Source organism: Vulpes lagopus, chromosome 3 (genome assembly GCF_018345385.1).
Source record: "Vulpes lagopus strain Blue_001 chromosome 3, ASM1834538v1, whole genome shotgun sequence".
Lineage (NCBI taxonomy): Eukaryota > Metazoa > Chordata > Mammalia > Carnivora > Canidae > Vulpes > Vulpes lagopus.
This window is the reverse complement of record NC_054826.1, coordinates 11,639,944-11,712,032: the sequence shown is the minus strand read 5'-3', so window position 1 is coordinate 11,712,032 and position 72,089 is coordinate 11,639,944. Positions and strand designations below refer to the sequence as shown.

Sequence of the window (72,089 nt, the reverse complement as noted above, 5' to 3'; positions counted from 1 at the left end):
TTGCTTATAAAATCAAACACACTAGAAAGCTGGGTAAGTATCACATAGAAAGGAGACAAGGGATCTGAGGGGCACCTAGGCTGAGCATAGGTAATTTCCACTCTCCTAATCTTAACCGTCCAGTTCCCTCTACACCCACACCTTAGATATTTTAGATATCTTAGCTTACTCTTTATGAATATTGGAAATGCAAATGTTGATGAAAGTCTGCTTTATTAACATTTTTCTCTCTTTCATCATATATATGGAGAATACTGGCTTTGAAGAGACTTAAAAATGCTTACCTATATCATTATAATGGATATAAATAATTTATTTCAACTTAATATTTTAACAGTTATACTGAGCTTATTGTTTAATAATGTAATCAGAAGATCTAGCTGATTTTATTTCAAGAAAATTGATTGTATTGTAAATAAAATGAAATGTAGAGGCTTTGAGGGTTTTATAAAACTTTATAACTTCTAAAGACGACCAACTAGTGAGTACCAGGATCAACTAGTTAATATATATTACATAAATTCAGTGAATCTTTCTTTTCACAATTTTATGTTTCATTCTTCCTTATTTCCAAATGTCTATACCTGAAACCATTGTCATCTGAAGTGTCACCACTGAATGCTTTTGTGTGGTGGCAGGAGTAGAGGAGCAAAGGAGAAAGTACTTGATTCTAAGATAGGGATGAGTTCATTAATGCTCAGTGTATTTTAATTAGAACAGATCTTCTTGTTAGTATATTCATGAGTTACTATATATTATCTATGCTGTTCAGGTCTTCTTTGATTTTCTTGATATTAAAGCAGCAGGATTTAATGATTATATTATTAAAATTCTTTAACCTACATGAATTAGGATATGATGGCTCAATAGTAAATAAAAGAAGTTTCCTGTAAAGATAGAAATCACTAAAAATTCAGCTGAATTTTACTAAACTATAAAAATTTTTAATTTTAAAAGTAGGCCAAGAATGTCTCAGGATTAGATTTTAATAAAGGATTGAAATACCATATTCCTTTAAATTTTGATACAGCTAGCAAAATGGTAAGAACCTGGAAAAGAAGCTATTTCCAAATTAAGCTGATTATTTGCGAACATGTAAGTGATAGAAGTCTTGTCCTAAAGTTATGTAAAATTTTTGGAAAGTATTTTATTCTACCTGCATATGTCCACATAACTTTAAAAAATATTCTTGAAAGGGCATTTTGGATACCATTTGTTGATATGATTTTATCCAGTGCGGGGGAGAACATAAACTGTTCAAAATTCTCAAATAGTGACAACCCAGGCCAGTTTAGTCAAACTATTATGAGAAACACACCTGTTGTCTCCTATAACTGGACTCTGAGGCTATGACTTATGGGTAGGAGAAGTAAGGCTAAATGGATGTGTGAACACCTTGGTTTCTTACACTGATTATGACCCCTAAGATAGGAAACTTAATCTATAATAACCCCCCAAATATTGGACTTCCTGACTCAGTATCATCTCTTATTGGCACACCAAGACTATTCCTCTGTATTTTCAACATCTATATATTGAAAGATTATCTCTAAATCCCTCTCCTGTCCTTTCAGGAAGTTCATATAATTAGACCATTTATTGCCCCGTATCTCATTACTGTTTATTTCACATGCATCTGAACTTCCTTCAACAGAAGATAAATAAGAAAATTTGAAGGGGAGACAGTGATGGTAAATGTTAGAAATTCAAAGCATTAGATTCACTCCAAAATGCAAAGGCTATTATGTTTAATTTTTAACAAAGGTTGTGGGAGATAGAGAATTCAAGGATGGTGGGAGAAGCAGAAGTCAGAGGTGGGCAAGCACCAAGTTGCAGCATCCAAGCTAGCAGCAGAGTCTGTGCCAGACCACTTACCTCGGAGATGAGCCTCAAGGCATGTTCTGATTTATAAAGTAGAAGAAATAAAGCTGCTTTTGGAAGAAGGAGAAATGGGGAAGAGGTGAGCATCCTTTCACTTATTCTGGTTTTGGGAAGCAGAGGAGGACAGGTTTCACAGGAGAAGCCATATTAGAAAGATGCTGTCTGTCTCTGGAGTAGCAGAGGAGAAAATCTATGGCTCTGCATTTCTCCATCCTTTCATTTCCACAGAATCTTCTACAAATACAGGGCCTGAGAAAATCCTACTCATTTAATGATTAATTAAAGAAAAAAAAAAAAAAGGAAAGGAACTAGCCCATAAGAGAAAATGTGCATTAACTTCTGCAGAATTTATCAAAAACCATTATACTGACCAGAAGAATATTTCTGGAGAAAATTAAAATTAAAGCCAGAAGGAGAAGGAGGAGGAAGAGAAGTTAATTTTATGTGTCATCTTGGCTGGGCCATGGTCCCCGGATATTTGGTCAAATAGCAGCCTAGATGTCTGCATGAAGGTCATATTTAGATCGAGATTAACGTCAGAGTCAGTAGACTGAGTAAAGCTGGTTACTCTCCATAATGTGGGTGGACTTCAAGCATTCAGTGGAAGGCCTTAAAAAGAAATGAGTAGAGTCCCCTGAGGGAGAAGGAATTTTGCCTCCAGACTATCTTTAAACTCGAACTACGATATCACCTTTTCCTGGGTGTCCAGGCTGCTGCCTACCCTACAGATTTTGGACTTGCCAGACTCCACAATTGCAGGTGCCAGTTCCTTAAATAAATCTCTCTCTCTGTATATACATATATACACATACGTACACATGTATTTATACAATATATATATTTATACATATATAAGTACATGGATATGGAAGATGAGAAAGAGCCAGTCAAAGACAAGGAAAGAAAGAACACGTACAAAGTTATCCTGTATGACAGACCTTTTTTGTAAAAGGTTATATTCTGTACTTGAGTTGGAATTTATTTTTGTCCCCAGTTTCAGTAAATTGCAAAATGCTCTATTCACACAAACATAAGAGTTTGAATAAAGCTGATTTAATTTAGTCAACCAATTACTTGTCGACAAGAGAATGTTCCACTTTTTAGAATATTGTTATCACGTAAACGTGATTGATTTGTGCTTTGAGTGATTATAAGATCACTGGATGATCTGAAAATGTGCTTTGACAACATAAGATATTTCGACATTGCCTAATTTCCAGCATGGTAAAAACTATACCTGATAAGCTGGGTATGACTTCAACAACAGAGGACTTTTCAGAGTATATTTTAGACTCGTGAAAGGCAAGTGAATGATTAGATAATGCCTTTGGCCCCTTGCCTGCAAACACTTTTTTTGCGTGTGAAATGTACACATTTGGTTAGCATCATTTTCATCCTCAGAAAAAGACTGATTTTACTGCAGTGATTTTTAATAAGAAATAAATGACTTTGAACTCTATTTAAGGAGGGGTAGGATATTTATGAGGAAAGGAGCTTTAGGAAGGCTCAAGGGGAAATGTCAGTACTCACTCAAGAAGAACAGAAAATGTCATTTTGCATTTTAAAAAACATGCTCATGACTTTGCTGTAAAATTCACAAAACCTTTTGTGGCAGGGGAAAACTTTACTTGATTAGGTGGCACCGTACATAGATATATATCAAATCCTAACTGCAGTGACTACCAGAGAAATGTTCATTGACATCCGGGGAAGACAAGCCCTTTTATATCACAGTGTTATTTGCACTTATATTGGAGTGGAAATACACCACAAGGACCGCAGCATTAAACTCTGTCAATTCTCAAATTTCAATTGTCTGCATGAGTAAGCATCATTTCCTAATAATAGCTAGAAAGACTGTTTTCAGTTGTAAACACTTTTCCTTTTGATGGAAAAAATACTATTTATGTCCTTAAGAGCTTCTCCAGGGTTAAGACTTGTTTTAAACGTATTTTTTTTCCCTTTGTGAATACCAGTGCCTATCAGTTTTAAAACAAGCCCCAGAATTCATTGAGTTTAATTGACTTCTGTTAATTATTAATTTAAAAGATTTTTTAAAGATTTTATTTATTTATTTGACAGAGAGAGAGAGAGAGAGAGAGAGAGGGTGAGAACATGAGCAGGGAAGCAGCAGGCAGAGGGAGAGGTAGAGGGAGAAGCAGGCTCCCCACCCACTGCAGAGCCTGATGCAGGGCTCCATCCCAGGACCCCGGGATCATGACCCAAGCCGAAGGCAGATGCTTAACCACTGGAGCCACCCAGGCACCCCCGTTAATTTTTTTTTTTTAATTTTTTAAATACAATATATGCACAGGATGAAAATATCCTCCAAAATTCTAGGAAAATAATTAGAAAGGTGGCACGTTCCTTTGTTCCTTTTAACTTTTCTTCTTTTTATTTGTTTTGGTTTCTACCACCAAACTCCAAATAATATATACATTTATGAGAGATGAGGGATGTGTTTTTTAACACTGATATTGATCTCACCATTATTGCAACCAAATTCTCCATATTTTAATCTGTAACACTTCTATTAATACCATTGCAGATTGGGTTTTTGAGGAAGGAAACTGTGAGGTGAAGATCCGTGTGCAGGAAGTCTATTAGGGCGTGCTTTGACAATCTTAGCCTTGGGGGAGGAGGATGAAAGATGGAGGAAGAGAAAACCAGGCTGCCATGAAAGCTTGGCAAAAGCCCTTGCAGGCACCATGCAGAGCTGTGACACTGGAATGACCCTGAGTTGTCCCTAGGTAGGGACCTTGGGACTTATACCACACATTAACCAGCCACTACATGCCAGTTGCTCCCAATAAAGGGGTGTGACCTTAAGGAGGGTGACTCTTTAGACAAAGGGCCATTCTTGGAGTTGGCAGCAGTTGAAGACTACCTGCCAGCTGCACTCCCAGCGGTAAGAGGATTAAGTTCTTCAACGCTAAGGCAGAGTCTGAGCAGTGCACTGTGGTGCTCCCTACACTTGTCATTCTAACTAAGGAATGAATCACCTACTTCTGTACCCTGATCTTTCGGTTGTATGTTTTGACTCATAACAAATGATTAAACATAAGATTATATTTTCTCTCACATCAACAAAGACAGAAGCAGGAAGTCCTGTGGTGTTCTGCTGAGTCTGTGGTAATCAGGAATTCAGGCACCTTCTATCTTTCAACTCTTTCTTCCATAGCTCTGGTTTCCATGCTTGAGATTACTTTATGTCCAGGGTAGATGTTAGGACTCCATATGCCTTTCCACGTCAAGCAGCAGAAAGAAAGGGCCAAAGGGTATGTCATGCCCCAACTGACTGCCTAACGAACTGAACCTTCTAAATATTTTTTTTGGGGAAATGACACAATCACGTGGTGCAGTGAGCATCAAGGAAGACCAGGAAATGTCACCTTGAGCTGACTATATTGCAACATTGAAATAACTATTTGTTACTACAGAAAAAGGGGGCCCTGAATATGGGAAACCAGTAGTCTTTGAAAATGTGTGTGTGTGTGTGTGTGTGTGTACATATATTTATATGTAATTTTCTTTAGCTTTGGCAAACAATCATTTGTTCTCATTGATTTTAAATAGTGTTCTTAATTATGTGATAGCTAAACAACTATTTTAAATGTTCAATTCAATAGAGATTTACAACATTGAAAAATAGTTTAAAGCTATGGCATTCTATGTATGTCATTTAAACAGAAATATTTGAAACCTCCGCATTTAGAAAGAAAATTCTTCTTTTTAAGCTCTACCACCCATGTAACCAAATTGCAGGAGAAGCATTCATAAAATGTTTTTAGATCCAAATGTACAAAATGCTGGAAACTACTAAAAACACTATGACTATAACATGTAAGGGAGGGCTAGCCAAAGTATCCTTGACCAAAACAGTAATAAAATGTAGATGGTAAGATATGTAAAAACCAAAAAAAAAAAAAAATAAGAAAGGATATTTCCATAGAGAAGAAAAGTTTTCAGAAATAGCTTTGAGAATATATATTTCTTTCCTTAACAAAACTCTATTCCTTTTCAAGAGGAAAAGGGCACTGGGTGTACTCATTAATTAAAATACATTCCAGTAAAATGTTATGCACCATTTGTTGATTATTAGAGTAGTTAATATTAGTCCTAAACCAGAAACCTTCTCATTATCATAGTATTATGAATTTTTGTCAGCTAAAAAGTAAAATTCCAAAGTAAGGAATGTAAAGTAGGGAAGTGTTTGAAGGAAAGAGAGGAATTGAATAAAGTATAGAACAATAAAAAGAAAAAAACTAGGAAGTTAACTATTGAAAAAGGAATGATTTAATAAATCTTCAAATATATAAAGGGCTTTGTGGAAGTTAGGTAATCAATATTTTTCTTATATTGAAGACAGAACAGGGGAAACTAGGCTTAATATTAAGCATGACGGATTTGAGTTAGCTAGTAGTAAAATATTTTCTGACAGTGAGAAAGTTCAGTGAATCTCTTCCGAAGGTCTTTTAAACAAGAATGGATTTTTACTTTTCTTTTATTCTTTATGCGTGATATGACTGATTATTGAAAAACTGGTATCCATTTTCACACTTATGATGCACTAAATAAACTACGGATTGTGTGTGAAACATCCTCACTAAAAATACCTCCCCAAAAGTTAAAATAATATTTTTTATGGAAGAAAATTAATAATAAATTGACTTGGAATGATCCAGTCCTAAGTCTGTCATTTTTTAAATTTGGACCCATACCAGAGATAGGACGGGACTGAACCCAAACATGAAAACTGAAAGGCAACTTTCCGTAATGTGCTTTGCAAGAGTTATTGGGTATTTTTAAAATTCACCCTTTCTAAAGATCAATGTCAATTAGGAAAAAAAAAAGTTTATTTCTCAACAGATTACAAATGGTAAAGTTTTGGGAACATAGAATAATAACTTGTCTTTCTTTCTGGTTTGTTCAAGAGCCATGGTTTCTTCTAAGTAACTCAGAGACATTCTCATGAGCTATTCTCACTTAGGGAGAAAACAAAACTTAGTTTTGCAAAGATTTTTCATGTGCAACCACCCATTGGGAAGGAGATTCTTTACAGGACTCTATGATGCTTACTCCTATACAGGCTGCCAACCATGATTAAACTTTCTAAAAACAGGATATCCCTGAGCAGCCTTCTGTAGCCATAAGTTTCAATAGTAAAAATGACAGGATAAGGTTTACTATTATTCATCTAACTTTGATTTTAAAATGACTTTAAAAAAAACCCCACGGTTCCATTTAATAGAGAACTTGTCTTTTGGTCTGAGGTTAGTGAGGGCAGAACAGTGTGGATGTACATAAAGGACAAGAAAAGATTTATTTTTAAGGCTAGAAGTTTAAATTAATTTAGTTTAAACTGATAATGAATTACAAGAACTTTCTAAAGTTAAATTAGAAGCCTGTAAATTGAATCTTTGAAATATCTTTACATATCATAATTGCATGAAGCATATTTTTCAGACTGCTTGCAAAAAATCATTTTGTTTATCGTCCCCAGGCTAAGACTTTTTTTCTCTTGGTTAGGAAAATTCTCATAAGCTTCCCATTCTGACTTAAAGAGCTTTCATGAGATTTAGGCTCTGGGCATGATCGAAGATGCAGGAGACTGGATTTTAGCTGTCCTTGATAATTACTTTTGAAAAGCAATGACTAATTCTATCAGCTTTCTGAAAAGGGTATAAATCTTGATGCTATAGATATTTTGTCTGCTGAAACAACCAGAGAAAGAAAAGCAAAGAATCTACTTTGTCTATTTGGATTACTTGCCCTCATGCATTTTCTCTAGTTTGTATCTGGGAATATAAGCATGAGGAACAAAGTTCATTCATTTTTTAACCCTTAAAATAATGTGATAGCCTCCCATTTTCACATAACTCTTGGATCTGAAAGGACATATGAAAAAAGTCCTGTTAAAAGCTACTAGAAAAGGAAGCAACTGCAAAGTAATATCAATGTCGAAAGCATGAGAAAGAAAACAGGAACATAGAACACTAATAAGGTTCATGGAAACCTGTCAAAGCTCACTTAGATTTACTTAGGAATAAGAAAAAGTCTTCAAAGAACTAATAGGAATATGGAAATAGTACCTCTTAACTTTTAACTATGGTTGACGTATAGGGGAGGTCTAATTCTCATTTATTCTCTGCAATGTTCCTAACACTACTAGCTTGAGAAAACTGTGATCAAATCAGGCAAATCATTTTTATACTCATTAAACAATGTATTCAACTTAAATTCGTTTTTGAATGACTAGCTGTGTTATAGGAAATGGAGTAAAGCGGAGAACAAAACAATAATCCCACTTAACTATATTTTACAATTAAGATCATTTTGAGATTGGAGAATTGGGGAAAATGATGGAGATGACAAAATGCAAAATGATCTAGCAAGAAAAACTCATTTGAAATCTATCACGGGTTGGCTCTGTTTACATCAATGTGAAGGGAATTATAGCTAAATTCTTTATACCAGTGCTCTGCAAAACTCACATCTGGCATGGTTAAAAAATGATAATACTTATATGGTAAACTGAAAGAGTGCTTGGTAAAAAAAGAGTGCTTGTATGTGTATGTAACATAATAAATTTTATGCATTTATCTAAATAATCAAATTCTACAAATATTGAAATGGAAACAGGCCTATGACAAATCTTTTTGAGTAATGCATCCTGTCTATTTCCAGGAGAAACATTTTGGGAGGGTCCTTCCAAACTACTTTCACCTTGGGTCTCATAGTTAAAATCCACAGCAGCTTCCTGGCTTGCAGTTCTATAGAACAACTATTGAATTTTAGCATTTTTACAGTGTTTTCAGTATAAAAAAAAAAACTAGATGTGGTTTTTGGAATAATAACACTATTATTAGTCAACACTTCTTAAGAATTATCTTCTAATTTCTTATACTCACCGTCAATGAGAAGAATTTTTCACTGAAGTCAGCAGTAGCAAAAGACTGCGGACATTTTCCTTTTTTAAGCGACAACAAAAATTCAGATAGACTTAGCTTTTCATATTTTATTTTAAGATTGTGACTGTTACTCAAATCTACCACCCTCTATTTTTATTGGTTAATAAATGTATTATTGAGCTTTCTTCATTGAAGTTTCTTTTTAAAAAATATTTCATTTAAATTCAATTTGTCAACATATAGGATAACACCCAGTGCTCATCCCATCAAGTGCCCTTCTTAGTGCCTGTCACCCAGTCACCCATCCCCCCATCCACCTCCCCTTCTGCAACCCTTTGTTTTCCAGAGTTAGGAGTCTCTCAAGGTTTGTCTTCCTGTCTAATTTTTCCCCGCTCAGTTTCCCTCTTTTGCCTTATAGCCCCTTTTGCAATTTCTTATATTCCACATATGAGTGAAATCATATAATAATTGTCTTTCTTCGATTGACTTATTTTACTCAGCATAATAGCTGAATGAAGTTCCATTCACGTCGAGGTTAATGAAGTTTCTTGATCATGTAAATATATCATTGAACTTTATTAGTTGAAACTCCCTGATCCATTTAAATGTTAAATGCATTTCAATTTTGCATGCCAAATATTTTTAAATACTGATAAAGATTTTGCTTGAGTGCACACAAATTTTTCTACACTAGTCATAACAATTCACTAGTATACAAATCACAATATTGTCTAACTATTATTCATAAATGCATGTTTTAATAAACTTTATCAAAATATAAAGTAAATATTGAAAATCATTTCCTCGTAAACAAATCAGAAGTTGATAGCTTGATGAATTAGCACAAACTAAATCTGCCTGTGAAATCTTTCATCTAGCACAAGGGAGGAGACATATCCAGCACCCTGGGTGGCCCCCTCATGTTCTTTTTTATCAGCATCCCAACTCTCCAATCCAAATGAATCAACAATAATGACTTTTAACATCATGTTTTATGTTGATTCTCCTAGAATTTCACATTAATGGGATTATATGGTACATAATCTATGGGATATGTTTTTTTTTTTTTTCAGTTCTTCACCAAATAAGATATTTGGGAGATTTATGCATGTTGTTTTATGTGATAATATTTTCATGGTTTCCTATTACAGGGTATTCCACAGTATAAATATACTATGATTAATTTACCCATTTTGTTGTTAACATGCATTGAGGAATTTCTAGTTTTTAAGGCTTATGTGTAGTGTTTCTATAAATATCATGGTACATGTCTTTTGTTTCACATAGGTATGAATTTTTGTATACCTAAGTGAATTTTTTGTTTTGGGGCATTTGTTTTGCATTAGGAAATAATGCCAGTTTTCCCCAAGTGGTTATACAAATTTTTACTCTTACCAGCACTGTGAATTCCTATTGTTCTGTGTCTTTACTGACATTTGGTATTTTCAGGATTTAACCACTGAAGTATGTGTATAACTGTTATCTTTATGCCACTTAATGTGATTAAGTCTGCGGTTTAATTTTACATATAGATAGCTTCTTGGTAAACAAGACAACATATTTCTTAAACATAAGATTACTTTTGCTGAAATAGTCTAAGATAGTGTCTCTGTGATAGCTTATGTGTTCACCTACCATCCTGATCATTTTAAGGTTTTATTTTAAGTTGATTTTTGTTGATAAGTCTTTGTGGGAAAAATATTTTTTTCTTTTTTAATAAATATTTTATTTGTTTATTCAAGAGAGACAGAGAGAGAGAGAAAGAGAGAGAGAGAGAGGCAGAGACACAGGTAGAGGGAGAAGCAGGCTCCATGCAAGGATCCTGACATGGGACTCGATCCCAGGACTCCAGGATCACGCCCTGAGCCAAAGGCAGGGGCTAAACCGCTGAGCCACCCAAGGACCCCAGAATATTTTTTCCTATCATTTTTTTCAAGGATTGTAACTAGTGCTGTTAGCTATGTGCAGTTCCTAACCTCAGTAGATTAATCTAGTACAATGAAAACATCCATGCCAAATAAAGCATTGTACTTTTGATAAATAGATTATTATTGAATACTAACCTCACTGATTGAAATGCTCCGAAGGGAAGGTCAGAGAGAGATGTCTGAGAGCATTGCTGTGGCTGACTTGTTTTCTCTTAGTGGGTATTAGCTGTAAAATCTTACAGGTATAATAAAGATGTGAAAAATAAGAGCACATGAAATCAAAAGCAAAGCTGAGTATTTTAAATATTAACATAAAAATAATTTTACTGATGATTACAAAAGAAAATTGACTGAAGTAATAAGACTACCTGGGATGATTAAATGTGTTAATCAGGGGAGATGTTCATTGTTATAAACTTTAAGGTTTCTTTCATAGCAGATGCTAAAAATAAAGCTTTAAACGTCCAAATAATAGTTTTTAAATACAGAAGTTTTCAGAAAAGGCTATACCTAGTGTTCAACTATAATTACAAATGTAAATTTTTGAATGAATGTGAAAAATAATCGAAATCTTCTAACAAATTTGTAATGCACTGTGAAACACCGTGGTACACTTATTGGGAAGCTATGTCTCTCTTATTCAATCAGATAGAAAGAGAATGAGAGAGAGGAAGGAAGGAAGGAAGGAAGGAAGGAAGGAAGGAAGGAAGGGAGGGAGGGAGGGAAGGAGGGAGGGGGTGAAGGAGGGAAGAAGGAAGAAAGAGAAGAAAGATCCATTAATATATTTTAATGTTATAGAATTTTAACTTTAAGTTAAATAAAGTAAGATTAAGACATAAAACCATCACCAGAATTAAAAATTCAGAGAACTTTAAACTGTTCTCTGATCATAGAACTTTAATTCTTCTAGTTAATAAACAATGAATATTTTTTTTACAGCATTTCTTTTATAAAGTCTGGGCAGTATACTTTCTGAAACAAACTTAGCACATTCTCAAAAAGTAAAATTTCACTCTGTAACTATAAACTTTATGTAGCATATATATTCTTTTTTTTTTTTTAAAGTAATTCTAAGCCCAATGTGGGGCTTGAACTCATGACCCTGAGATCAGGAGTCACCTGCTTTACTGACTGAACCATCTAGGCACCCCTGGATCTAGCACTTCTTATATTAAAAATGTGTTATACAATTGGTGCCCTTCATTTTTTCTTTTTTTTTTTGTATTCTGTACAAATCTTTTTAATCTACCATGATTATGAATTTTATGTACTATATGCACATTACCATAGATTCTTAGGGCAAATCAAATATAATTTGAGTTGTGGGTTAATTCAAATGCTAAAACAGATGAGATAATGACAGAAATTCCTGTAGCTCTCAATCTGCATAAATCAACCAGAAATATTTATTCATTTATCCTGACCTGTTTAAGACCCTTCATATTCTGACCCTGTTAAATTTCAAATGTTTTTTTTTTTTTAAGATTTATTTATTTATTTGAGAGAGAGAAAGAGAGAGAGCACAACCATGAGGGGCAGAGGGGGAAGGAGAGAGAATCTCGAGCAGACTCCTTGCTGAGCCTGGAGCCTGGCACAGGGCTTGATCTCACAACCCTGAGATCATGACCTGAGTCAAAACCAAGAGTCAGACACTTAAATGACTATACCACCCAGATGCCCCAAATTCCAGATATTTTTTTACAAATTCACCATTTTCAGGTTTTAAGCCAGCTGGCCAGCTCCTTTTTTAGAGAACTTGTTTTAATGCACACTGGCATCCATGACTTTACTAACACTGTCCTCTCTCTTGCCATTCCATCTTCCATTTAACCAAACCTATTGAAAAAAACCCAAATCACTGTGACATTCAATTTGTTTATTCTGCTCCCTTAAACAGCTTCACAATACACTGTGTGTGCCCCAAGTCTGCTTTATGACATATGAATTACATATGACATATCAATTATACCGATTGATAACTATTTGTCATCCAAGTTAGTCTGATAAGCTGATTGTACCTTCCTGAGGGTGTGGCTTGTGTCATATTTATTCTTACTATCTGACAGTAACTAGCAAGAAAACTTGATGTTTTAGGGGCAGCTCGTGTGGCTCAGTGGTTTAGTGCCGCCTTCGGCCCAGGGTCTGATCCTGGAGACCCAGTATCGAGTCCCACATCAGGCTCCCTGCATGGAGCTTCTCCCTCTGCCTGTGTCTCTGTCTCTCTCTCTCCCTGTGTCTCTCATGAATGAATAAATAAATAAATAAATAAATAAATAAATAAATAATCTTAAAATTTTTTTTTTGATGTTTTAAATGAGTTTAAAGACAGAAGTAACTGATATCTTTTTTTTTCACTGTTTCACTGAATAAAAATCCTTGAGAATGTAGCTATTAACTAGTAAAATGTCTCTTTTTAAGCACCATTTATGCCACTGCAGATTGGTTGATTTCTGCCCCATACTTTTCTTAGTGTCTCATTTTGCCACTTAAAACAATGTTAAGATGGGATGGCACCAATATTGCCCTTTAGAATGTTTAAAGAATACTAGTAACTCAGAGTGTGAAAGAAAATTTACCTCTGTCTGAGCAGTCTCTGGATGATTGAACCAACTTCTCCCAGTAATCGTGACTCCAAAGCAAATATTTATTATTAGATAGCTGCTTACACTACATATATGCATTGAAAATGTATTCAGCATGTGTGTTGGCTGAGTCCTCATTAAGTGTTAGATTCTATATTAGGTAAAGGAAATTTAACCTTGAGTAATAGACAAAGTCTACACTGTCACAGCCACCAGAGTAGCTTGATCCATGTAGTGAGTGGAAAGTGGCAAGAACTGATATCAGAAAAATCCCTTCTGGTCAAATCATGAGTGGTTGGTTGAAATGGCAAAGAGGTTTCTATTAGGTGTGAGGTGGAAAGTCGTGGCTAGAGGGGTGCAAAGAGATTTTAAATGACCTGGTATAGGTCTGAAAAATTTTCTCTTGGCTTCCGCTGTTTCTCAAGGTTGAGTTCTATTATTGATTTATTTTGAAAAACTTACATAAACATAAGTATATGCAAATTATATATTATAAAATGTGGGTATGCTATTATATGAAATTATGCACACGTGTATTTATATATCAGTTTTAACAGTGGTTGTTTCTAGTGATGGATTGAGAGTTTTAGCCAATCTCCATGGCTACTCCATATGGATCTTGAGGAGGCAACCACAAACCTGCTGCAGGATCATGTCTTCATTTTGCCGCTATGCCTCCATGTTTCCTGCATTCTACACCCATCAAGAGGATCCTTCTAAAATAAAACTTTGTTGAGTTTTAAACACTGTTTAAAATCTATCAATAGCTCTCCATTTGCTGTCATGTGAAAACTCAGAATTTTTAAGAAAACCTAAAAAGCTATCAGCTTCTCATCTCCTTTATTGTCCTCTTGGCACAATATTCAAATCAACACAATTTTCTTAATGTCACCAATATCTAAGCTCCTTCTAGCCTAGACACCCATCCTTTTGGAGGAATCTCTTTTCTGTACCCCTGGAAGAAGCACACGTGTCAACTCCCCTGAGAAGACTTCCCTGTTCTTTCAAGGGCGCCTTTTCAAGGTAAGCCTATGGCATACACTGCTAACCTCTTATAAGGTGTCTACAATATTGTGCAATAATTGTCTCCTTACCTGTCTGTCTTCTTATCTTAGTAGGTTGTGATCTGTAGTGGGATTAGAGCTATATCTAAAGCTTATTATCTCCAGCAACTTGTAAAGTTCCCGGCACAATATATATTAACTAACTGTCTTGTGTTCATTCATCGATAACATGATATTGTGAGGTTCTATCCATAAGGTACTTCTCAGTAGGGGCACAAAAGGCAGCACTTATTTATTTATTTAGTCAATACTTTCAGACTAGGCAAAAGCTAACCTGATTAATAAGGAATTTGGAGCGGGATAATTTTTAAATATTGGTAAAAATGTATTTGATGTTAAGAATTATGAACACAGACACATTTCTGAATGGACCCAGCTTTTACCTCTCCTGTTACAATTCAACTTGCATATAATGCCAGATTCATTTTCCTTCTAAAGAAGGAAGTTCTTTCCCTTGATGGAAATCTTTAAGGACTCCATTTAATCTCCTGCCTAATGTGCAAATTTCTTATGGTTGCATTCAGTCTTCCACATTAGCTTTCTTATCTGTGATAGTAAAGAAAAAGAAATTACTCTGTAGAACTTACCATCTGAATTTCTGCTTCCTAAGGAAGAAACAAAATAATTCACTTGGGCATATACTCTGTGTTAAGAAAAATACCAAGGTGGGCTTTTTTGCTGTGAGACAGTAAATCTTCAAGGCATTGTCCAGAAGGCAGAAGTAAGATAAAATGAAGTAAATTGCTTTGCATAACACAGTGAGACGATATTTTAGCTTATTCGGGCAAGTAGGAAGGATGAGAAGATCTTGGGGGTAGCGAGGGTAGGAGAATCCTAGCAAAATACCAAGAAACTAGTTATTTTTATACAACAGGGCGTAGGGAGGACAATGCTTCCTTCTTTTAGAAATAGAACCTCCTAAATTTTAGTTAGGCACCTGACTGCCATAGTAATAGCTACATTTCCCAGATTCTCTTGCAAATAGATGTCACCAGGAGATGAGTATGAGACCAGTGGGTTTTGACCAGACGTGTGCAGTTTAAGTTTGTTGACAGAAGACACCAGTTCCCCTGGGCTTTTTTTCTTCTCTCTTCTCATGGACTGAGAAATAATGGACACTAAAAGCCACCCTTTGACCAAATATGACTATCACCCCAGCCCTATTCTTCTCATCTCTGTACTATTATTACATGCAGTTGAAATAAAGCTCTATTTTACCTGAGCCATTGAATTCTTGGTTCGTTTTATTTCAGTAGCTCTCTCTATTACTAAAAAGTATTACTAATATCTAATTTTAGGAACTTTCTTATGCTTTTCTACAATTTATTCTTCCTGTTACTCCAACACTTCAATAAAAGCCTCCTACATTTTCATTCTTATGTAAGTGATTGGCATGTGCCCCCCAGAAAGGACAATTTGGTGATCCATTCTGCAAGAATAGAACTTGCTGAAATTAAGAAGTAAGTAGAAGCAGAAAATTAGAGTCAGGTGTGAGGATGGGAAGCATAAATTCTCTTTAATCCCTGGAGAAATAGAGGAAAGAATGGGTTTTCTTTTACATTCGTACTAGTAGTTTTAGTTAAAGCCTAAAGACAAGTTATCTTAGCAGAATGGAGAGCTTGAGCTTCTCATGTAAGTGACTCTTGGGTCACATTACTTTTCCTACTTCATCTCTTACTTTTTCTCATTAATGAACCCTTTGCACTATGGAAAATAAGTACAGTTCCTTGGCTTCAGAACAGATCGTGTTCTTAGGTAAGCTCTTTTGTTCAAGCTTTGCCTCTTTGTCAACACCTGTCCCCTTACCTCTCCCTGCTTTTTATTATAGTTACTTTATTTTAGCAGTCTGTTCTCTAGTAAGTTTGAAGTTTGCCTATAGAGGACCCAAAATATCTAGTATGCATGTTTTAAATAAACTTAAGAGTATCCTTTGTCCTTTATTTTATTATGTGTGTTGTTATTTAGTCTTCAACTTCAGGCACGTAAAACTGAGGTGGTCCTGTAAGTTCATAAATACTTGAAGTTTGGATAGGCCTATAAAACTTCCTACACACAATGTTAGTCATTTCATACTTCAGTGTTATTAGAAAACAAATGACTTGGATAATGAGTGATGTACCTTGGCTCTGTAGCCCAGAGAGATTAATTACCTATTATCAACTACTTATTAACATGGTGTGGGGAAGAGTAGGTTGCTTCTGTCCATGATCTAATTCAACTCTCTCTTCTGATAATTTGTCACTGAACTTACTTATAACGGTCTTTAATTATGCTTTGATTTTTTATTTTTTCAGAAAAATATATGTAAAGAGAATTTTAGTAAGATTATCTTCTTTTTTTTTAAGATTATCTTCTTGTAATTCAAGTGCATGTCACAAAAAATGAAGTCAATGAAATGACTCATTTATTTATTGATAATGTCTTTTTTGATGAAAATCTTACTGATTCTGTAATAGATTCCAAAAACTAGGGATGACACTTGAGACACTAAGTAAGTAAAATGTGTGCCTTAGTCTTAAAAAAAAAAAAAAAAAGAAAAAAAAAGACAAAAGGGGAGTTGAGAAGAAGGGGTAGACAATGAATTACAGTTAAGCAATATTTAATTAGTATGAATTTTAGAAAAAAAATTATCAATATATTTATTAAAATTAAATAATTTTCTCCACTTACATGCTCAGCTGTATTTGGCCCTATTGGTAGACAATACTATAGTTTGGTAACCCCCCTTATATTTACTCTAATTCCTCTTGAACTTGCCTAAAAGCCTGGAAAAGGGAGTCAGTCGAGCGTAATAACCAAGTAGAGGGTCAATTAAAGTCTTAATTGCCCACTTCTTGTATTGATTCCTGCTGCCACAGCTATTGAAATCATCCACATGGAGACTGAAAATATTGGGTTAGTGTCACAGTGACTTCTCACCAATTAATGTTTTAGCCAATGTTGCAGTGGTTCTTCAGTGAGAACACAGATCCCATTTCAGCCTTCTGTCACGACCATAGTTGGTCTTATAGGACTAAAGTACGGATGTGTGAATTTCCATGCAATGGTATCAGTTAGAAGGCCAGCTTCCCCCAAGAATGTTTTTCCCCCCAATTTAGTAATGTTTCAACATCTGTAAATCCTAGTAGTCATGTTCTCCTTATCTCCCTAGCAATTTTTTTAAATTCTTAAGATTTTATTTATTTATTCATGAGAAACACAGAGAGAGAGTAGCAGAGACACAGGCAGAGGGAGAAGCAGGCTCCATGCAGGGAGCCCGAGGTGGGACTCCATCCTGGATCCCAGGATCACACCATGAGCCAAAGGCAGACGCTCAACCGCTGAGCCACCCAGGCATCCCCTCCCTAGCAATTTCTTTCCTTGGAATCTGAATTACTTTTTTACCATCCAAGGGAGGTTACCTTTGAATCTGAGATCTTACATTATTCTTATGATAGAAGCTACCTCTAGAAACTAAAGGTGATTTTTATCACTCTTCTAAAGGGTGCTCTAAAGAGCACTCTTTAAAGACTGCTCAGCTTCTGTTTTCCTTAACTAGAGAAAATCCTTAAAAATTTATTTTAACTTCTGATGGGACATCTCACAACTACTATCATAATTGTTATTGCAGATATACAGGGACTAGTAGAGGCACAAAAGAGTGGTAATCAGTTTTACTTAGGAAGGTGGTTTCAGAAACGTATCATGGAGAAGCTGATACGTGAACTAAATATTGAAATATAAATATGCCTTGGGCAGTTTAGACCATGTGGTAAAGGATATTGCAATGTGGGCTTATGGGAATAGGCTCAGATAGACTTTTAGAAATGTGTATGGTACTTTTTGGAAATGTATATAATTTGGAATTGCTGAAACTTTAAATGTTTTTTTCTCCAGTAAACATTTATTAATTGATGAGAAGAAGAAGTATTTCTAGAACACTTGAGACTCTGCTCAAATGCCATGTCCACTCAAAAAACTCCTCTAGACTTTCCAGCTCTTACTCCACCCCACAAATCAAGACTTGTGTGGGTCTCTCATAATAAGCACTTTGTGGTCTTCAACCCTGCATCTCCCCCCAGCTCCACAGGGCCCACCGTAGGGCTCCGAGATGAAGAATCCAGTCCAGGAAGTGGGCATGCAGAACAAAAAGAGTACACTCACCTAGTTTAAAAACACTCAAGATGCTTTGCCCTGAATTTTAAGCAGCACATATGACAGATGAGTGTACGGCAGATCGTGGCAGAACGAAAGGTTATATTGTGTACACTGAAAAATGCTACCATGTATTTGGTCACAATCCTACAGTCAACATATGTTATTTAAAGGTTTTAATTAGATCTTTGACAATGATTATACTTAAATTTGAATCATCAATCATCAAACAGGAGTATGGATGATATATTAAAAAGATTTGAGATTATTAAACTCTTCTAAGTAAGAGAGAATTATAGTATGAACTAAGGAGAAGAGTTTCAATTATATATGGAAGTTGTATTGACAAGTCTTGGTCATGGTCCAGTCCCTCAATCTACTTAAATAGGGCAGGTTAGTACAATTTTACTGACTTTAGGCTTTTGTTTCTTAGTTGGACCAGATGGTTATTTCTATTTAGTATTTAAGTGATTTTTTTTTTCTGTATTTGTTGATAATCCGTTTTCAAGTCCCTTCCTCATCCCTCCATGTTTACCCTATTTTGTAGTGAGTTAATCCCTGAAATCTACTTTTTAGAGCTCTTTGTCAACAAGCTTCTATGCAGATATACAGGGACTAGGACTTCCGTTATAGGAGACATTGTCAGGAAGGATAGAGAAGTCAGGACTTTTCTCCCCAACTTCTGTGCCTCAGGCATCCCCAAGAGTTGCTGCCTCTCCTCAGGTATTCTGACTCCCAACAACAACAACAACAACAACAAAACCACTTTCTTCTTATTCCTTTCTCCTTCCAGCCAAACAATCACCTGGTGGTCTTAGAGAGCAGACTCTGTAACACCAGCTCTTCTTCCTTCCACACCTGTTCTTATAGAGTTGAATCCATACGACTTGCTGATGATTTCTGGTTTGCCTCCTGGTCTCCATTTTGGCGTTTCAGTTGATTGAAGATGCTAGGACCTCATTCCTCAGATTAATTACTCTCTTTTGAATTATCAAGCCTGACCTCTGTTTTCTTCACTGAACACTGATCAAATTTTGTTAAAAGTTTTACCAATATTGGTGACTGAAAGAACTATCAATACCCTCTGTAGAGCAGATCGTGATTGAGTATGGTTTTACACTTTTCAAAGCAGTTCTCATTCCTTTTGTTATCTTTAAGACAATCCTGTGAGGAGAGGCAGAGATCCAGAGAGATGTGACATATTCCTTAAGTTTAAGACAAAAAAAATATTAGCGCCGTAAGAACAACCTCAAGAACAAAAAGTTCCTGATTCAGCAGCTGAGACTACATTGCAGTGCCTTTTCTTAGGAGATTAATGTCTTTGACTCCTTCTAACTGAGTTGTATATGTTGCCCTGCAGGTTTTTTTTTTTTTTTTTTTTTTGAGATGTTTCTCCTCTGAAGTCATACACCAAGCAAAATTTAAATATATATACATGGGTTCATATAATTGATGCCAGTGTGGGAAGTTTTTATATTAGACTTAGTATTTGGCTACAAATCAGTTTAATATGATCAAAATATTTCTTCCCAGAACTTAGAACTTTGGAAAGCTTTCTGGGAAAATAGGAAGGGAAAACCTGAATCTCCAACTCAGGTTTAGGTTGTGAGAAAGGTGAGATGTTCATTCTCCTCTATTACCCAACACCCCCCACCTCCCAACACTAAAACCATCACTGACACCATCACCACCAGCACCACTATTTCTGTCCTATTTCTCAGAATCCGGGGAATTTTAGGACTCTCTTACTATTTATAATAGAATGCAAGCATCAACATAGTTCTAAGGAATACTTTCTTAATCTGGGGCTGAGATTTCTCTAAAGCTGCCCTAGAGCATCAGGTTGGGACTACTGAATGCAGGAAGATTAAAAATTTCCCTGGGGCCACTCCACAGTCTGAAGATTTTTGAATGAATACAGAAGCAGAAATTTAGTTTCCAAAACTGCTCTGAGCAAGCTCGTCTAGGAACTGTGTTTGGCCTGAGGACACTAACACTCTCTCTTTATGGCCAGCTGTCCATCTTGGTTTTCCCAAGGCTGACATTATTCTAATCCCTATGGCTTGAGATCGTGGAGTTATCTTTAATTTCTCACCCTTCACTGTTGTCTGGTTCCAAACAAGCAAAAAGTCTACCTTATTTTTTCTAAGTATTTCTGATGTCTTCCATCTTATATATCATTACTACTAATGTTTCTAACTTTAGCCTCTCATATTCCTCTGGGAGTATATTATTCCCTGATTCTTTTCTCTAACTGTTCCAATTAATCTTAAAACTCTGTCACCGGATTATTTCTCTACAGAAATAGTTTCACTGGGTCCCTAATGCCCGTGAAATAAACTCCAGAATATGCCTTCAGGATGACCCCCATTGTAACGTTACTAACAATTAGATTTACCCTGTTTTCACAACATTATCTATACATACTACACATTACTTCCCTTTAAAATCTCTAGTCTAGAAAGATCATGTTTATTCAGTGACTCTTAAATGATATATATGTGCATATGCATATATAGGTACTTCAACCAATTTTATTTTTACCCTATTTTTCATTCTTTGAATGTTTTCTTTTTCCTTGTGCATTATTACAGATCTGCCAAGTTTCAATTCAAATGCCACTTCTTTTTTAATTATTTCCTGATTATTCATCATTTAATTTATGGTTCCTAATTCAACTTTTATATTATACTGTTGTATGTGTATATAAGGAATAGTTATGTCCTGAAGTCTCATCTCCTCATTTAAATTGTAAGCATATTAGAAATTTGAACCAATAATGTAGACTTCTTTGTGTGCTAACATCACTCAACCTGATATTTTGAATTCCTTAATACAATTGGAATCAAGGTAATATTTGTTTATTCCTTAGTAGGCTGCCCTGGTTCTAACCTCCCACAACATTTGAGCCCATGATAACTTAGAGGATAAATGGGCATGTAGTTTTTGTTGTTATAGTTGGAAATGAAAGCAGATGTGTTATTCAGCATTAGTTTTTTTTTTTTACATTCATTTACTGATTTTGATATCCAAAACATCTTTGAACATTTTGAGACTTTTTTTAGCTCCCTGAATTTTTGCCATGTTTTTGAAAAGCTATCAAATCTTCAGTGCATGCATCCTTCAGTTGGAATGTACAAATGTTTATTTTTAACCTTCTCTTTGTCATTTCTGATCTCAGATTTTTATGTATAACTTAAATGCAGTAATATGATAAATGGCTTATTATGATTTATTTATTGGATAAGCTACATAGCAAATCTATGTAAATCCATATATTTCTAATAACAGATCGGTACTTAAAAGAGCCAAAATCCCAGTAAATGCAAACAAAAACAACTCCAAAGATTTGTTTTGTACCATTTATTTTCAATGTGCTTTAATTGCACTGGAACTTTAATTGAGCTGTAATTGCATTTTATTGCACGCATTTGTATGAATTAAAAAATACTTAAAGCTGAAATGTGGTGGATGAAACAATTTCATGCATATAGTGGAACAGTTACCATAAAGAAAAGTTTTATCATCTTTTTTATAGTACCACTGTCAGGCACTTTAAAAGTTAAGCTTGCAATCCAATCGCATTTTATTCATCTGTGCTTTTATTTTTCTGAGTATCCCCATTTTTTACCTTCAGACCTCCTTAGTTATTCTCAGCTCCCTATTCTGTGCTGTGGGGGTTGAAACATTTCTGGGTTTCCTCCTCCCCTGGCTTTATGTTGGATTCAGCCAGTGGGAGGCACTTGGAGAGGAAAGCTACGAGGAAAGACTGGTCTGGATGTTTGAACTCGCAGTTCTGGGAGTACCTCCCTTCCTCCATCCGTACCCTTCCTCTTGGCCATCTCTCTCCCACAGATGGAACTCTGGGAGGCTCTCAGAAACCATGCACCTTCTCTTTGTCCCTTCTGCTCAAGGTGGTCCTAGCTTCCTGCTGTTGCTAATTCTCGGGTGTTTCTCCACCTCTTCTTGGTGTCCTTAACTTCACCTTCACCTCTGTGCAAAGTCTATGCAACTCACTTCATTTAAACACTTCGAAGACCATCTGTTTCCTGCTGGGACCTTTAACTGATACATCATCCATACAAATTTATAAATCAGCGTCTTTTATGTGTTTTTAATAGATAATAAAAGACATAAATGGCGTTCAACTAGGAAAAAATTAACTGTTTATTAGATATAGCATGTGATATTAGTCTCCAGACCAAACCCTCACCTCTTTGTTCATTAGGTACCAATTAAAATGTAACTAGATATCAGTTTGTAAAAAGTGTAGGTTTCAAATTCTCACTGTTGCTTAGGTTGGATTAAGGGTTCTTCTATTATTAATTATGTCAATGTTTACTGATTAAGTTGGCTGGTGTGCCAATTCTGTAAGAAAAGGTCCTATCCTCGAGACATGGCTAATTGAATCTATATTTGAACTAGACAACCATGAAAGCTCTTGACATATGACACAGACTTTTCAGTTGAAATATTTTCATTTTCATGACTATCTGTCGAATTTTGGTAAGATATACCTGAGATTTATCTAAGAATATCGTTTATTCCTTGTTTCTTTTTTTTTTTTTTTTCTCCTTAGAATCTCATCACAGTTTTTCAACTTGCCGTGAGGGTACTCTAAGACCAGATTTCTAAAGGTCTCAGAATGATTCTTGTTTGTTCCCTCCATATTTATATACCTAATGGGCCATCAGCTACTCTCCATAAGTTTTTAGCAGATGTAGCATTATTTTCCCAGGTTCAATATTTGCAAAGCAATAAGCAGTTTATTGGCCATTTCTAACAAGGAACAATTCCTGAAATTTTTATACATTTTGTTTACAGAGTTAGCTAAGATCTGCTCAGTATGCACAGCCATTGGTGATTTCACAGCCAGGCACGGATAGCAACTGTTGAAAAGAGTCTGCCAAAGCAGGTTATGTTAGAGCTTAAGAGATGAGACTTAAAACTAAGATAGCAAATGACCTTTATTTAATATTAAACTATTTAATTTCTATTTTTGTCTACACTTATTATAACCTATGAACTATAATAATTATGACTGATGCTTTACTAAGGGCTTAGTGTATGCCAGGTACTATATTGTGTTGCTTACATTACCCCTGTTTATACCTACTATTTGATGCTATTAACAATAAAATCCCCCATTACAGAAAAAGGAATCAAAGATTAGAGTAGTTCAATAATATACCTGTAGTCACCCAGCTGATATGTGGTGAAGACATATTTCAAATGAAGAATATGTTAACTGCAAGCCTCATAGACTCTCATAAAACTTCCTGGGACCTTTCCATAATGCTAGTGAGTGAAATTATAACATAATCATGTATGTATTAATGTAACAATTTGGAATATATTTGACCAGAATGAATATACTTAGGCAGGTATTGAATATATTAGACATAGTTCTTTTTAAATTTTATATATGACAAATAGGAATAAAGAATAAAAGAAGAATCTAATTAAAAAATAATTAATATTCTTTCTACTTGTATCAATTTTTTATTACTATTCAAATATTCTTCTTCAAATTGGAATATAGGTCATAGATAGTATTTTCTATTTCTATAAAAATGCAGGTTGCTGCCTCATTTTTCCTCCTCTAGCTTTTCATTTCTGGAATAAAGGTCTTTTGCAATATCAAGATCATCTTATATTCATTAGAAAAAACATATGTGATATTGTAAATGTCATTTATGTCAGCAGCGAGTTATTTTTTTTTCTATTCGCACTTATGTTGGGCTTTAATTTATCATGTCATCTACCATCTGGCTTTCAGAAGAGATTTTTTATTACATTTTAATAAAAAGCATATTGAAGAAAGCAATTTTTTGTTGCTAGGAAAAGTATATACACTTTTTCCATGGTAACTTTTCAGTTGTAATTATTTATCATTTAGATTTTTAGTTAGTCTTTTATATGCGCATGACAAAACCCATAGGAAAGTCTTCTAAGAAAGTTTAGGGTCATATTATATGTAAATTGATGGGATGAGCACTGGGTGTTTTTCTGTATGTTGGTAAATTGAACACCAATAAAAATTAATTAAAAAATATTATATGTAAGTTATCATATTAGATATGATACCTGTTGGATAAAAGGTACTTTAAATTTTTCAAAACTATTTTATTTCTATCTTTATAAATCTTGAAGTAATTAAATGCATTTAGAAAGAAATAGAAGTTGTGAGTGTATCTTCTTTAAAGCTTTAACAATTATTTTCAAGTTCTTTATATTTCAAAACACAATGCTCCTCAAAGAGAAGACCCTTTCCAAATCTATTATCTATTGTTCCCTTAATGGGAATAATCAATATTGACTCACCCCTAAGGAATCAGGATTAGATCATCTCTTTAACACTGGAATTTCCTGTAAACAAGACCTCCATTGTGAATAATCTATGGATGGATTCATGACTAAGTGGGAGTTTAGTCACCCAAGGCCAGCTCTATTTTATTTTAATGCATCTTCCTCTATAAAATGTTATAGATTTATGAAAATGCATTGTTCCAGCAGGATCTTTTTCTACTTAGAAAAATATTCATTGTGGTATTTTTGGACCATAGTGCAAAGCCATCTTTTCTACAAAAACGAGTTGCCTGGTCTCTCTATATTCTTCACTTTGGTCTCTTTCAACTCTGATGTCAACACAATTATCTTATTAAGGGAAAACACAAAGGAAATATGAACAACATTCATAGGCTGTCCTGGCTTTATTTATTTATTTATTTATTTATTTATTTTAAAAAGGTAAAGAAACCAAAAAGAAAGTGAAATCTCTGGAACTTCTGACACATTTTTCTAACACTTCTCATTTGCTTTCAGTTCTGGAATACCGTGAGATAGTCAGATAGACATTGGTGAACCTTTGATCTCACTGTATTTAATTAGGGAAACCAACAGGATCTTTTATGTTTAGAGGCCAGCGATGTGTAAAAACCCATGTTTAATGTGAAGCCTGACAAATTGTGGTGAGTATTTTTGGACAGCAAACCTTGCAGGCCCTTTGTTGTCTGTGCACTGTCAGCTTTTGGCTCAAAGGGAGTGGATTAACATAAAAAGAGAATCCTCCATTCCTGGGGCATGCCTGGAAAGCATGAATCTGCCTCTTTTGATTCTTTCTTTCTTTTTTTTTTTTCCTGAGCCATGTCAGGTACAATATAAAACCATCTATAATTTATAGCCTTTAGCTTTTTTTTTTTTCCTAATTGGCTTTAGATAGGTAGCTATCTACTCAGTGCTTGTTTTCTCTGGGGTAAATAATATCTATTCCTTCTGTCTTTTAGAGTAGTCTTCCAAGGATTAATAAATTAATTAATTTTCTCAGTGATAATACCATATCATATAATACATACATATAATACATACATATAATGCATATAATACACCAAACTTTAACTTATGTGTGTGTGTGTGTGTGTGTGTGTGTGTGTGTGTGTATAGTCCACAGGTGAGCTGTGAAAAATATTCTTTTTGGGAAATTTTAGGATAAGTTATGACTACAAAGTAATGAGATTGATTTTTTTTTTCAGGTCAGGGGAAGAGTGTGTTTGTGGTATTTACTGATATGGTACCTGAAAACTGAGGCAGGACCTCTAAGTTTCAATTCCTATTAATGACTGTGGAAAGATTCAGGATCTAAACACACATAATCCCTAAATTGAGGATTATGACAGGACAGCTTCTGTCAAATTTAGGTATTATAATCTTTGCCCTTCTGGCGTGCTCTGTTCCCTAGAGTCATTTCCATGGTGGCATCTCCCATCACACCCCAGAATGTTCTCTCATATTCCTGGGAGTATTGCCAAGGAATCAGTGTTATCTCTCAAACACTGAGAGGACCTATCAACCTCAGGCCCCCGACACATCCTGGAAACTTTGTTTCCTCTGCTTTAGTATCCCATCGCTTCATAGGCACTGATCACCCTTTCGAGCATGGTCTTTCAATGGTTACAAAGCTTAAAGTTCAAGTTATCTACAATCTAAAAAAGAAATCCGCTTGCAGTAAAACTAGAAACTCCACACCAATCTCCATTCTCACTATTATGCAGATAAGCCTTCCAGCCATCTGGTCTCCCAGGTTCCTGGATGCCCAACTACATTTGTCTATGATTTACTTTAGTATTCTGTGCTTTGAATGCACATTATACCTGCAGAAACAAGAGGAAAGACATTGAATATTGATCACGTGTCTACCATGTATTACCCCTTTTGTATTCTCTTTTTCCTAGTATAAGCCTAGCTGAAGAGGGCCAGGGTATGCAAAGACTCCGCATGTTGAATCATTAGAGTGTTATGCTATTCAAACTTGGCTCAGCTTTCCATGATGTGTGTAAATGCCCAAGCTTTCTCAGAAACTTCTAGACCATTACTTCCTGGCCACTCAATATTCCCATCCTTAGTACCCCATTTGGTCAACATTTGTGTGTGTGTGTGTGTGTGTGTGTGTGTGTGTGTATATATATGATAGGCCATCTGTGAAGATATTCTTTGACCTCACCCTACCTCCATGCTCACCCAATCCTTGCATACCTAAAATTAATTAACATATTTAGCTGTTTTGTTTTTCCTCCTTTTTTTCTTTTTTAGTGTTATGTCCCTTTTTCTTTTGTATGTTATTGACGATACCCTTCCTCTTTTTCCCTCCTCTTGGCTTTCTCCATTACTTATTCTTAACTTTTTATATTTTCAATATCTTTCAAAATATTTTTTTTTTATTTTTCACCTTTTTGTCTAGCTAGGTATCATTTGGTTCAGCTTGACATATATTTAAATACTCAGCACATGCAAAATGACTTGCTATGCGGTGTAGGATTTCTAAGCAGCTTACATTAGCTTGAAAATGTCTTTCTTTGATCTGGCTCACACACTTTTCAGATTTTCTTCTTTCCTACATCTCTGAGTAATATGGAAATCCTTGCACTGTGTTCAGTTTTTCTTCTAAAAACTCTTTAGCTCATTATTCTTAGGCTTTAGGCCCTTCACCAAATGAAACTACATTGAAAGTCAATAATGACCTCCTTCTTAAAAAAAAAAAAAGAATGCCTACTTTTTGGATATCATTGTGAAATATTTTTCTACTGCACATGACACCACAGAACAGAGGTTATATTTAGCACTATTTTTCCCCCCTCAATTTCTGTGAAGGTGCACATTCTTGTATCTGTTTCTACTGCACTTGCCACTCTTTCTTAGTTTCTCTACAGTTACCTTGTTTTCCCCAGTCCCCTCCACTGGTACTTTTTTTTCTTTGATATATATTTTTTAAAGGCATCTATTTATGCTACTAATTCCTTCCTTTTATTCCAAGGATTTTCTCTGGATTTTATCAACCTCCTCATAAGTGTGAGGGTCTAGCTATCATTAGATTGTATCACTGGTTTGGCTTATCTGCCTGTGTTCCTGTTTGGCAGTATGGCTGTTCCTAGGCCATTTTTGATGAGTCTGTGTTAATCTGCCAATTATGCCCCAACCTCAGCTCATTATTTTCATGGAAATATTCCTCACTCATATTTAGCATCTACGTTAGTGATATTACTACAGCCTCTCTCGAAGAGACCATTTGCCTCTTGTGACAAATGCATTCCATATAAACATTCCATATAAAGATCTGATATGGTTGTGCTCACAATTATTTTATTTAAAAAGAAATATGTACCCTTTCCTTTTACTCAAAGTCATATAACTTCAGAGATGGTTAATTTCCCTATTATTTATCTAAGTTCAAAAGAGAACTCTGAGGCTTTGCAGAGGGAAAATTAAATATCTCTGAGTTAGTTAATGGCTAAGGTAGATTTAAACCAAGTTCCCCTTGCTCCTAATCTAATAAATCTAATGTTCTTCTACTGTCATAGTTTATGAACTTGCTTCCTATCTTCCTAAAGACTGTAATAGATCCTTTACTCCGTCCCATTATTTGGTTTATTAGACATTTATCTGATGCCTCTTAAATGTCGTACATTGAACTATCCTTACCATATTGTGTATAAAATGTCATCATCTGCTGAAGAAAAATAATGACACCACATTTTTTAAAAATGAAATTATACTTCCTCAGAAAGGTGCTCTATGACCTGGTTTCAAGTCTTTTCAGTTTCATTTTCTACTAGTCTTCCCAGGTACTACCCCTCCAGGCTCATTCAAATAATCTGTCCTTTCATGACACCATGAAAGCTCACAAGTCAGTGTCTTTATTTGTACCCTGTGTTCCCTCAGGGTCAAATGCCTTTTGTCCAATCCTACAAAACAGTTTCCCTTCTTCCTTCAAAATGAAGTGTGAACACAATTATAGCTGGGTGGATAAAAGATTCTGCTTTGGAATCACACAGTTCTGGGTTAGAGTTCTGACCCTGACACCAGCAATGTGACCTTAATTAGTACCGTAACAATGTTGAGTGAGAGTTCAATTATTGGTAAATGGCCTTACTATCTTTTACTTGTTCAGAGATGTGTAAAGATTAGGTAAGATAGTATATAAAGATCTAGCGTTGCTATTGTTATTAGGTGTAGAATTAGTAATATAGGAAGAATACAAGAAAGAAGAGGAAAATTCTAGAAGAGGGCATACTTACTGAATATGACCACTTCTTTAGAATTTATCTGACCTTTTTATAATTCCTAGTGCATTTGTGTGTGTGTGTGTGTGTGAGGTCTGTTGAAGTCCTTCTTACACATTTTGTTTAACGGGGCGTATGGATTTCACTTATCGAACTTAAGTAACTTAAATTCACGGACAGTATTTTATTAAAATTTGAATCTTCTTCAATGCTTAATATGTTATCTTGTATACAAAATAAACATTACAATAATTAACACTTGGTGGCTTAGACAAAGGGCTATAGGAATTCATGGCCTGCCTTAGGAAAAGGGGGATCATACCACAGACCCAGTCTGTTTATATAGTCAGAATACTTTCCATCTCATATCATAGCCTCTCTTGCTAAATATTAGAGGAAAAACCAAGCTGACCACAGAACAAGGAGTGGTTGGCACAGTCTCCTCTCTGCAATTGATTTATGATTGTTAGGCAACACTTTTCTTAGATTCCTCAGCTGGATAAAGATGAAAATATTAACTTAAGCCAGTTAAATCCACATAGAGTAGTGCTTTATGCACAAATATGGAAAATTAAAGCCCCTAGATGCATTAATTTGAGTAAATAAGATTGCTTATGCTGGAATTATCAATTATTGGTAGCTCTAGAGGCAAGCTATGCTTACTTCATGCATATATACCTGAATTTGAGGCATATATAATACACATTTTAATATATGAAACTGGCATTTGGTCTTGGGATTAATACCCTCGTGTTTTTATTTAATGAAATTGGTTTTTAGAAAATATCTTTGAGATGTACACACAAATTCCACTTTTTATATCTTCAAAATGTATTATACTTAAAATGTGGGTTGAGTGGCAATTATCAAAAAAAGTGTGGATTTTAGCATTTATGATCTCTTCAGATTTAGTGTGTGGATTTTAAGGTTTCAGGTATGAAAGGAGACTGTATATTCAAGAAAGCTTTTCTCCTTAATAAAAATTTTTTGATTTACAAATAGGAGACATTTGGGGGAAGCAAGATATGCACTGAGTCAATTTTTAAGGATCTGTATAAATTAATGACATATTTGGCAAAATTAATTTCCTCAAAATGTGATAGTTTTAAATAATGAGAAGAATGACAAATATCAATGATATTGTTGTCTCCAGGTGCTGATTTCAATTTTAGGTTTAATATTTAAAATTATATTTATTTTGTCAATGGAGATGTTCAGCTTCATTGTGAAGCAGTCAAATTTGATAGGTAGAATATATTTAAATTAAACTTTCTTGCATTCTTTGTTTATAAGTCATTAGAGTACTTTATTTTTTCAATGTTTTATTTATTTATTTATTCATGAGAGACAGAGACAGAGAGAAGCAGAGACAGAAGCAGAGGGAGAAGCAGGCTCCATGCAGGGAGCCCGATGTGGGACTCGATCCTGGGACCTGGGATCATGCCATGAGCCAAAGGCAGATGCTCAACCACTGAGCCCCCCAGGCATCCCATAGAGCACTTAGATTTTTTTTTTTTTTTTTTTGCACTTAGATTTTTAATTGAATTCAAGTTATCTCAGGAATGTCCCTGATTATAAATGATTTTTCTTCAGCAAGATACCAATAGTGATTTCTTAGATTTTAATTTGTTTGTTACAGTTTGCCAAATATTTTCACATTCACCATCTCATTCTAGCACTAAAACAGTACTATGAAGGATTTTTCCTTTGAATAAGTAGGGAACCCAAGGCCCCTGTGGTTAATTGATTTGGCCAAAGCCCCAACTAGCAAGTAAAGCCATATAATTAGCAAAACTTAGATTTGAAATATGATTCTTATAACTTAACATAATTGTTTATTCAATCAGCCTTTCATTTGTTTAACAATTTCTTTTTGTGAGCAAACAACTACTTTAGGCATGATTATATGAAGAAAACAAAACAGATAAGGTCAGTACTCTCATGGCATTTATATGCAGACAGAGGTGGAAAGATAATAAACAAACACCTTCAAAGAGAAAATAGTTCCACAAACATAATAAAACTGAATAATAGGATAAAGGGTGACATATGGACAGTAGAGCTATTTTTTAATAAGAGAATTCCAAAAGACTTCTATGACATGAGATGCCATTAATGGGAACACAAACAAAAAGCTGTCTATAACAAGACCTAGAAGAGGGAATAGTTTAGTTTATTTTTAAGTGTAAATGTTCTATATACTAATTGTATATTTCCCTTTGTGTACAATCTAATATGAAGGCAGAGTATTCACACACATATAGTCCAATAACTGAATAAATATGTGGTTTATTTCTCTATCATGTGGTGCAACATGCAACAGATTAGGGCTTAACATTATTCTCTCACAGCCTCTGAGAGAACCTTGCCATAGTTTAGACATATTAATAAAATTAAAATTAATTCTAATGGAACAATTTCATAAAATTTTAGGACTCATGTTTTTTGCCTACAAACATAGGATTACACCAAAATATATACAAAGAAACCTTTGTTGCTAGTTTCCCCTAGTGAATATTAGAAAGGTTGCCTTTAAAATGTTAAGTCACAGAGTCCTGGAACATAGTTTCAGAGTAAATCTCAGAGGTCATCGAGTCCAAATTCCCACAAGGTGCAGATATATATGTGAATCCAATTAAATTGCTTTCCAACAAAAGAACTTGAAGATTTCTTATAATCCTTAATATGAAGCTCAAAGTCATTAATATGACTTAACAGCCATACATGGGAAAGGATATATAGTCATGGCTGACTATATCTAAATCCCATTGATAAGCCCCTTATATGATACCTAGGTTAGAAAAATATGTCTTCTAAAACTTTAAGGGATGTCAGTTTTTTCTTGCAACAATCACTAAACTATTAAAACACACACACACACACACACACACACACACACACACATATTCTACATTAGTATGAAAATAATGACTGAGCATTGAAAAAAAAATATTTAGGGGTGCCTGGTTGTCTCTGTCAGTTAAGCTTCTGACTCTTGTTTGCAGCTCAGGTCATGATCTCAGACTTGTGGGATAGAGCCCTGCATCTGACTCCACACTTGGCAGGGAGTCTGCTCAAGATTCTCTCTGCCCCTCCCCCAACCCATGTGCGCACACACACACTCTCTCTCTCTCTCAAATAAATCTTAAAAAAAAAAAAAGAATTTTTTTTTTAAAACAAAACACTTCTCTAAGGTTTAAATTCTTCATTTGAAAAATGAAGATTCGTTGACTGTATCCTTTGCTGTGCAAAAGCTTCTTATCTTGATGAAGTCCCAATAGTTCATTTTTGCTTTTGTTTCTTTTGCCTTTGTGGATGTATCTTGCAAGAAGTTACTGTGGCCGAGCTCAAAAAGGGTGTTGCCTGTGTTCTCTTCTATGATTTTGATGGACTCTTGTCTCACATTTAGATCTCTCATCCATTTTGAGTTTATCTTTGTGTATGGTGAAAGAGAGTGGTCCAGTTTCATTCTTCTGCATGTGGATGTCCAATTTTCCCAGCACCATTTATTGAAGAGACTGTCTTTCTTCCAATGGATAGTCTTTCCTCCTTTATCAAATATTAGTTGACCATACATTTCAGGGTCCACTTCTGGGTTCTCTATTCTGTTCCATTGATCTAAAGACAACCTACAGAATGGGAGAAGATATTTGCAAGTGACATATCAGATAAAGGGCTAGTTTCCAAAATCTATAAAGAACTTATTAAACTCAACACCAAAGAAGCAAACAATCCAATCATGAAATGGGCAAAAGACATGAAGAGAAATCTCACAGAGGAAGACATAGACATGGCCAACACGCACATGAGAAAATGCTCCGCATCACCTGCCATCAGGGAAATAGAAATCCAAACCACAATGAGATACCACCTCACACCAGTGAGAATGGGGAAAATTAACAAGACAGGAAACCACAAATGTTGGAGAGGATGCGGAGAAAAGGGAACCCTCTTACACTGTTGGTGGGAATGTGAACTGGTGCAGCCACTCTGGAAAACTGTGTGGAGGTTCCTCAAAGAGTTAAAAATAGACCTGCCCTACGACCCAGCAATTGCACTGTTGGGGATTTACCCCAAAGATTCAGATGCAATGAAACGTCGGGACACCTGCACCCCGATGTTTCTATCAGCAATGGCCACAATAGCCAAACTGTGGAAGGAGCCTCGGTGTCCATCGAAAGATGATGGATAAAGAAGATGTGGTTTATGTATACAATGGAATATTACTCAGCAATTAGAAACGACAAATACCCACCATTTGCTTCAACGTGGATGGAACTGGAGGGTATTATGCTGAGTGAAATAAGTCAATCGGAGAAGGACAAGCAGTGTATGTTCTCATTCATTTGGGGAATATGAATAATAGTGAAAGGGAATATAAAGGAAGGGAAAAGAAATGTTGGGAAATATCAGGAAGGGAGACAGAACATAAAGACTCCTAACTCGGGGAAACGAACTAGGGGTGGTGGAAGGGGAGGAGGGCGGGTGTTGGAGGGGAATGGGTGACGGGCACTGAGGTGGACACTTGACGGGATGAGCACTGGGTGTTTTTCTGTATGTTGGTAAATTGAACATCAATAAAAATTAATTAAAAAAAAAAGAAAAATGAAGATTCTTTTTTTGCCTTTTTTAGGCAAATAATCATTTACTTATCATCTACTTTATGTCAGATGTTATGATAGAATAACAGTGCAATAGTGAACAACCTAGTCAAGATTTCTTCTTTCATCAATTTTACATGGTATTCACACTCTTGTGAGGGAGACAAAATATACATGGAAACGAAAGGATTCATTAAGCAAGTTTATATGAAGGAAATAAATGTTTATGAAATAGAGAAAAGCAGACTGCTAAAGGCTAAATGGAGAAGTGTAGGTTGCGTCTTAATTGATGTGAGGAGCCAGCAGGGGAAGGATGTCACCCAGGGAGAGAAACTCCAAGAGGAAGTCTCAACGTGGCAAAGAGCTTTGTGCTCTCTGAGAAGTAACAGAAAGTGAGTGTGTTAGGAAGCTAATGACTGAAAGCTCTGTAATTTCCTAAATTACAAAATTTACATATTTAGAAAATGATGACTCAGATTGTGGGTAATTGATTAGGAAGCAAGAATGGAACTGGAAAGACTAGGTCAATAGCTACTGTTATTTCTGGGGATGGACGATAATGGGGAGGAGGCTGCTGGCAATAGGTATGGCATGTGGGTAGATTTGGGAAACATTTTGGAAGTAGAATCAACAGAAATTGATATATAAATAAGGAAAAGCAATTTACCAAATATGAACCTCTGACTTCTGATTTGGGTAAATAGATGAATAGTGGATCTTCATGAAAAGGTGTCTTTTATATTTTTCCACAATAACATATTCGTATTTCCACAATAACAATGTATTAAAAATACATTGGATTTTCAGTACATCACTAACTTTCTGTGAGGTGATATAGTTTCTGGTTCTGGATTTGCTCTAAAGAGTGCAATTTGAAGTAATTATCTCATACCACCAGCCATTTATTTTCTTGCTAGAGCTCATGTAGATATGAAAGTCCACATGATTTTGAATGTAACTATAATGCCATTCATTCACCATCTGTTTCTTTGAAGAGACTCTATTTTGTCAAAATGCATAGAAGTAAGGATAGATATGTCTTCTGTGAAAGATAGGTTTCAGTGTTCCTGAGTGGAAAAAGTTTGTAGCAGATCACAACACTACAATTTTATCATAGCTAAAAAACAGAATTGAGACTACAAACCCACAATTCCTAAATCCATATTCAGTATTGGTTCTGGAAAAAACTATAAGCATATTTGCTAATTTAGGTTAATGTATCAATACATGAAATGTCTCTCTTTCCATGTGTATATATCCCCATAATTTTCACCTGATTTTTTAACTTACAGATTACGTATTGCAAACCATGTCAAATATATTAAAATCTATTGCTTGATTTTTAAGATAGTATTATTTTCTATAAGAGAGCTTTTGAAAATTAAACTTTTATGACTCAAAAAGAAGCAGAAACCTCTCTACATATGTAAAATATTTGTTACTCTTTATTGCACTATTTAAAATCATACTATTTATTTTTGTAGACTGTTCTAAAGATGCAGGAAAACTGAAAAACGATATATTCAGTTACTTGATATTAGCATTTCAACATCTCTTCATCTTTATAAGAGAAATAAATTAATCATCTGCTAAACCAAGAAGAATGTATAGTTGATTGTTGGAGTGTATCCTTGTCCTCCAAATCTTGTTTCATTTTATCTCCTTAAATAAAATAGGTGCTTTGAATACCTGTGCTTCAAGTTTCAGACAATCTCTTTGTAATGTACAGAGCTCTTTTTTTTTTTTTTTTAATGTACAGAGCTCTTGTGAAAAACATTTTACTTAGGGAAATAATGTAGAAGTGAAAAATTCCAAAATGGTATTTTGATAAATTCGTAAGATGAACTTGGATATTGGGGGGGGGGGGAAAGGTCTCTAAGAGATTTTAATTTTATTACAATTAAAATGTATTCCAATATAAAGAAGGTATATTATAATTTTATTTTAAACCTAGTATTTATAAAGTTAATTATTTGCATATGTTTATTATATATTTAATGATATTTTAGTGTTTTCTCAGCTTTATTGAGGTATAATATACCAATAAAATATATTTCAAGTGTACTATGTCTACTTTTGGAAATGATTACCACAGTCAGATGAATTAACATATCCGTCACCTCACACAAGTACCATTTTGTATGACTGTAGTGAGAACGCTAAGATCTACACTCTCAGCGAGTTTCAAGCGCACAGCACTGTGTGATATGCTGTAGTCACCGTGCTGTATATTAGATCCCCCAAATCCTTCCATCTCCCATATCCTCCCAACCCTGGTAACCACTATTCTAATTGTACTTAACATAATGTCCTCCGGCTCCACCCGTGTTATTGTAAAAAGCAGGATTTCCCTCTCTCATGGCTGAGTAATGTTTCATTATATACATAACATATATAAATATGGCATCATCTTATGTATTCATCTGTCTAACTTCATGGAATTATCTTTCTGTTTTTCTTGAGCTTACCTAAAACAACCATTTTGCATTCTTCATTGGGCAAATTGCAGATGCCCATTTCTTTGGGGTCAGTTACTGGAAAAGCATTGTGTTCCTTTGATGGTGTCATGTTTTCTTGATTTTTCATATTCTTTGGTATCTTTCATTGCTGTCTTCACATATGAATGACCAGTCACCTCCTCTAGTTTTTACTAACTGGCTTTGGGAGAGAAATACTTTGTCGGCCCTGCTAAAGATACCAAGGATTTTCTAAAACTTTTCTGTGAATATGCCTGCTCCAAACTTATTTCCTCTTGGGGGTACTTCTTGTAGGATTGTATGCTTTCTCTCAATCATGCAAAGTTAGGCCACATGTTGACAGCCTCCCATTCAATTTTCCCAGAGTGCTGCTGAAGGCTCAAGTTTGTGGTCTTTCTTCCACTCCTGCAGAGTCAGGCAGGCTTTCTTTATGTGCTCACTAGTTGTCTGCAGAAACATGCTCATGTTTCATACTCATACTCATCACCGAGGAGCACTTGGAAAGAGCCAGTGGCTTTGTGAGGGTGTGTGCAGGTGAGGTGTGAGAAGTGTTGGGGGTGTCCATGTGCCAGGTGGGGGGATCCACAGGTGAGGCATACCAAGAGGCTCATTGGTGGGCTTCCTAATGTTATGCCTAAAGGGAGTAGTAGGGTCTGCTTATCCTTTTGTGCCAGTTGAGAGCCTTGGCTACTGCTGTCCTGTCCCCTCCCTGCCCTACCCAGTCATGCAGCACACTGTAGCATTCTGGGAAGAGAGTGGGGGAGAAATGGGCCTCTTTGGCAGCACCTCACACAACTGAGGAAGGCAGGTGCTCATTGATATGCCTTTTTTTTAAAGATTTTATTTATTTATTCATGAGAGACAGAGAGAGAGGCAGAGACACAGGCAGAGGGAGAAGCAGGCTCCACGCAGGGAGCCCGACATGGGACTCGATCCCGGCTCTCCAGGATCACGCCCTGGGCTGAAGGCAGCGCTACACCGCTGAGCCACCTGGGCTGCCCAATATGCTCTCATTTTATCCTGAGGGAGACAATGTAGGCCCAGGAGGAGGTTTCTTGGCACTGAGCTTCCCACCTTTGAGGACAGGTGATGTGGATAAAGTGAAGCTCTTCCATTTACTGTCAATGCAACCTATCTTGGATTTTTTTGTTCTTTCTTCAGTGATGAGCTGGGACTTTCCTGCTTGACTTCTGGACTCCCACGCAGCATTCTCATTGGTGAGTGATTGTCTAAACTGATACTTTTATGAGGAAGATGGTTTTTGTGGAGAAGAAACTTATTCTGCTGTTTTGCTGATGTCACTCCTCAATGATATTTTGTTTTAGATTATACTTTCCAATAGCTCTCTGAACCGTACAATTTGTAATTTTAAGTAAAGCTCATAAAATTTTGAGTATCATGAGAGCCGATGCCAAGTACTCATTTTGTGACGGCTTAAACAGTTCAGGGGTTGGAGAGAAATAGAGAAGGTGCCCATGGAAGAAAAATACATAATATTAGGAAGCAGAGGCAAATCGATGACTATATTTCTTTACCATATCATAAGTGGAAAGAAGTCCATAGAGAGAAATGGAGGAAAATCAAAATTAATTGAAAAAAAAAAAACTATTTATCAGTCTCATTTAATTGTTTAAAAAATAATTCCAAAATCACTTACGGACAAAAACTCTTTTGTTTGATTATGGCACTTAAAAATAGGACATTTTAGGGGCAACTGGGTGGCTCAGTCAGTTAAGCATCAAGCATAGAACTCTCGATTTTGGCTAAGGCCATGATCTCAGGATTGTGAGATTGAGCTCTGCGCTGTGCCTGGAGCCTGCTTCTTAAGATTTTTTTCTCCCTGTCCCTCTGCTCCCCCATGCCCCCCACCACTGCACCTGCCACCCCCTGCCCGTCTCTCTTTCAAAAAATGAAAAATACAAAAAGGACACTTTATTGAAAATTTACTTAACCAAGTCTATTTGGATTACTCATTATCAATTTCAGTAGTGCTATATCATCACAGGTGAGGATAAGAAACAAGATGTCTCTTCTCATACTGCCTCAATACCAACAGCAGTTTTTAATTATAACAGCACATCAGCTATTTTAAATTCTATTTATCTCTTAAGTGCTGTACAGATAATATTTTCTCAACATTTTCTATGACATGAATAATCATTATGTGGTCATAAATAATGCTATAAATGAAAAAAAATAATATTATCCTCATTTTACAGGTAAAGGACCTAAGGCTTACAAAGGTTGAATCACTTACCCAGTGTAATTCAGCTGGGAAGTGTTTGGGCAGGGCTTTGACTCCAATTACTTCTCTTTTAGAGTTGAAACTTCTACATTTTCACGGTAGCCATAATGACATATATACTTTATATTGTGCATTTAGGAGCCTTTTTTACCCTTTAGAATTCAATAATTATAAAATTAGCCTTCTCGTGGCTTTGAAATCATTATTAGCAATACATAGAACTTAGGGACAAAATAGATACTTATTGTCTATCTTGCATGGCAGTTAAAAGCAGGTACTGGTTTTTTTCTTTACTTATCATTATTATATTTATGTAAAATATATTTGCTTACATATGGAGGTTAATATGTAATGAAATTTGGATTAGAAAAGAGGATATGGATTTTATTATGGTTGATGCTAATTTTCCTTTGATGATATAAATAAAAAATATCAGTAAAAGTAGCAAGTGAGCTTTCATGTCTTATGTTAAATACTTTTTAAAAACAAGCTATAATAGGGATCCCTGGGTGGCACAGTGGCTTAGCGCCTTCCCTGCGGCCCAGGGTGTTATCCTGGAGTCCTGGGATCGAGTCCCACATCGGGCTCCCTGCATGGAGGCTGCCTCTCCCTCTGCCTGTGTCTCTGCCTCTCTCCCTCTGTGTGTCTCTCATGAATAAATAAATAAAATCTTAAAAAAAAAACACAAGGTATTATATATTCAGCTTGGAAAAAAAAAAGTGAGAGAATGAGAGAGAGACAGAGACAAACAGAATTTTACTTTGTTCTAACCAAACAAGAATTCACCAAAATACCAAAAAAAGAGGTATTTTTAAGATACCTCTTTTTCCATTACACTTGCACGTATATGTTAGTCTGGTAAACACTGCTACATTATATTGTGGCATATGGCGGGATGGAAGACAGTTTGTTCTATTTTCACATTGTCTGGTCATATTCAACGAAACTCAAGGCGAATCTCCTTTGAGATGTTTTGTTGCTTTGTTACTGCTGTCTGCTTGAAGTTTCCACGGCCCACTGGTTGATGGTCAAAGACAATAACCCTGAGCTGGAGCCAGAAGACTTTCTTATTGCTCACATGGCCCTCTGAACAGGAAACTTCATCTTTCTCTATGTGGGTTCTTAGAACCCCACTCCCAACAATTGCAACCTGCTGACTACTGAGTGAATTTACACTGAATGCTGACATACTGGGAAATATAACTAGATCTCAGAGGCAATATCCACAGACCTATAAAGGAAACACATGAGGTTGAAATTCAAAGTGCTTGCACTCACCCACAGCACTGGGCATTTATAAGACCCATAGATCATAACACTTAACGATACAATCTTGAGAGCTTAGTGTCAGTGTTGATAGACAAAAGAATCCATGTTGATAACTGCAGTGTGGAAATAAAGGATAAAATCTTTTGTTTATCCCCATGCCTTTTTTTGGATCATTGCAATGGTTCTTTGGAGGCACATAATATCATATTTATTCATTCCCCCAAGATATTTAAACTAAACTTTGACTTTTCTCTATATTTAGTGAGCACATAGAAGAGTAATTGAAAATGATGGCCTTTATTTTCATAAAGGTGCAGACAGACTTATTGATTTTCCCATGAATGTAAAATTATATAATAAGCACAAGATATACATAGCACAGTACACACCTTTATGTGTGTGTGTATGTGTGTGTATGTGTGTGTGTGAGTCATTCCCTTGCTCAAGGAAAAATTATACTGGATTATTTAAGTTCACATTGACCAAGTCCAGTACAAATAAGCTGGAAGCATTTGATTTACTGAGAACCATTATAATGCTATATAAGCGCAGGGATGTTCCCTTAAAAAATCTGCAGCTCAGCATGGACACATTCAGAAACTGGATATTGTTAGGGTCTGGACAATATTAGAGTTCACACTTTTCTGTGTAGTACTCATTTTTAAGCTTAGCAATAAAGCAAAACTTTTAGAACATTTATGCTATGCCTGCAGACCACTCTAGTATTATCTCATAATATTTATGTATTAACCACATAGTTTTAGTTCTCAGTTTAGGTGCTCTTGTCTTTTTGTTTTATATATCTGAGCAGGTCTCAACCCAAACTTTTTTTTCAAAATGCATGTGGAAGAAATTTACTGCAAGGTGACATTTATTCTGACTCCTTTTATTTCTCTTAGGGCAGATATGATACGCCATGGTGAAGTCCACCCAGAGCTCCATTATTGCATTTGAGGCTATTAAAATGGACATGTCCTGCTGTGTTTTTTAATAGCAACTTTCACAGCAAGTCAACACACTTTTGGACAAATTGTCTCACTGAAACTCCATAAATATTACTAATTCATGGATACTTGCTTTCAGATCTTGATGTGATTTGAGATAAATAACTGCTGCAAATAACTTTTTTCTTTCTTCTACCATGTTTTTTTTTTTTCTAAAAAAATAGATTAAATGTGGGGTGAGGATTAAGGGGCTTGCAGGACTATAAAATGGTGAATGATAAAGTTTACTGTTACACTGGGTAGTATGAACTAAAGGAGCATATCAATTCAGTTGAGTTCAGTTAGTGTGTTTTGACAGATTTAATATTTCAGGTCAATATATTGGACCGTGAGATCTAAGTATCCATCTAAAAGTTGTAAGGCAGCCAAAAGTTATATCAACTTTGGTGGTGATATTTCATTCTTATTTGAGCAGAACAATTACAGGGCTACGAAGATAAATTACTAAGTTTCTTATATTAAACTCTTCTCTGTTTGGCCATGTGGCATGTACTTTTGATTTGTGTGATATAGTTTTCCTCAGGAACCCTTTGTTAAGGGGTACCAATGAGTTTGATAGAAGGTGAAAGTAATCCAATCCAACAAATCTCACCTAGTAGTAACTGGGATGGCTTGGAGTTTTGGGAGTGTAGTGTCAAACTGATTGTCAATAAAATCAGATATACCAAAAGATGGAATGAAATATGGAATAAAATGGGGTCCAGCAATTTTCATGTAGCTATTTGCATTAATATTCTGCTAAGATGTTTCCATACAGTTTTACTTAATTTAGATACATTTGTGGTTAAATTTAAACTAGTTGACCCAGTATCTCCCAAGTGCTATGGATAATATCTGATGCATGAAAAAGAACAAATGTTTATCCATGGACATTTCTATTGGTTTTAGCAAGGGTCATTACATATTCTACAAGAGAAGAAATTGAAACTCAGAGAGTTTAAGTAACTTCCCCTAGGTTGTATTGCTAATAAAACTGTTCATGTGAACATATATTCCTCTGGCTATTGATAATTTTAAATAGTGATGCTAAACAATTTTCTTTAATTAATATAGTTACTTTTATGTGGTATTCGAATGAAGCAGTGCCAAGAAATACTATCTTTGTTTGTTTTAGAACATGAAAAACTGTAATTTATTTTCCTTTTGCAGGTAACTTTACATTAGGATTTTTGAAAGATTCTATGGTCCAGAGATTTATAATGAAGATATATTTCCATTAATGTGGCCATCTATCAAGTAGTAGTTTATAGTGATGCTTATCAGCTTGTGTGCAAGCAAGGCTAACATATGACTTGCTTTTTATCATGCAGCACATTGACAGAATCATCTGAAAAAATAAATTCAGAGCCTAAAAATTTGGTTAGGAGAGTGCATTATAGTACATGACAGATTGGCACTTTGGTTCAAACAAGAGATTGATTGACCTATAGATTTTGCTCAAAACATTAATGTACAATGCTGTAGGCATAAGGAAGCATTAAGAAGTTATCAAGATGGATAGGTAGGGAGTACTTATTTTCCCTGGACCTACTTTCTTCAAGATAAATGTAGTAATGGAGAAGCACAAAGAACAAAGGGCATTGAGCATTTCCAGGAAGCTGAATTTGTCAGATTTTAGCTAACAGAACATACAGGCAGACTTCTTCAACTCCTTTGTTTTTGCACCCCCAAATACAATCTGAGCTAAAGAATACAGTAGTCTTTCCATATCCAGGGTTTCACTTCTGTTTTTTTCTGTTTCCCACTGTCAGTTGTGGTCAGGAAGCAGAGGATACTGGTAGCCTTACACTCTCACTGTGCCTACGTCATTCACCTCACTTCATCTCATCATATAGGTATTGTATCCTCTCACATCATCATGAGAAAGGTGAGCACAACACAACAAGCTACTTTTGAGAGAGACCGAATCCCATAACTTTTGAAACAATATATATTATAATCATTCCATCTTATTATTATCATTGTTGTTAACCTCTTACTGTGCCTCATTTATAAATTAAACTTTATCATAGATATATATGTATAGGAAAAAGCATGGTATATAGAAGGTTTGGTACTATCCATGGTTCAAGCATCCACTGGACGTGTTGGAATGTGTCCCCTACAGTTAAGAAGGAATTCCTGTATTATTGTTTTTAGCATAGTTTATAGCATACACAGTTTATCAGTTTTTTGAACATGGTCATCTCTCCATTATTGTCATTTAATGCTTGGTTAATTCTCCTTTCCATTATAATCACTTAATAAAATGAATTTGTTTGACTCTGTTAGGGAGGATCAATGCTCCCTTGGGCACAAATTCAGTGGTCAGTAAATTCTATCCAGATTTAGGATTATTTTGAGAATATCTCATAAATACACTATTCATATATTCATAACTATATTAACTAAGTTTCCAATTAAACATATGCATATAAGTTACCTATGCAAAAGTGATTGAATATAAATTACTGGATTTGTGTCATATTTCCTCTACAAATATGCATTTGGTCTTTTATATCAGTTATGCATTGTCATGACACTGTTGAATGTCAAAACACTCTGAACTGAGTGTCTTAAAACAACTGATTGTTGCTCATGAGTCTATGGATAATCTGGATTTTTCTTTTGGTCTAGTTTGAGTTCATACATGTATTAGCAGTCAGCTAGGGGTCATATAGGTGGTCATGCTAAACTAATTGGGCTTTCTTACCTGGCTTGGTATAAATTGGGTGTCAGTTGATCATGTATTTTCTCAGCATTGCTAATCATCATCTATCATCATCCAGTGGACTAGACCAGGTGTTCCCTCAGGGTGAAAGCAAGAATCCAAAAGAACGAGAGTGGAAGTGTGCAAGACTTCTTGATCCTTATCTGAGGAATTGTCTATCACTTCTGACATCTTCTATAGGCCACAACATTCACAATACCAACCCAGATTCAAAGGAGCAGGATTCTGTTAAGGTTATGCTTTTCTTTCTTTCTTTCTTTCTTTCTTTCTTTCTTTCTTTCTTTCTTTCTTTCTTTCTTTCTTTCTTCTTTCTCTTTCTTTCTTTCTTTCTTTCTTTCTCTTTCTTCTTTCTTTTTCTTTCTTTCTTTTCTTCTTTCTTTTTTTCATGTGTTGAATTACATGGTTAAAACTATTGAATGTTAAATCATTTTCACTCTGCATTACTTTTCTATTGCTGCTACAAATTTGGCACCTTAAACAATACAAATTTATTATCTTACTATTCTGTAGGTCAGAAGTCCATTACAGTACTCAGTAGGCTAATAAAGGTGTTGATAGGGCTGTATTCCATTTTGAATTCTTTAGAGGGGGATGTTTCCTTGCACATTTGGATTGTTGGCAAAATTCAATTCCTTGTGGTTGTAGAACTGAGATTCCTGTTTCCTTATGAACTTTCTGATGGTGGATAGCTATATACCACCTCTAGGGACTACACTTTTGGTTCCTGGATCTTTCTATTTTCAGAGCCATCGATAGCAAGTCAAGTTCCTCTCACATCACATCTGACCCAGCCAGGGAGTATTCTCTGCTTTAAAGGATCAATGAGATTAGATCGATTGACAAGGAGATATTTCAGGAAAATCCCCTCATCTCAAGATCCTTAACTATAATCAGATCTCCAAAGTCCCTCTTGCCATATAAAGCAACATATTCACATGTTCTGTGATCTTATCTCCTACTGTGGCTGTTGGTCCTCTTGCCTCTGTTTTATATGGACTCTTGTGATTGTATTAGTCCCATCTATAATCCAGGATAATCTCCTGATTGTCCAGAATCTTTCAGTTTTTTACATCTGCAAAGTCGCTTTTGCCATAGAAGGTAACCAGGTTCTGGGGCTTCATGCGTGATTGTCTTTGGGGAGCTATATTCTGTTATGTATCTTCCTAGGACACTGAGTTTTTCATAATGCATTCATTGTCAGATTCATTATCAGGTTAAATTAATATCATAAAATAAATTGGTGAAAGTCTTTCTTTTACTTGAAGATATATATATATATATATATTTTGTAAAATTGGTGTAATATCTTCTTTAAATGTTTGAGAGAATTCAAAGATTTCATAAGAATTCCTCTGGTAGTTTTAAAATGAAAATCTAATTTAAGTGAAAAATATTTAATTTTTAAAATTTAATTGTCGATTTTAATAAATTGAGCTTTCCTAGGAACTTAATCTAAATATTCAGATTAGCTGAAAAATAATTTTACAAACAATTTTCCTATTTGTGTATGAGTTTTGGTAATGTCTCCTTAATCATTCTTGCTATTGGATGTTGATGTTTACTTTTTAATTCAATTTTGTCAAATAAGTTTTAATTATTTAATTCATTTATAAAACCCTAGCTTTTCACATTGATCCTCTAGATTTTATATTTTTATTTAATTTGTTTCTATTCATATCTTTTTTTTTTTTTTTTTTTTTGAGAGAATGAGTGTTGAGGAAAGAGGCAGAGGGAGAGGGAGATAGAGAATCTTTAGGGGAATCCACATTGGGCTCCTGGGGCTCAATCTCATGAACTTGGGATCATGACTTGAGCTGAAGTCAAGAATCAGATGCTTAACTGACTGAGCCACCAGGCATCCCTTTAGTCATCTCTATCATATTTCAACTTTTCTTGGTTTGATTTGACATTTTTAGTTTGATTTAAAATATTCATTCCAGATCATTGGTTTTGGAGTACATTCCCTTATTTACATCCTTTGAAATTCTTAAGACTTGCCTTGCTGCCCAACATATGGGTAACTTTGCTAATTTTTCCATTCCCATTAAAAAAATTAAAGTATTGGGTTTTGTAGGTATAGTGCTTTCTAAACACTAATTAGTGCGAGTTTTCTATCCGTGCTGCTGTTTACTTCTTTTATCTACTTGCAGATTTTTGGTATTCTATCATTTGCTGAAAATATATTAAAACGTTGTTCTGATTATATATTTGTCTGTCTAAACTTTTTTGGTCAGGTTAATTTTCCCTTCATATAATGTGATGTTATCTAAATGAAATTAATTTGGTCATTCCAGATAATTGTCACTTTTATCATTAGCCATGTACTTTAATAATCTTTTCTACCTCCAAATTTTTATTTATAAATTGTAAAAAATACGGGGATCACTCATGTAAGCAATAAAAGCAATTCAGTGTGTTGTTTCCTGTATCAGACTCATGCTCATAGATTAATAATGCTAAAGCAGATTTCTAACCAAAAACACATTTGGACTATTTCTTTTAATTACTATTTTTCTTTTCTCTTTGCATCTCCTGCAGATATTTAGCTATAAGAAACTAAAGAGACCACAATCTGATTTTCACTTTAAGTTCATTGAGGTGAAAGAGAATATAAAGGATTCTGTTCATGCAAATTCTTTGTCATTCTTAAAAATATTACATCACATTGCTGAAAATCACTTACTTAGTCTAGAGGTAAGTCCTCTTCAAATTGAATCCTTCCTGGTTGCTGATCTTATTATATCCTTCATACCATTAACACACCTTTGTTCTTTTATTTTCCCCCTTTTTTAAGAGAGAGGGTACAATGTTACACAAATTTAACTTGTTTCTTAACAAACTTAACAAGTTTGTTGTAACTTGTATTTGAAAGTGAGTAATAACTAGTGCTAAGTGATTAAGATGTTTAAACTTGTTTAGTTTCTATTGAAATAAAGTTTGGTTTTTAGGATAATACTGGCTGCCCTTAATTCTGCTTCAGATTTCAAGTGAGACACACTTTCCTTGTCTCTCTTCTATTTTTTTTTTGTTTGTTAATCTTTTGATCCTCTTCACCCATTTCTTCCGCCCTTCCTCAACCCCACCAGTCTGTAGAAACCACCAATCTGTTCAATATGTCTCTAAGCTTGGTTTTTGTTTTGTTTTGCTTTACATCCCAAATATAAGAGATCTTATGGTATTTGTCTTTCTCTGTCTGACTTACTTCCCTTCACATAATGCTGTAAAGGTCCATTCATATTGTCACAAATGCCAAGATTTCATTCTTTTTTGTGTCTGAATAATATTCCATTGTGTATGTTGTGGTAGTGGTGGTATATGTTATTGTGTGTATGTTGAGGTTATTTCCGTATCTTGGCTAATGTAAATAATAATTTAACATGGGGGTGCATATATATTTTTGAGTTAGTGTTCCATTTTCTTTGGATAAATATCCAGAAGTGGATTTGCTGAATCATATTGTAGTTTTATTTATTTTTATTTATTTTTTTTTGTAAAATTTTTATTTAAATTCTAGTCACTTGGTATGCCTGGGTGGCTCAGTGGTTAAGCATCTGCCTTTAGCTCAGGGTGTGATCCTAGGGTCCAGGATCGAGGCCCACATTGGGCTCCCTGGGAGGAGCCTGCTCCCTGCGAGGAGCCTCTGCCTATGTCTCTGCCTCTCTCTGTATCTCATGAGTAAATAAAGAAAATCTTTAAAAAATCTAGTCAGTTAACATATAGTGTAATATCGATTTCAGGAGTAGAATTTAGCAAATCATCACTTACATATAACACCCGGTGCTCATCCCAACAAATGCCCTCCTTGATAACCATCATTCATTTAGCCCATCCCCTACCCAATTCCCCTCCATCAACCCTCAGTTTGTCCTCTATAGCTAAGAATCTTTTATGTCTTGCCTTCTCTCTTTTTTTTTCCCTTCCTCTATGTTCATCTGTTCTGTTTCTTAAGTTTCACATAGGAGTGAAATCATATCATATTTATTTTTAATTTTTTTTGAAACTCCCTACTGTTTTCAAGAGTAGCTGCTACCAATTTCCATTCCCACCAACAGTGCACAAGGGTCACTTTTCTCCACTTCCTCACCAAACATTTGTTATTTCTTGTCTTTTTGGTAATAGCTATTCTAACATAGGTGAGGTGATATCTCATTGTGGTTTTGATTTGCATTTGCCTGATGATTAGTGATGTGGAACATCTTTTTTAAAGTTTTTATTTTAATTCCAGTTAGTTTTTTCATTTATCTGTTGGCCATCTGCATGTCTTCTTTGGAAAAATATCTGTTCAGATCTCCTCATCTTTTAAAAATTATATTGTTTCTTTGCTTCTGAGTTGTATGTGTTCTTTGTAAGTTTTGGATATTATCGCCTTATCAGATATATGATTTGCAAATATTTTCTCCCATTCAGTAGGCTGCCTTTTCATTTTGTTGATGATTTCTTTTGCTGTGCAGTTTTTTTAGTATGATATACACTCATTTATTTTTACTTTATTTTTGTTTTTGTTTTCAAGTTAAAATCACCAAGACCTATGTCAGACAATTTCTGCTTGTTTTTCTAGGAGGTTTTTGATTTTCAAGTCTTAAATTCAAGATTTTTAAGCTATTGTGTTAATTTTTGTGTTTAGTGTAAGTATACTATACTTACTTGTATACACTATATACAAGCTTCATGGTTTTCCATATGGCTGTCTAGTTTTCCCAACATCATTATTTGAAAAAAACAGTATTATTCCCATTGTGCATTCTTGACTTCTTTGTCATAAATTAATTGACCATATATTTGTGGGTTTATTTCTGAGCTCTCTATTGTGTTGCGTTGATCTATATGTCTGTTTTGATGCCAGTACCACAGTGTTATAATTACTACAGCTTGGTAATATAGTTTGAAATCAGGGAGTATAATGTTGCCAGTTTTGGTCTTTCTCAAGATTGCTTTGGCTATGCAGGGATATTTGTGGTTCCACATGAATTTTGAATTATTTATTCTATTTCTTTGAAAAATGCCATTAGAATTTTGATGATAATGCTTCTTAAAGTCCAATATTTTATTTAATATTACCAAAGGCATATAAGCTTTTTTGGGCTAAAGATTGTGTAGTGTATCATATTTATTCTTTAATTTTAAACATTGTTCTTATGATAAAAATAACACTCATTTATATTTAAACTTGTGTATTTTTCCCATTAATGTTTAATATGATCATAAAGGTATGTTTGTATGTATATAATCATACATTTGTTATCTACTTATCCCGCTTAATGTTTTTTTCTTTCCTTCCTTTTTTGACATTTTGAATATGTTTTCAAAATTTAATTCTCTTGCTTATAGTTTGTTGCTTCTACGTTCTTTTAGTATTATTTTAGTTGTTTCCAGATTAGAGATTAGATCTGTCCTTGACTATTAAGGTGTATTATAAATTAGTAATTTTAATCTCATTTTTTGTTCAATTTAAGCCCCTTTGCCTTGAGTTCTCTTATGTGATAAAAAATTTATTGAATTTTTTAATCTCATGATATATCTGAATAGTAACTTTTCTTTATATTTGCATGCATATTTGACTTTTCTATTTTTTTCTTTTACATTACTTTCTATCTCTGTACTTCCATTGGCTACTACTTTCTTTCTGTTGTTGGTAACACAGACTGTTATTTAACTTGTTGGTCTGAAAATCTCTGTATTTTATTTTCATTGTCAAAGAGAATTTTCACTGAATATAAAATTCTCGATTCTAGTAGTTTTAAAAATCACTTTGAAAAAAAAAAAACAACTTTGAAGATATCATTCCTTTATCTTTTACATGGTGTATATTTTTATTTTTGAGAGGTTAGTTTCCATTTGCATGATTTATTTTTGACAATAATAATCCCTCCATACACACCACTTGGATTCTTTTAGTATTTTCCTTTGTTTGTTTTTTAGCAATTTTATCATGATGTATCAAAGTGAGACTTTCTGAGCAGCCCGGGTGGCTCAGCAGTTTAGCACTGCCTTCAGACCCGGGATCGAGTCCCACATTGGGCTCCCTGCATGGGGCCTGCTTCTCCCTCTGCCTGTGTCTCTGCCTCTCTGTGTGTGTGTGTCTCTCATGAATAAATAAATAAAATCTCTCTCTCTAAAAAAAAAAAAAAAAAAAAAGATGATTTTTTTTTTTTTTGAAGAAGGCTTCTTGAAGATTTTAGCATGTCTTAGATCAGTGTCTTGATGGATTTTAAAATACTGCTTTGATCTCATTATCTTTCACCTAAGAATACACATAGTTATATATTCATTTTACTATTCTAGGTCAACATTCTCATCTTCCATCTTAATTTATTAACTATAAATTATTTAAAAAATATGGCTGATAACTGCAATATCTGCTTCTATCTCTAAATCAGTTTGTATTGTTTGTTCTTATAATGTTATAAGTCAATCTTCATCTTCCTTTACTTTGAGGTGTTTTTGATTAAAAGATGGATGTTACTTAATAACTCTAGAACTAACATAATGCTGTGGATCATGATTAGATTGCTCTTTCCTCAAAAAGAAGCTAAAGGTATACCCTTATGTGTTGAGATTCACAGTTATTTTTTTAATTAAGTGGGATTTGCTTGGCCTTGGATTAGTGTGAATCTATGTATTGGTTCCTAAGTTCTGTGAACCCACTGGATTCTGTGCAAATTATTTGGTGTGTATTGGCTTTTTAGTACATGGATCCCTTGAGGAAGAGTCTAGAACTTCCACCAGATGCTTTAAAGACTCATCAGTGAAAAAAAATTTAAAGACAACCTTTGTATAGGTTGATTATCAAGTTTTATGTGAGAAGTTTTTAATAGAAACTTGAACATGTAACAGAGATAATAAAATTGGTTATTTTCCACGGGTCTCCTCTTTCTGAACAAATTTTCTTACTGTGTATTATAATTAGCCTCCATGCTGATTCTTGATATTCTTCTGTAGGAAAGGAGGAAAAAATAAAAGAAAAAAGAATATGGGCTAATGCTTAAGACAGAACAAATTACATAATCTGGAAGAAATGATCAGATAGGGACTAAAAATAGTATTATTAACATCACTTGTTTTTTTCTAAAAAAAAACATTTCAGATGAATGTAATAACATTTAACTATCCATATTTTCACTTTTTCTCTGCTATTTCCTCGTCAGGCATGAGAAAATCGTCTTACTTATTCTTTATTTTTTTTAAAAAAGATTTTAGACTCATATTCTATCACTTTAATAAGTGTATATTCAAATTCATAAACTTACTAAAATCTAGTTTCATGCAAGCACATCAAAATCTATACATTTAACTTTTAAGCTCAATTTCCCTTGCCTGATGCCAATGGCAAGAGCTAAAAAATAAAGCTGCTGACATGAAACCACTGCAAGAAAAAAGATCTTTTATGTAGTTAAATATGTTTTTGAGATAATGATACATGAGGTGAATTAAAGACAATGATGAAAAAAATCACTGTTAAAGTAAAAACCTCTTGATGTGAATTACTTATTTTTATAAATAATGGAGAGAAATTTAAAATTAGTTTGAGGCTCAAGTATACCTTGAACGAAGATATAAGTAATATTTACTTAAGATTGGTATATGGAATGTGTCATACATCGCCATGGTGATAGCTCATATGTCTTTGAAACCTCACATTCCTATAAAAAAGAAAATGTTTTACATCTATTTAAAAAAAAACACTTTGTCCCTTTGATTATTAATGTATTCCAAATAGAAGTGGATGTTTTGAGCTGATGTTTTGATTTAGAATGATAGGTATATTCACAGCTCACATCTTTTATTGACCGGTAGGAACAGCAGATATATATCTTAAACCTGACAAAATGAGCCAGTTTAATTGGGCACCATGACTTTTATTTTAATCTATTGCTATCCTGGATCTCCTACAATTTTTTTTTAAAGATTTATTTATTTATTCATGAGAGATACATTGAGAGAGACAGAGACCCAGGCAGAGGGAGAAGCAGTCTCCTTGCAGGGAACCCAATGTGGGACTTGATCCCGGACCCTGGGATCACACCCTGAGCCGAATGCAGACACTCAAACGCTGAGCCACCCAGGTGTCCCTCTCCTACAATTTTTAATTAGAATATCAAGAGTCTATAATCGAGAAGGAATATACATATATTTAATTTCAAAACCTATTTTTTAACTTAAAAACAATTCTTGCCGAAAAATGTCTTCTTATCCTCTAGACTTGAAGATTTTTTTTTCTCCCAAGTAGAAGTGACAACCAGAAAACAAAACTATGCAATCATTCTGAAATTATAATCTAAATATGGAATCTTTTACTTTTCAATATTCAAATTCAAAGAGTTTCTTCTTTCTCTTCCATTACAACAAAAGATAAATACTGAATTCACTGACAATATAGTAATTTCATGTCTGTTTTTTCTCTGTGCAACAGGGAGGTGGTAGTTGGATGGGAGAAATAATTTCTTCACCCGGCAAGACATAAGATGTTACTAGCTTTGTTCCATGTCTTTTATTGAGATCTACTTAGAAAGATGCTTTACTGTGCGTGCTGTTAAATTCCATGTGGCTGACTAGGTAACAAATAGAAAAGACAGAAGCTAAGGGCCACAGGGGGTTGTGGTTGTCAACATGGTGATAAGCTAGTGCTTTATCATCAGAAACTAAAGAGTACTTAAATGATACTGGCTGCAGTTGTGGTCATAATTTATTGGCCTCAAGCGACTCTGTGTGTATGTGCGCTTACCCTTCCTAATCTTGGTTTCCGTTTTGCTGGAGTCTGCATTATAAAACTTCAGTGATCCTCTTGCATGTAACCTTTATTTCTCGGAACATCAAAAGACTCAGGACATATGGCTTAAAATATCAGAAAAAAAAATATTGGGGAAAAAAGTTAGAAAGTTAGTACAGAGAAAATGCCACTAGAAAGATGGCATTGGGCAGATGAAAACCCAAATGGAAAACTGAAGATTATCAGGCCTGAAGCACAACCACAGAAGTGATGTTTTCAAATAATAATTCATTCCTAGGTTGCAACATGATGAGTTAAAAGGGGTCATATGAAAATGTTTTTTTTTTTTTTGTAAAGTACATTCTCTAAAAGGAATTGATTTTGAAATCCATATCTACTAGGTCAGAAAATGCTTAAAAGATTTAGATTGCTTAAAAACAAGTTTCTTTTTAACACCTTAGGACAATAGGAACTTTAAAGCACTGATTTTTAATAGGAGCCAAGTCCTTTTGCCCCATATCCTGAAGCTGCCAGTGAAGGAGGAGATTTCTGAAAAACAACAATGAAGGAAATACGATAGTAAAATATTTATTTGATGGACAGAGCCTTCGTATGATCACTTTGCCCCAGAGTATTTGTTCCTGTCCAAAAACTCAATGAGGAAACCTAAAGTAATGACTTTCCTCCTTTCTTTTTAATTTATGCCATGAAGGAAAAAAAAACAGGGTAATGATATGAAAAGATAGATATATTAATCGACTTGACTGTAATGATCATTTCACTATATGTGTGTGTGTATATATATGTATATCATGTATATCCTAATGTATATATAGACATATGATTTTTTTATTTTAAAAAAGAAACAAAGTCCATTGATAAATGAATGGATAAACAAAATGTGATATATTCATATGACAGCATATTATTCAGTACTAAAAAGGAATAAGGTATTGATACATACGTCTATGTGGATAAACCTTGAAAATCTTATGCTAAGTGAAAGAAGCCCCAGCACAAATGCCACACATCATATGATTTCACTTGTGTGAAAATTCCAGATTAGGTAAATGAACAGAGACAGGTGGCAGATTAGTGATTTTGGGGAGCTCGGGAAGTAAGGAATGGATAGTGACTACTTAATGGGTACAGTTTCTGGTTTGGGATGATGAAAATGTTCTGGCCTAGACAGTAGTAGTCAGGTAAGGCATAGTGAATGGAATTGATGCCAATGAATTATAAAATTAATTGTTTTTAATTAAAACATATATTTCCACAAAAAACATTATTATCAAGAAGATATAATTAGGATTGATAATCTCAAAGAAGACATGATTAAAATATGGAATAGAGGCGCCTGGGTGGCACAGTCAGCTCAGTGGCCAACTCTTAATTTCAGTTCAGGCTGTGATCTCAGGATAGTGAGATCAAACCCACATCGGGCTCTGTACTCAGTGTGGAATCTGCTTGAAGTGCTCTCTCCTTTGCCCCCTGACTTCTGCTCATGCTTGCTCATTCTCTTTCTCTCTGAAACAAACAAATAAATCTTTAAAAAATATGGAATTAATTGCAGGGCATACTTTTATGTGTTGTTTCAGAAATATTTGTGATCTCTCCTGTCTCTGACAGCATTCCTAAGACAAAAAGACAGAAGGTCTGAAGTCATAGATCTGGTTCTCCGACAGACCAAAGCTGAGGTGGAGATTTACAGGCTGGTGGTTATTGGGGGAATCCTGACAAAAGCAACACCTGTAAAGGAATGAGTGAAAGAAGGAGGAGACAAGAGATCAGGCCTTTGCTCCATGTTTCCATAGTCATTGGACGTGAGCTATTCTCAAGGAGAAATTGAGGTAGCTCCCTTTGACCAATGGCAATTTCTGGGGAAGATCTGAGCTGTGAATCATGAACTAGCAATAGTGTCACTTCTGATCATTTTTCTTGATTTATTTTGATTGTATAGATTGAACAATATCCTTTTAAACTGCCCATCTAAATCTCTCTAGAGTCCCATGCTCTAGTAATCCATCTTTCTCTGCCCATCAGACTCCACTAGATTCCAATCCAAGTTTGCCATTCATTAACACAATTCTACTAGATTTTACCCCACAAATAAACCTACCTAGATTTTTCCTTAATAATGAATCCTGCCACCTAGCCTCTATTATTTGGGACGCCATCATCACTAGTGCTAACGGAGAGCCCAGTTTTATAATAGCATCACTCATCAAAGACTCTGGCCAACAAAGACAGCTACCACTGAGCTTCTCAAAGATGTTGGTACCCACCCCACTAAGCCATTCCTTATCATATTGGAAAGTAAGATTCCTCTAGTCCCCCTCATGGAATATAGTCAGCTAGTGGTCATCCTGGTCATATGTGATCATTGACTGCAGAGTGCCCTTAAAGAGGATGGTAGGTAACCTGAGGGAAGGCAGTATCTGGGGAAGGACTCATATGAGGTATCAGCAAGCAACATTTCCAACAGGCAGCTGGGGTAATGTGTTCTTAGTTTCCAAAAGTGGGGATTTGAGTGATGGACCATAGTATTCACTACATGGATTCTGCCCTCACCTCTTCAAGGACATCTGTATTATCATGTCATTGTATATGATAGTGTGCATTATGTGTGTGGTACAGTGTATGTGAGTTATGCCATGTAGAGAGCAGAAAAATGAGGGTCATTTGACCATTTTCCAGGATGTTTTTGATGATGTTTACAGATAAATTTCTTAGTATATGAAATTTTTGATGGCACATAACTTATATAATGCTTATTTCACTATCCATACATCTATTAAAGAATAGGCCATAAGTAAATGTCTGCAAAATGATTGTTTAATTGTCTGAATAAAGAGTAATACATATTGACCACAGGATACATTATTATAAACTGGGAAGAGCCTTTTTTTTTCTCATTTATCTTCCTCCCTCCATTTTTTTCCTTTTTTTTTTTTCCTTCCCTCTTTTTTGCTCTTTCTTCTTCCTTCCAATCACCCAGTATCCTTATTTGGTTTCTTTCTCTCATTTAATATTGATCAGATATGTGGTTACATTATGGAATTTTTGTATGTTTAGATTTTTAATTTAGTTTTATTTGAACCAACATTTGATGTATTTATTTTAAAATCGCATCAAATTCTGAAAAAGTTAAAAAGAATTCTGTTCAGTCATGAAGGAAAAAAGGTTTAGAACATTAAAAAAATCTCAGAACACTTTTTTAAAAACATTTTTAAAAAATATTAGGCTATAGAAAGGAAAAGTAGTCACTTTAGAGTGAGGACACCTGATAAAAACTACCTTAAACTAACTAATACGTTGTGTTGATATCATATACCCCTGATATGACAGGAGGATAAGGAAATTTTAGGTCTTGAAAACCCATAGCTTCAATCTCATTATGAAAAAAAAAAATCAATTGAGTATAGATTGAGGGTTGTTTTAGAGACATACATGTGAAAAAATGCATGACTAGGACTTTTACAGAACTGCCCAGGTCATGGGAAAATAAAAGAAAACAAAAGTCTAAGAAACTTTTGGAGATAGGAGACTAGGGTGCATGGTGACTGAATGTAATGAGGTGTCCTAGATTGTCTTTTGGAACACAAAATAGTAGAAAAAAGCTGGTAGCATCTGAATAAAGTCTGTCATTTAGTTAATAGCAATATACTCATGTTAATTTCTCAGTATTGAAAATATACTTTGGTTACCTAGTCCAGGAGTCAGAGAAAAGAGAAAATTAGGAAGGATCCAGGGGAAAGGGGGAGAGAATCGCAGGCCCAGCTACTGCCGTGTGCCAGCAGAATGAGTCAGTAGATCAACAGTCTTACAAAATGACTGCTACCTACTTTGGTCATTTTCTTGCCAAGATTATTAAACTTCGGCCAGTAGACTGTATCCTTGAATTCTAGTTTTCTCTTGGAACCTTGTTTCCTACAGCAATTGTTCAGCTTTCGTAATATGGTGCAGTTGCATCTAAATATAAGCATTATTTTCTAGCCTTAGTCTCAAGAAATAAGATTAATACAAGTCAGTTAATTACTGTAGCACATTTGTGTTTTGTTTTTTTATTAGATGGAATGAGGATGTTAATAGAGCCCTTGATATTTATTTCTACTCATTTCATTAAATATAAAATGTATATTTATAAACATAAATATCTAGCATAATGTGTTGAATATTTATGTAACGCTCTGCTGCCAAAGTCCATATATGTACATTCATGGATTTTGAGATAATTTTCCAAAGTGATGGATTTATGCATATAATACAATGACTCTCTCTGCATTACCAACCTTTTAGTTATGAATAGCTTTCAGCTACTAATCGTGAGGAATTAATTCACAGATGAATTTTGAACAAAAAAAGATCTTGGTAGCTCTTAAGATATATTGTGAAATGTTATGATGATATACCATTAAATTTATTCCAAAGGATATTTTTAAATTGCCTGTGGAAATATGAGTGCTTTTTTCCTTTCTTTTTAATCATGAAACTTGCCCCAGGTTGCTGAAAATGCAGCCATCAGCATTCTTTAGTGAAGGCAGCTTAGTACTGTTGGCCATCTTATCTTCCTGTTGTATGGATGATGATTTTCATCAGAGAGCACAAACATTAAAATGGAACCATAATCCTACTTTAGATTTAAGGTCTCTAGTTGCCTCTCTGGTATTGGAGCCTATCTGCTAAAGAAACTAGGCACACGAATGTGAGAGCACATTCACAAATCATATGTATTACAAAGTAACACAATTATTGTAGATGACAAATAATGAAATGATGAAGGACTAAAGACAGATTAAAGGTCAGTTAGTAATTTTACAAAGATCAAATGACATCTGTGGAGCTGGACCCAAAATATCCACCTGTTATTTCTATACCGGAAATTAAATATATAGTTAACTCCTATTACTGTACTATCCTTTGCATACATTGACTTCTTATGACATGCATATTCACCTCAGGATATTTTATTATGATCTTTACACAGAAAACTCAAAGACATCATTTAATGCGTAAATGACAAAGAGAAGAATAGCAATTCTAATTATAAAATCTTAAAACTTGTGGCATAAAAATACATTTATGCTTGGCATCTAAAGCAAAGGGAACTCCATATAGATTTTCACAAATACTCTATTGCTGTATTGCAGCCGGAAGTTATTTTTACATAGATGCTTGAGCAGAAGAGAATACGCTTGAATGAAAACCTGAAAAAATTATTAAAAATATATCATAAACAGCATTATCCATATGTACCTTATAATGAAAGGAGTATTTATTAAGCACAAATGATGCATCATACTCGTTTTAAAAGCAGGGATTATAAAGATGAATGATGAGCCTTCTCTGTCTTTTATGAACCTACAGACTACTGGGAGAGCACATGTAAATAGCTAATTATAAACCTGATTTTAATGTTCTCTCTTAAGCTTTGGGTGCATGATGTTTCTACCGTTATTTATTAAACCGCACAGATACATCACACACACACAAACACACACACACACATTCGCCCTTTCATTCTCTTTTGTAGGTATGATATATTTCATAGTATAAACTAATACTGGAAATACAGATTCTATCAGAGTGTAGCCATGCTACGTAAGGAATTCTCCAATTCATAATTAGAAAAAACTGCAAACTGAAACAAAACGACTCCTAAATGATAGCATGGTCCCAGTGTGTATGGATGTCAGCTCCACATTATTGTACAGTAAGTCATGTGCAACTAGATGATACCCTTAGTTACATACACTTCTAAACAGCTAGGTTTGGGTTTAGTCAAGTGTACTAGCTGTGTTAACTCAGACAACCATTAGAATGGATTCCATGTTCTTTTTTTTTTAATAATAAATTTATTTTTTATTGGTGTTCAATTTGCCAACATACAGAATAACACCCAGTGCTCATCCCGTCAAGTGCCCCCCTCAGTGCCCATGACCCATTCACCCCCTACCCCCCGCCCTCCTCTCCTTCCACCACCCCTAGTTCGTTTCCCAGAGTTAGGAGTCTTTATGTTCTGTCTCCCTTTCTGATATTTCCCAACATTTCTTTTCCCTTCCCTTATATTCCCTTTCACTATTATTTATATTCCCCAAATGAATGAGAACATGAAATGGTGCAGCCACTCTGGAAAACTGTGTAGAGGTTCCTCAAAGAGTTAAAAATAGACCTGCCCTACGACCCAGCAATTGCACTGTTGGGGACTTACCCCAAAGATACAGATGCAATGAAACGCCGGGACACCTGCACCCCGATGTTTCTAGCAGCGATGTCCACAATAGCCAAACTGTGGAAGGAGCCTCGGTGTCCATCGAAAGATGATGGATAAAGAAGATGTGGTCTTGTATACAATGGAATATTCCTCAGCCATTAGAAACGACAAATACCCACCATTTGCCTTGACATGGATGGAACTGGAGGGTATTATGCTGAGTGAAGTAAGTCATTCGGAGAAGGACAAACATTATATGTTCTGATTCCATGTTCTTATAAAGGATCTGGGTGACAATCAGTATTGCACTGCTCCCTCCTCCCCTGCCTCACATGCCTCCATGAGCCCGCACAACTCTTTGTCCTGAGATACTTCTCTCAAGGGCTCCCACACCCCGTCCTCTAATGTCTCGCTGAGATGCTCCCTTCTAGGAGGAAGTGTTTGCTAGCTGCTGCACGTTGAGTCCAAATTCTAGCCAATCACCACTCTATCATATTACCAGTTAATTGTTTTTCAGAGCACTCAGCACAATAAAAATTATTCCGTTATTTGCTTATTCATCCCCTATCTCTTCTCACTGGCCCCTAAACTCCATAAGGGTGAGTAAGCCACCTGTGTGGTTTACCACTGCCTTGCTAGTTCTGAGCCTGGTGCCTGGTACTTATGGGGCCATGCATATTGATTGAATGGAAGAGTAAGCCTATGGAAAAAACACCTAACATTAAACTTGGGACAACAGGATTCAATACATGCTAATTTCCTCCATGTCAAATCCGTTATACTCCCCAATTCCATGTTAATCTCCTGAGAATACCATTTTCATTACTGCAAAACTTTCTTCAGAACAATATTTTTAGGTAGAACAAGTTAAAACTATTATTCAAGTCTTACCAATATGTAAGTCTGAATTCCCTTTCTTACTTTATCTTTGACTATGTTCCCTAAAGCTGCACTCTCAACAGAACGAACCTCTGCATTGTTTGCCTCCTTTACTTATGTTATCTGAAATACCTCCCATCATGACTACATATTCCTCCTTCTGAATCCAGCCTTGACTTGATCATGGAAAAATTCTCCTTGTACGGAGGTCTAGGGTATAAATGGTATCTAAAAGTTTCTTTCTTTTTAAGATTAAGCCTAAAATCTACCCCAAAAGGAAGAAATAAAGAGTGAAAGTAATCTTATTAATTGTATGCTTGAAGAAATCTAAAGATATTAACATACCTAAAATGCAAAATCAACATTTTATAATTCCGTCTGAAAGTGAACTATGAGAATCTTGTATCCCCGGTATTGGAAATAAATATACAAATTTCACATTTTAAATATATATAAATCACACACACACATATATAACTTTACATTATACATATATGTACATTCTAAGCACGTTCCATTGCCCTCTGAAGTTTCCTGGACTCCATATTCCATAGCAATTTCTAACTACTTGGGAATCTTAAAGCATTTACTTCTTACAATTGTTTTAACGATCTGTTTCCATGTAAACTACTTAGAAATATCCTCCTCTTTTGTAGATTCTGCATTGGGTCTTGCACATAATAAATGCTCAATAATCTGGGGTTAATTGAATGAATTCCATGTCACATTGTGGAATGCCAATTCAATTTTGTTTCCTGTCTTTACAAGACAGATACTGATCCCATTAAGAGAATTGCTTATATGGCAATTAGCATCATTAAGATAAATTAAATTAATGGATCAGATATCCATTTCTTTGGTCTTTAGAAAACTGGCCTTAATGATTAGAAACTTTTCACCAAATTAACATTCATCAAATTAGCACTTCTCGTGTTCTCATTCATCCAAAACACACATTTATAGAAATTAAAAGATTAGATCAGTTTAAGCGATACTGAATTTTTTCCCACTTACATTCATTTAAATAAAAGCTTCAATAATTTACCCCAAATGAGGCTATTATAAATATTTCCTAGAGATAAAATAAGCTGCTGCTATGTTAGTACGCTATGAATTTTCATTTATTTATTTGTTCATTTTATTTGACCAGTAACCACTGCAATTAAACTAATAAAACAACACAGATACACTTTATCAAGTTTAAAATTAATAGCACATTTGGTTAAAAAAAAGACTAAAATGAAGATATTTGCCAGTAGTTTTTGCTATGAATAAAGAAAAAAGCTTATCCTGAATTCTTAATGGGAGCTTCTCTCTACCATAGAAGTCATAATGCTAAGCATAAATCACTAAAGAAAACATTTCTCTCATTAGTTTTCAAACATGCTAAGGTTGAAAGTTCTTTCCCTTGCCATGTAATATTTTGACCAGTTTCCCTTATGTTTTAGTAAATTTTGTCAATAAGAGGAAATCTATTTTTGCCTAATATTTAGTCATTAAAAACCCAATCCTACTCAGTTGAAAATATGTGTTTTATATACAGTTCTGCATAGCCTTTTATCCCCTAATTTCAGTTCTAACCTTGGCTTAAAAATTCCTCTTGGGACAGTAAATGAGGTTGTGTTACTTGGTTGTTTAGCCTTTTCTTTTGTTTCTACTCAGGCTCTTTTATATCTTCTCCTGGGAAGGGTTTAGACTATAGGATAAGAGACAAACTTCATTTTCTATGCTTTTTCTATTGAGACGGTGTTCTTAGCTAATGGACCTGGAGGTCCCACTCATTTTATGATAATCGCACAACTATTAGCTCTTTCAAGGATTGTACTTGTTCATAGTCACACCCACCTCTGGAACACAGCAGTACCTCATCCCCTGTCCCCTATCCTTGGTGATAAATCTAATTTCCTGAAATCTCACTTCTTGCCGTGGCGGTCCTCACAGTGTTTCATTCCACAGTAGAAAAGGCAACTTCTCATTCAGATATTTTTCTGGTTTTATTTCCAGGACTAGGCTGAAATTCATATAATGAGTTGGGGCATGTTGTCTCTTTTCTACTTTCTAGAAGACTGTAAAAAATGGACATGATTTCGTGAGTTCTATAGAACTCACTTGGAAAAAATATTTTGGCTTTGTGTTTAGAAGATAACAAATATAATGTAAATATACAAATGTTTACTTCTACATTTACATATGTGTATAAATGTGTGTGGGGGCGAGGTTTCTATTTCTTTAATATTCTAATAGTTTATTTCTTTAATTCCCATGCTTCCCCAACTTTTCCTTTGGCACCATTTTAATGGTTGTCTGAAATTTAAAGTTTTGGTTATTATTATGGATATATTTTATTTGTACTTTTATTTTTTGGGTTGTCTTAATTATCATTATTATTTTTTTCTTTTAAAGATAAAACCAGTCTCCTAAAGCATTTGATCATTTGTAAGTATATTTTTTTCCTAAATTAGTTTTAAGTACTAATTCAAAATTCTTTTCCATTAAGGTGTTTGTATGCAAAAACTTCTGAACCTATATTCCATTTTTTCTGAAAACATTTTAATCATGATCTCATATTTGTATTGCAGTTTAGCTAGTTATAAAATTCTCATTCCAAGATCTTTTCCTTCCTTACTTTGAAAATGCTATTTTTTTTTTCCTTCTGGCAATCAGTGTTACTATGAAAGAATACATTTTTATTTTTTATTTTTTAATTAAATATTTTTATTTATTTATTTATGAGAGACACACACACACACAGAGGCAGAGACACAGGCAGAGGGAGAAGCAGGCTCCACGCAGGAGCCCAATGTGGGACTCGATCCTGGGTCTCCAGCGTCTCGCCCTGGGAGGAAGACAGGTGCCAAACCACTGAGCCACCCAGGGATCCTGAAAGAATACGTTATCATTCTGTGTACAATCTGTGCTTCTTCTCTGAAAGCTTTTAGAATTTTCTCTTAGTCTTTGATGTGCTCAAATTTTAATATAAATTATGGGCTCTTATTGTTTCCCTTTGTTTTCTATGCATATTCTTAGTCTAATTTGGTAATATGAATTTGTGTCAATTTTTTAAAAATATTTTCCATTTTTTGTATTTTTTTTCTTTTTGGGATTTCTATTACTTGGTGGTTACTATTTCTGCTCATTCTTGTTTTTATTGCATTTATCCTTTTCTTCTTTCTTCAAGTGAGGTTCTTAATCTTTTTTGCCAGTAGTAGACTAATTTATTTCTCAAATGTCTTCAATCTGTAATTTACTCGTCAACCCAATGAGTTAATAACTCAAGAATTAAGATCTATGCAAGAAGCACATGTAATGACAGTGTACTGGAGCAATTTGGAAGATGATGATTAATAAACTGCACATAGTCCTCCCAAATCCTGCCATCAGACAGAAAGGAATGTTTGGACCTGACATTTTTGTATGAACCTTTATGTTCCAAGGGAACTTTATATACTTTTGTTTCTGAAAGTTTTTGTTTCTCCTCTTTGCTTCTTTTTTTTCTCACTCCATAGGTTTCTACATATATGTTTATTACATTTTTATATTTTTGTTTCAATTTTGATTGAAATTCTAGTTAGTTAACATATAGTGTAATGTTAGTTTCAGGAGTAGAATTTAGTGATTCATCACTTATATATAACATCCAGTGCTTATCCCAACGAGTGCCCTCCTTAATACTATCACTCATTTAGCCCATCCATCCACGTACCTCCCTTTAGAAACCCTTAGTGTGTTCTCTGTAGTTAAGATTCTGTTTTTTGGTTTGTCTCTTTCTCCCTCCTTATGTTCATCAGTTTTATTTCTTAAATTGTACATATAAGTTAAATCATATGGTATATGTCTTTCTCTTACTAATTTTGCTTAGCATAATACACTCTAGGTCCATCAGCATCATTGCAAATGGCAAGATTTCATTTGTTTTGATGGCTGAATAATATTCCACTGAATATGTATACCATATCTTCTTTATATATTCAATCGATGGACATTTGGGCTCTTTCCATAGTTTGGCTATCTTCGATAATGCTGCTATAAGCATTGGGGTGCATGTATCCCTTCAAATCAGTACTTTTGTGTCCTTTAGGTAATACCTAGTAGTGCAATTGCTGGATTGTAAGGTAGTTCTATTTTTAACTTTTTGAGGAATTTCCATACTGTTTTCCAGAGTGGCTATGGAGCCCCATTACCTTGACTCCAAAACCAGACAAAGAGCCTACTGAAAAAGAGAATTACAGGCCAATATCTCTGATGAACATGGATTAGATTCTCAACAAAATATATCAAATCAAATCCAACAGTACATTAAAAGAATCATCCACCACAATCAAATCAGATCTATTCCTGGGTGGCAGGGGTGGTTCAGTATTCACAACTCAATCAACATAATGCACCACATTAATAAAAGAAAAGATAAGAACCCTATGATCCCCTCATAGATGCAGAAAAAAAAGCATTTGACAAAGTACATCATCCATTCTGGATAAAAACCCTCAACAGAATATGAATAGATGAAACATACTTCAGTATCATAAAGGCCATTTATGAAAGACTCCCAGCCAATATTATCCTCAATGGGGAAAAACATAGAGCCTTTTTCCTACAGTCAGGAATGTCCAGTCTCACCATTGTTTTTTTTTTAGAATAGTACTGGAAGACCTAGCTTCAGCAATCAGAAAACAAAAAGAAATAAAAGACATCCACTGGCAAGGAGGAAGTCAAACTTTAACTGTTCTCCCTTTTGTTTCTAAAAGAGTAAGTAAAGGGGATCATCACTCGAGAGATTTGGGAGTACCTGAAATTTACTATTTATATTATAATCTTGCTGTTGTGCAAAACATTCTTTTCTGGGATACAAGTAGCTTAGAAGTTTGCAAAAAACCATTAGTTTTTGCTTACTGCTGAGTTAACAGCTCCTGTGGCTGAGTTATACACATCATCCAGGGATAAAATGCCTTTCAACATCATGTGTTATATTCTTAGTTTTAACCACTATGTTCCTTGCAATTCATTTTTTCTTCTTATTTGTTTTTATTTTAGTTTTCTTTCATTGGCTAATATTGTCTCATAACTTTTAGTAAATTATTTTGCATCTTTGGTCCATCTATTCTAATATCCTATTATCTCTGCCTCTGATAGCATGACTATTTTTCTTTTTTTGAAATAGTTGAACCTCTCAGAATCAGATTATTTTGGTCTGTGAACTTGTATTGCTATTGAAGAATTTGGTTACTGTTCCAGTTATGTACGAAGAAAGGTGCTAACATCAGACCTCTATCAGAGTCAGGTCCAGTGAACGCAAACTAAGAATGAATCCTCCATGAAATGTATAGATTTGAGAACAGTACAGTTAATCCATTTCCCATCTAAGAAAACAACTTGCCACTTCAAGACATTGTCTTCTACCTCCAAGGAAAAGCAGACTTAAGGGGAAGGACTCCTTGGATTATAGGTCACCAAACTTAGGTGTTCAGAAAATTAGTGTTTGGAAAACAAATTTCACTGGCTGGTTAGTTCTCACATGGTTTTTGTTTCTGACAAGCAACCTAACTAGTTTTATATTTTATCCCCAAGTATACTTACCCCAGAGGTCTGATTTACCATAAGTATGGCACCAGGCACTGACAGTTCAAAGGTAATGCAGTGTTAGACATAAGAAGTGATATCATAGAATCCTTTTTTGTTGTTGTTTTGTTTTAATCTTGTAGGAGTGGTGCCTATCTACCCCTTGTCATAAGCTAGAGCCACTCTTGCTAAGGCAAACCTGTTCAAAACAAATATTTTCCCCAAAGATTTCTCCTCAATCAGTGTTTCAGTCTTTAATTTCCCTCGTGTTGGTCTTGGGGAAGATGCCAGCAGTTTTTGCTAGATCAGCATAATGATAAGAACTAGTGGATCTAATATTTCTACAGTAAGAGATTTATTGAGGTTTACTTCCAATTTTTATAAATATTTTATGTCATCCAAAACTATTTAATCTCTGTCATCAGGGTTTAAAGATTGATCTATATTTTTACTAGAATAATACATTATATTATTTGGAAGCAGTGCTTCTTCCTTGAATTTATGGCAGTCAGTTAAATTTTCCTATTATGGACTTTATACTGAATTTCTTTTGTACTTCCCTCTATTTTTGCTTTATAAATTTGATGCTTTTTTATTTGGTGAAGAAATATTTACAGTGTTTGTGTTCATTATGGTATCTCTTTTTTATTGTTTTAAATGTTAATCCTGAATCCATATTTGTCTGGAGGTCATATTGTGACCCAAAATTAACATTGACTTGGTTAATGACTTTGTGCTGGTTTAAAATATTTCAGATATTTGAGTGTGGTAAACTGTTGAGTAGATTGTGTGGTATAATCTGTGTTTAATATCTTACCTTTGTGGTCATTTGGAAAATGTATACTGTCATTTTGGTGGAGTACTTATGTACTTAGTTTATTTATGTGCTTAGTTTTTTAAAATGTTTTGATTTATCACCTTTAAAAATATAAAAAAAATGATATTTTCCAGATTTCCTCAAGATAACAGTGTTGGCCTGAACTGTTTTCTATTATCCTTTCTAAAATGCATACATCAAAAAGGAGAGTATATAAAAATCATCCATAGACCATGATTCCATGTTTGTAGGGGACAGTGACAATCACTTTTATTTACATGTAAATGAAGGAATACATATCTGAGACTTATAAAGTTGGGTACAGGGCTCACAGTAGACAAAAATGTCAGACTAAAACAGGGAGGAGAGGATAGTACATTGGAACCCTAGAAGTGAAAATAAAAATATCATCCCTGAGAGTTTATTCTCAGAAGATGACTCGTTCATGAATGGAAATACTGAATGTATGTCTGTGACCAAATGATCAAAGGATTGGCTATGGTGATTAGCAAGGAAGGCTGCAAATAAATGACAATCTTTGAATGATATTTCATGGAGAAGTTACTTTGGAAGGTGACATGTCCCTCATGGGCCTCATGATAGAATAAAAAACTGAATGGTGAAGCAGCATAATAAGGCAGAAAAAAAGAAGCAGTAGGTGAGGGACAAAAAAAGAAAAGCACCATAGATTAGGGAAATGGTAATTTACTGCAGCAACAGAAGCATCTGCTCTTGAACTAAGAAACTAAACACTATTTACGATGAAAAAAAAAACAAAACAATCAAGTACAAGTCAGTAAATGAGTACTTGTTATTTATATGTCATATATATGAAAAACAGCATCTTCCTTAATGAAAGAAGGATAAAAGCATTCTAGATAAATTCAGGAGGAAAGGAAACTCTTCATGTTCTCATTTCTGTTTAACATTAACTCAAACAAGGTGGAATAACTCAGAGACATAAGAACTGACTTTATTGGGGATCCCCGGGTGGCTGAGAGGTTTAGCACCTGCCTTCGGCCCAAGGCTGATCCTGGAGTCCCAGGATTGAGTCCCACATGGGGCTCCCTGCATGGAGTCTGCTTCTCCCTCTGTCTGTGTCTCTCTCTCTCCCTTTGTGTCTCTCATGAATAAATAAAAATATTTAAAAAAAAGAACTGACTTTATTTGCATTTGAAAAACCCAAGAGTATCAGTGATAAAAAAGGATAACTTATGACGTGATTTAATAAGATAGCAGGATATAAAATTAACATTTAAAAAATCCATTATCTTCACATATACTAGTGATTTACTGTGGGGTGCAGTTTGCCTCCACCTCTCAGTGGAACATTTGACAGTATCTGGACCTATTTTTGAGTATCACAGGATAGGAGTAGAGTTGAGGGTACCATTGAGTTCTGGTGAGTGGCACGTAAAGATGCTGTTGCTAAGCACCCTACAATGCACAAGACAGGTTCCACCCTCCCTACAAAGAAGTATCCAGGCCAAAATACCAATAATGTCAAGATCGAGAAACTCTGATGTATACTAACAAATAGATGATAATATATATATATATATATATATATATATATATATATATATAAACATTCACAAAAAATGTTACTTAAAATGAAATAAATTTCATCAAATGGCAAAATATCCAAAAGTCCTCATAAAAAAATATTAGTTACCTCTGAATTACTAAGCAAATTTAATGCATCTCCAATAAAGGAGCAAAGAGATTTTTTTCTGGTCCTCAACATGTAGATTGAAAAACAGACAAAAGATGAAACAAAACAAAAAAATAGAATATAAAAATAAACAAGAATGACTCGGAAAACAATGAATACAAGAGTATGTGGCATCTTGCATATGACAACAGTGAAATTTCAAATCAACATGGGGATAATATTCCTGCAGGTACACATAATCCTATTGATTAAATATATACAGGGATCTTTAATATATATTTAATCAATAGGGATTATCTATCTGCCTCTCCCTCTCCATACTCCCTCAAAACACCTTTCATTTCATGAAGAAACCAGATTACTTTTCTTACTGCATTTCCACAGTCTGATTTCAACTAATGTTTTACTTATGGCATCATTTGATTTGGTCCTATTTCTTTTCTTTCCTATAAACTGGTGGATAGATGTAGAGGTTTTATTACATTTACATTTAAAATTTAGGCAAAAATACTACTAAAAAAGTTACTACTTCATCAATGATGCTATGTATTTCCTATTACTTTATGAGGCACAGAAAAATATGATTATTTTAAGTAGAAGGATTGATCAGTGAGGTTAACCTGATCATTTTACTATAAATTGTATTATCACCTTTTCTTCTAGTGATTTTAGTTTTATTAATGAACATCTCATGCATCCATTATTTATTCCAGATTTCAGCTGGTCTGGAATATTGGTATACATGATAAGACCTGTGAATATGCACCCATTGCCTCACATCTTTGACTCTGAATTAAGTTTGACATCTGTTGTATATGCAAAATTTGCATTTTTATAACATTAGGAGGTTTGGTCCAAAGACAATGAGAAACATGTGATTCAGGTCTGATCCAAAGACAATGAGAAACATGTGATTCCGGTCTTGATACAGCTGGAATCCAAGCCCAGCCAAGGTCAGTCTATATTAGCTGACTCTCAACTGAAAAGATAATGAAAAATGGTTTTAAGCCATTGTGTTTCTCACACAGTGCTACTGAGACAATAGCCAATAAGTCAATATCATAATAATTAGTAAGACATTCCAAAGGTCCATGTTGTTGGTGGTACTGATGAACTTATCAAAAGTAAATATGAGGTAAATTCATATTTTTCTTATTAAGACAAATCTCTGCCCCTCCATAATGGAAGGCATTCAATAAAATATGCCTAATACCAGGTCACTGGCTTGTTTGTTAGAAACCCAGTTTAGAGTTCTGTTGTTGGCAGGTGACAACCTTGGTGAAAAGTCCATATTATGAGCAAATCCCTAACTTACATCACTGTTACCATGATCTCTCTCTCTCTCTCTCTCTCTCACTCTTTTTTTTTCCATGAGTTTTATGAGCAAACACTAAAGATATTGGAGAAATCCCATTCTCTGCAGTGGTTGTCCTTTGGGAATATTCAAAACATATATTCTTTGAGGGCACACTTTTAATGTCCAATCACATACTTCGTGTAGGATCTCTTGGCTCCAAACTTGTTCTGTCTGTGGAGTGCATATACTTTACTGTGTAGATTCATACTTCTGGCCATCTATTCTTCTGGGAAGTGAACAAGAGATATCCTGCTTGAAGTTCTGTCCATAGGGAGTTTCATGTCCCCACCGTCTTTCTGGCAAAACCCATACTCGAATGCTGCAGTGGTCCATTTCTGTATGTAATAATAGTATGATGGAAAAATATATAGAAAACAGTACTGTTTTTTCCTGTTGTCAACTAGTCAAAAAATTCTCTGAGATGCTAGGTATGGATTGAGAGGAGAAATACTTGGTCACATTAAATTGATGTTGACCTAGAAGAATTTGGCAATGTTGTCAGAGAATGGTCAGTAAACACAAGGATACACACAAACTTATAGTTCCAAATTTTAGGAGAGAATATAAACCTGCTAAGTCTCTAAATAAGAAGGTGCTAGAACAGCACTGGAAATTTTTGAAAAAAAGTACTTGTGGCAGCACATACACAAATGATTCCACTGAAGAAGAATTTTGGAAGGTATTGAAATATAGTCACCTTGACTGCTTGATGGAAAAAAGCAACGTTTAAATGGTAAACAAACACCCAAAGAGCTTGATGTGATTTTACAAAGAACTCTCTTATGCTTAAATTGAATTTTTTGTATAAAACCTGAAAAGAATATAATTAAGAATCAGTCACATCCCAAATAATGAACCAGCATTTATGGGGAAAAAAGAAAACTAACAAAGGATAAGAAAGATGATTTCAGTTATGTTCAGAGGAAGAAGAGCCAGAAAGCTGTCAACTTACTCCTTGAGAAATATGTTATAATGCTAATGATGACACTGAGGAAAAAACAATTTCCTCCACTCCTGTTGTCCTTCTTTTTCTCTTGTTAAGGAAAAGAGTCACACTGGAATAGAAAATTTAGCACTTGCTATTGGGAGGATGAAATTCAAATCCAAACAAAGAGGGGGAATTGTAATAGAGCAATTACATTATTTTTTATATTATGCACTGTCTGAATTAAATTCTGAAGCACTAAAAGATATGGCAGTTAAAATGCAGAAACATCACCACTAAAAATTAGTAGAGAAGTATAGGAAAAATGAAACAGTCCAAGGCATTTACAAGTTTTGAGGCCAAATAGAAGGCATATTCTGCAAACTAGAGATCTTGATGCCAGGTTTGAATAATTTCCAGAGTCTATTAATAAAAGAACAGTGTTGGAACACCTATAAAGGAGAGTGGTGATGATGAGGAACTAATATAAGCTCATTAAATAAGTCACACTAGGCTGGTTCAATTGTCTTTTTTGATATGGTTATGAGACTCTAAGCTCAGAAAAGTGCTACAGACAGAGCGAAAATGATTTTCAGCAAACTGTTTGACAGACATTTACATGATATCCTGTTGTGTAAAATGGAGAATAGTACACAGCATGGCAAGTTGGGTGAATGATTATAACCAAAGAACAATCAACAAAGCTCAAGTTCAGGACATTTTGACATGTTCTTTGAATTTCCCCTAAATGTTTCCTTTACCATATCTCTATGAATTATAGGCAAACTTTGGTAGCATCCTCACTAAATTGGCTTAGACATGGACTTGGAAACAACAACATATTCTGGATGACAAACTCAGTATTTAAAAATAGATCTTCAGGCTAAGAAGATTAATTAAATGTAAGCATTTACAGTTAAAAATAGAGATGGAAAAAAAAATAGAGATGGACAGACGAAAACAACAAAAATAAAAAGAGGAGGAGGAAAGAAGGACAACATAAAGGATCAAGGGAGAAGCGGATTTTAATAGCATGATGGAAAACATAGCAATTTTAGTTAGGGGTCAGATTAGCCTAAACTAAAACTATAATTAAGACTTTCCAATGGGGGGAAAAAAAAAACTTACCAGTGGAAACAAATTTGTTTTGAAAAAAATTCACCTGAAGATGGCTACCTAACAAACCATACTTGCCAGTACTCTTAGGATAACCTCAACTTTAGTTTGTGTCTCGACTTGAATTTGGGAGGCCTGAATGATTCTTTATAAACTAGTAGAAGGTATCTGATATGACATTGAGATGACTTCTGAGGCTGACCAGAAAGAGCCTTGCAGGTTCTGCCTTTGTCTGTTGGAATGCTCACCCTGGGTGAAGCAAACTGCCATGTGAGTTTGCCCTGGAAAGACTCTGCAGTGAGATATCCAACTAGCTACCTTGAGAAAGAGATGACCAGCCAGTCAAGGCACCAGGTATATAAATGAAGAAGTCTCCAGTTGACTTCATTCTCAGCTACCATCTGACTGCAGCCATATGTGAAATTCTAACCAATAACTGTCTCGCTGAGCTGACAATCTCCAGAACCATGACAAATAGTAATAAATTGTTGTATTTGGGCACAAAGTTTAAGAAAGAGATAACTGGAATGACCCAAAACTTGACTGAGACTTAGGGTTACATTGATAAAATTATATTCATATTTATAGCAAAGATGGTACAGGAGAAGACATGGAGAGGGGAGGGAAGAGTATCCTATTCTACTTATTTCAGGTCCTATAGCTCTTAGACTGAAGTCATTCATTTTGAAGGCTGAACTTTAAGTTTACCCATGCTTGGACTTCACAAGAGAGGAAGAACAATAAGATGATAAGAGGAAACATTTTGTGTAAGAAATGCCAAGAACTAAAGGGAGTTTTGCTTGGAAAAAGAACAAACAAATAAGATAAACCTATAGCTCCTGGTTTGCCTAGGGCAGTTTTAATTTGTGCCTGTTGCCTTAATATTTCTTCTATTTAGCCTTGAACCTCCTATTTAGCATTGAACCAATTCTTCACTGCATTAAAATGAAGTGATACACTAAAGTCAATTGCTATTTTATATGCTGGCACTGTACAATTAGAACGTGAAAGTTAAAAAAAAATAATTTACCTACCACCCAATAAAATATAATTCTTTGGTATAAATGTATCAAAAATATCAGGCACCATATGTAAAGAACAATAAAAATCTGATGAAAGACATCAAAGACGATGTTAATAAATGGACATCATAAATTGAAAGGCTCAACATTGTTAAGGTGTCAGATCTTCACAACTTAATTTATAGATTTAATGCAATCCCAATCAGAATTGGGATTAACTTCCCAGGAAGTTATTTTTTAGATAGTGTAAATCTGATTCTTAAGTTTTATATGAAAAGACAAGTAACATAGAGTATCTTAAATAATAGTAAAGAAGGACCTGGAGGGTTCACTCAACCAATATTCCAGACTGATTATAAAGCAACAGTAATCAAGGCAGCGAGATATTGACAAAAGAATAGACATACATCAGAGTCAACAGGGTAGAGAGCCCATCTTTGACTAAAGAGCTAAGGCAAT

The 72,089-nt window shown here is 34.7% G+C and overlaps 1 long non-coding RNA gene across 1 annotated transcript; it reads left to right on the top strand.

The window, feature by feature from the left end:
• The first annotated feature begins 13,813 nt into the window (after window positions 1-13,813).
• On the top strand, window positions 13,814-42,719 carry LOC121487207. Its single transcript, XR_005986794.1, has 3 exons — window positions 13,814-14,325; window positions 37,296-37,351; window positions 42,404-42,719. It is a non-coding gene; the product is annotated as an uncharacterized LOC121487207 (long non-coding RNA).
• The last annotated feature ends 29,370 nt before the right edge of the window (window positions 42,720-72,089 follow it).